The sequence below is a fragment of the Amborella trichopoda genome, chromosome 5, assembly GCF_054954075.1.
Source record: "Amborella trichopoda isolate Santa Cruz 75 chromosome 5, AtrichopodaSantaCruz75HAP2 v2.0, whole genome shotgun sequence".
NCBI classification, from domain to species: domain Eukaryota; kingdom Viridiplantae; phylum Streptophyta; class Magnoliopsida; order Amborellales; family Amborellaceae; genus Amborella; species Amborella trichopoda.
This window is the reverse complement of record NC_142340.1, coordinates 20,415,711-20,487,799: the sequence shown is the minus strand read 5'-3', so window position 1 is coordinate 20,487,799 and position 72,089 is coordinate 20,415,711. Positions and strand designations below refer to the sequence as shown.

At 37.9% G+C, this 72,089-nt stretch overlaps 2 protein-coding genes across 2 annotated transcripts; one reads left to right on the top strand and one right to left on the bottom strand.

Moving 5' to 3' along the window:
• The first annotated feature begins 125 nt into the window (after positions 1 to 125).
• Positions 126 to 461, top strand: LOC148782010 (uncharacterized). Its single transcript, XM_088866260.1, has one exon. The coding sequence runs from the start codon at positions 126 to 128 to the stop codon at positions 459 to 461; it is 336 nt and encodes a 111-aa protein (XP_088722386.1).
• Positions 462 to 26,554: 26,093 nt separating this feature from the next.
• LOC18444672 (uncharacterized) lies at positions 26,555 to 47,255 on the bottom strand. The gene is made up of 7 exons (XM_006854832.4): positions 46,788 to 47,255; positions 45,396 to 45,703; positions 43,615 to 44,343; positions 42,844 to 42,972; positions 28,410 to 28,613; positions 27,329 to 27,529; positions 26,555 to 27,174 (listed from the first exon to the last, which is right to left on the bottom strand). The coding sequence occupies exons 1-7, from the start codon at positions 47,062 to 47,064 to the stop codon at positions 27,037 to 27,039; spliced, it is 1,986 nt and encodes a 661-aa protein (XP_006854894.2). The 5' UTR covers positions 47,065 to 47,255; the 3' UTR covers positions 26,555 to 27,036.
• Between the last annotated feature and the right edge of the window lie 24,834 nt (positions 47,256 to 72,089).

Genomic DNA, 72,089 nt, shown 5'->3' with positions numbered 1-72,089 from the left:
CACAGATTCGTTGACCTATGCAAAGAGGCGTCAATTGTGTTAAATACATTCAAATCTTATTCACCAGCCACCAAAGCCTCTACATCCTACAGTGATGCCATGTCCCCTCTCACAATGGGGTGTGGATGTTGTCGACCCCAACTCCCTCAGCATTCGGCCATACCTTCATCTTAGCTGCTACGGATTACTTCTCCAAATGGGCTGAAGGGATCCCTCTCAAATATGTCCTCGAGGAATCAATGGCCAACTTCAATAAGACCCTTTGCAGTGTTCTAAGGAAATTAGTGTCAAAGGCGAGGAAAAATTGCCATGAGAAGCTTCCCGAGGCCTTGTGGGCTTATCGCACCACCACCCGAAGTGCTATCGACTCTACTCCTTATTTGTTAGTTTATGAGAGTGAAGTGGTACTGCCCCTTGAGATCCAACTTCCTTCGCTTCTCTCGCCATACATCAGGATATGACTGAAGATGAACAGTTTAAGCTTCGCTACCAAGAATTAGATGCACTTGACAAGAAGAGATTTGAAGCCCAACAGAACCTTGAACTCCATCAGTGGAGGATGAAAAGGGCTTTCAACAAGTCAATCAAACTCCACTCATTCACTAGTGGTGACTTGGTCTTAGCGGTAAAACAGCCAACTGTTATTTATGTGCAATTTAAGAGGAAGTTTGAACCAAAGTGGGAAGGCCCTTTCGTAATCAAGAAGGTTTCTCCAAATGGAGGATACATATTAGCCCATCCTAATGGAAAAGAGGCAATGCGTCCTATCAACGGATGTTACTTGAAAAGGTACTACCCATGACTTAAGGTCTCAGAGACACGACCTTAAACGTCGTTAAAAATGCATGACATACTGTCTATTTGCATGAGTATAAAATGCTTCCCATGCTGCCGCGAACGTACCGATGAGCACGAAGACTGTCGTGCGCAAGCTGCCGTCCGCATACTGCAGAGCGCATGTCACCAAGCGCTACCTCACTACAAGCTGCCGAGCATGTCTCACCGCCGAGCGCGTTCACAGACATGTGTCTGGCACTGTGTGTGTTCACCGCCGTGCGCATTCACTATTGTGAGTGTTCATCGCTGTGCGCGTTCACCGCCGTAAGCGTTCACCGCCGAATGTGTTCACCATTGTGTGTGTTCATCGTCGTGCGTGTTCACCACCATGCACGTTCACCACCATGCGCGTTCACCGCCGTGCGTGTTCACCGCCATGAGTGTTCACCGTCGTGCGCATTCACCGTTGTACACGCTCAAGCATGCTCACTCAAGTCGCCGTGTGCGTTCTACATGTCATCCAGCCGTCGAGCGTGTGAGAATGCCTCCTTGACAAGAAGTCCCGCTGCTGATCTCCTGGCTTCCACAGACTGCCACCGAGTGTAAACCTTCTTCCTCTACGAAAACCTTCTTCCTCTACGAACATGCCTTTTGCATGCACCTCCACACATGCCTTCCCTAAAAGGCCCGTCCGTGTGCACATCGGCAAGGCTCGACCCTCATCACAATTCCATACCCAATGGAGTCATACTCATTCCCCAATCACATAATTTGGCCCATTTTATTCACTAGGGAGTCACATTCATTCCCTAATCCCCAGTGGGATTTCGCTTATCATCCTTCACTAGGTCATCCTTATCATCTGAACCCACTGCCCATAAATGGTCTCGGCCATTTTTATCCCCAGTGACTCTGACCATCATCCCAGACTCATTCCCCACGGAATCTCATCCACTTCACATCCCTTAATGAGTCCACCCCTCACTGAACTACCCACATATATCGCGACTCCCACCACGGTCCAGTTGCATGACCTTAAACTGAAGCACATGTCCTGGCCGCATGACCTTAAACTGCTTCGTACCACGGTCTAGTTGCATGACCTTAAACTGTAGCACCCGTCCTGGCCGCATGACGTTAAACTGCTTTGCACAACAGTCCAGTTACATGACCCTAAACTGTAGCGCACGTCCTGGCTGCATGACGCTAGACTGCTTTTCGCAATGATCCGAGCTAAACAACCTTAAACCGTAGCCCAGGTCCCAATGGCATGACCTTAAACACGCCTTCATACGTGCCCCCTCTACTGCGTACACACTTTTTACGTAGCCTTCCACGCATGCCTCCCCTAGCCGGCCCGTCCACACGTGCATACCCCCTTCACTTCTTCCCCAGTGAGTTCATCTCTATTGCCCTTCATAAACTCGCAACATTCCATAATGAGTCGGGCCCATGCTCACGAAACCCCGGTGATCCATTCCACCATCCATACTCACTGTCAGCTAATGGACCACCCATTATCCATCTTCCATACAGCACCCATCATCCATTGCCATCACGGTCCAATTGTGTGATCTTAAAATTGTAGCATACGTCCTGACTGCATGACGTTAAACTGCTTCGCACAATGGTCAAGGCTATACAACCTTAATCCATAGCTCAGGTCCCGGAGGCATGACTTTAAACTCGCCCCCTACAAAAACAATGGGCATGGTGTAAACCTGAAAGGGAAATGCCACGAGTAAAATGACGGACGGGCATGGTCAAGAAACCATGAGTAAGAGTGTTCCATAAAATAAAAACCAGGCACGGTGAAAACCCAAAAAGTCATTGTGAGCAAGAATGGAAAAAGGGCAGACATGGTCGTCAAGTCATGGGCAAAAGAACCTATTAAAAAGGAAGTTGGTGAAAACCATCTTTACGGCACCACTTCCCTCAGTCCAAGTGAAAACCCAAAAGGGCACTCGGACCAATAAGAACATTGATGCAGCATTCGCCTCTACAGGCAGCTTCAACCGGTATTTCAAGAAATATCCTCGGTAGTAGAATACCTTGTTATCGAGACCCAAAAATAAGAAGTTCACTGGAAAGAAACTGTCGAATCAGGTCAAGCAAACCTGGTGTAATAGTAAACAATGCTGCCAATACGTCCAACGGGGTGAGGACTTTAAAAGCATCCCTCAGTAATTCTCCTTCTTCCTCTCTGAAGAGCTAGGTGAAAGCCAAACTAACCTTCGTCCATCTTTTCTTTCTCTACCTTCTTCTCTTCCTCTCTAAATAACTTGGTGAAAGCCAAACTAGCCTTCATCCCTCTTTTCTTTACTTTTTCCCCTTTCTCTGAAGAGCTAAGGGAAAATCAAACTAGCCTTCATCTCTTTTCTCTCTCTCTCTCTCTCTCTACTTTTTGAAGAGCTAGGTGAAAGTCAAACTAGTCTTCGTCCCTCTTTTTCTCTTTCTATCAAGCGTCCCTCAAATATGTCCAATAGGGTGTAGACTTTAAAATCATCCCGTTATACGTCCAATAGGGTGTAGACTTTAAAATCATCTCGACATACGTTCAATGGGGTATAGACGTTAAAATCATCCCTCAAGATTCCTCACAAGAAAGAAAATGTCAAATCCGGTCAATACCTGCCCACAGCAACCAGAGTAGAGCCTGTTCAAGGCCGCCTCACCAAAACCCCTCCCTGACTGGACCAGACATTCGGGACAGGCCATCAAAAAGCCCTCAACAGAACTCGGTAATATGGGACCACAGAGGTACCTTACTTGTCAAAGTTACCCTGGTGTAGCAGCAAACAACGTCACAAATATGTCTAATAAGGTGTAGAATTTAAAATCATCCCTCAAATAGTTCCTCACGTGGACCATGGGCATTTCATGAGATGTCCCCCACCAGTAGCTCAAGTCTCTTCTCCCCACTAAAGTCTTGATGTCTAGGTCTACAAGCCCTTAAGCAAGGCCCCCAAATGTCTGAGCACCTAAGTCACTCCACTGGGAAGGAGCTTCGCACAAGTATCCCTTCGATGTTCGTGTGATCTGGTGGCCAAGAAGAAAACTAAAGTCAAAGGACAATTTTGACTCTGAATGTTGTCATTTTCACTTCTCTTGAAGCAAACATTCGGCGGGGTAAGCTCTTTGAAGGTATTTTTCAACACTGGTATCCCTGATGCGAATAAGGAGAAAGCAGTTCGCGACCTAGGTCTGTAGGTACCAAAATGCATGTGGACTAAGGAAGCCATATGACAATAAGCTCAGATCTAGAAGTGAAATTTTCAAAAGTCTCAAAATGGACTAAGAAGGTTCAAGAATGTCTCTCTCTTAATAACACCTTTCTAGTTTCATCGTGATCCGACAAGTTTAAGGCAGTTCAGATGCATAAATAGTTATGGAAAAATCGGCCTCTAGCACCTTGGAAATGAATCTTATAAATACAACCCTATCATCAGAGCGTCAAATGGTCGTGGGACAACGACCATTGGATCTGAAACGTCTTAAAACCCCTAGGGAGTAATTTTCGGCTTGATCGGATATCTCTAGACCAAGTTATGACAAATTACCCAAAATGGGCAGGCCTCACACTATAACCGTATGCACTCAGTGAACCAGTTTCCATTAATGGAAATTGTGTCTTTGAGTTCAAGGTGAACTTTAGAATGCCATATCTCTCTCGTCCTAGGTCAGATCAAGCTCAAATTTTGGGAGCATGTTTGTCTCGTCAACCCGAGCATTTCGATATGTGGTACGACCCATGTCGTAGCCCGAGCGGAGAGAAAAACTATAGAGAAGATTGCGATTCAAGGCAAGGTTGTAGATTTTCGAACAGGAGCGCGCCTCTATCAAACGGCCACATCACGATGCCCACGAGACAGATCGACCTCAGAGCCATTACGAGCACTAGGTCAAAGGCTTCGTTTGAGCCAAACCTCGTATGTGATGGACGGTTAGATTCGCTGCATGATGGAGTCGAAGTTGCTTCAATTTTTTGCCACCGAAAACAAAACTCTAGCCAAAATACAAAACTTGGAAAATGGTCCTTCGAACACTAAATCAAGCCACATTTATCGCCAAACACTCCTGACGGCATGCTTGTCAAAAAACAGTGAAGAAATCATGGAAAAACACTGAGAAACGGGTGTGATTTTGAATCAATGATCGCACATTTCACATGATTTTCACGTCTCGTGATCGTAGACCAAAAGTCTGATCCATGGCTCGAAATGGGTATCAAAACGACCCATCTTGCCGAGCCGATCAAGAAATTAATAATCTTTTGGTCGGATGATGACCAAAAAGACCCCGAATGGACCCCGGAAGATCACAAAGGTTGCATGGCCATGAAAGGAACTTAATTGTAATTTCAAGATTAGTGAGTAAGGGGCAAAATCATCATTTTGCCCCTAATTTCTTAATTTTATTTCAATAATTTAATTTATATTTTTCCATAATTAGGTTAGAAATTGGGCATCCACCCATGTTTGAACTTAAACTCTATATAAGCACGTGATGCTATTGTACATGGACCTCGGCTTGATCAATAAAAAAATTGGCTTTTGCTTGATTTTTTGAGTTACAATTCAGAGAGAGAGGGGAGAGAGAATATTTTAATGGGTACCCCTCAACCATCCAGGTAACTCTCTCTTCTTTCTCTCTCCTCTTTTTCTCTCTCTTTCCCTCTCTTCTTTCTCTCTCTTCTTCCTCTCCCTTCTTCTTTCCTTTCCCTTTCTTATTCTTTCCTTTCTCCCTCTGCTCCTTTCCTCTCTCTCCTCTTCTTTCCTTTCTCTATCTGCCTCTTTCCTTTCTCTCTCTGCTTCTTTCCTTTCTCTCTCTGCTTCTTTCTCTTTCTTCTTCTTTCTTCTTTCTCACTCTGCTCTCTCTGTCTGGCACAGAGGGGTACACCACCGTGTGCCTCTTTCTTTCTCTTCTCTCTCTATCTGGCACGGTGGAGCATACCACCATGTACAACCTTTCTCTCTTCTCTCTCTCGATCTAGCACGTCAGGATATACCATCATGCATAATTTTTCTCTCTCTTCTCTTTTTGTCTGGCATGACAGGGTACACCATCGTGCGTAATCTTTTTCTCCCCTCTCTCTCTTTTGCTTGCATGATTGAATGGCAGGCTAAGTCTTTTGACGTCGTGTCAGTCTTGTCGCTGAGCAGTTTAGCTACCGTGCCGGTCTAACTGCCATGCCCATCTAGCTGCCGCGTCAGACTAGTCTTCATGCCAGCCTTTTCGCTGAGAAGTTTAGCCATCATGCTAGTCTTGTCGTTGAGTAGGTTAGCTGCCATGCCGGTCTTACCACCGTGCTCGTCTAGCTGTCGCGCCAGACTAGCCGTCGTGCCAGTCTTGCCGCCATGACAATCTAGCCATTGTGTCAAACGTTTTCCTCTCTCTTTCTTTTGTCACTTCTCTTCTTTTCTTCTCTCTTTCTTCTCGTCTCTTTTCCCCATTTGGAAAGTTTAGCGAGAGCCAAGCTAGCCTTCACCCCTTTCTCTTTCTTCTCTCAGTTCTCTTCTCTTCTTCTCTCCTTCTTCTCATCTCTTCTCCCGCTTTGGAAGGTTTAGCAAGAGCCAAGCTAACCTTCACTCTTTCTTATCCATGTTCTTCTTCCTCTCTCTTAAGCAATTTTTTTTTTTTCTTTACCTCTGAAGAGATAGGTTAAATCCAAACTAGCCTTCGTCCCTCATTTCTCTCTTTTTCCAAAAATACATTTTATCTCTGAAGAACTAGGTGAAATCCAAACCAGCCTTCGTTTTCCTATCTCACCCCTTTTCCTTCATTCTCTATAAAAAGAATAATGTGTCGTGAGTTCTCTGTTAAAGAAGATGCTTGAAGGCTGTCCAATTGACATGGATTCTACGACATGTTCTCCCCATTCTCTTTGCTGTAAAATATGTACTGAGGGTCCTTCGTCAAGGAGACGCCATGAGGCTTTCGAATTGACGCAGATTCCACCATGTTACTTTCCCATTTTATCTTCAAGTATACACTGTGTGTGCGTGCACCCTAAGACATGGTGAGGTCTTCTAAGCCACTTGTTTGTATTCTAATGTGTGTGTATGGTCGCAAGAAAGAAGAAACAGGTCAAGAGAGGCGATTCCGAACTGATCACAGGCCAAAAGGCATTCCATGTGATCTAAGAGGGCGCTCACGCGAGCAGCCTGAGTGTGTCACGGACCCCGTGAGGTGAGTTTTGCCTCACGACCAAAATTCCTCTCTCACAAGTTGGTATTCCTGCCCTCGTCTCTTTTACGCAGTGCCCGAGAGAGCGATCTCAAGTTCTGGGTCCATCTTGACCCTGAAACCACGCCACCAAGTCATCCCGACCTGGATGGTGAGAACGAGGCATCTAACCAAGTATCCTTGGAGCAAATTGTACATTAGAGTCACTAAAGATTCAAAAAGAATTTGACAATAAAATCCCCCATGTTAGGATCGATTTCGCGACGAATTGCTTTTGAAAAGATGGCTCTCCAGTAACTTGTCTTTGCAATTTGGTTGGGCTTTAATGTCAAATTTTAAAACGTCCATCCAATCAAGTCCATATAAACTCTACACTCTAGGATTTTGATGATACCTCTACAAATTGAGAGGCTTAAACCTACACCCTTAACTCATTTTAGACAATAAAAGTGAACTGCGTCTCAAAACGTTACTTGCAAAGGTTGTTCAGATGCTGGAAAACCATCCAATTGATTATCTTGACTTTGAGGATTAAAAAATCAAAGAACAAAAATCTCAAATCTAAAAATAATGCTTTTTGTAATAAATTATCTGGACCATCCATTTTCAAAATTTTAAAGGTGTATAGATTTTCGATCTGCAATGTTTAGAGCTTCAAATTTCATAATTGGTATTGGAAATAGCTTTTCAGGCCATCTTAGACAAATGTATCTTCTAGCAAAGTATAGAGATGTGCCTTACTTTAATTATTTACGGTTCATGTCTCATATAAACCACGGCCTTCCTGAAATACTTTCCCGAAAACACAAGTTATTAGCTTATTAAAAAAAGAAACTCTAGCGTAGAATGGACTGGTTTTATCCATTCATTAAGAATGTAATTTACATTCTTTTTGAATTTTGGGTAGTTCAGTGGCCAAATTCAAACCTGGAACATAGTCCTTGACTAACTAGATGTAATTGGGTCAAGTCGACCTACTGATACAATAGATCGAACCAAATCAGGTACTGGTATAAGTCAAAATGACTTTGACCCAATCCAGGTCGGGTCCCACTCAGGCTTGGACCCTATTGGTTTGTATCGGCTTTGAGTCGGGATTAATCGAGCCCTACCTGACCCAATATAAAATATAGAATTATAGAAAAGTGTAGCATTCATCAAGGAATGCACATCTACATGTGTCCCCTGACGCAATTAACATTCATCTCAAAGATGCATCTTAAAGAGTGGTGATCCCACCACCAACTACAAATTAAAAGTCTTTAAATGAATAAATTACAAAATATTAATTTTTTTTTAAAATCGTTTTATTTTCTTAACATGCATATTCATCACGGTAAGATTCTTAAATCTTAAGAGTTTTGCATTCAAAATGCATCACTAAGATGGAGAGAGGATTCATGTAAATAGATGTGTCGGCCAACTCGTGGAAACCTTGTCCTAGAACCATATAAGTTCAATAATAAGCTAGGGATTTTCTATGGTTAACACCCTGAAAATGCATTGCATTTAGCTAGGTGTGAACCGCTAATTTACTTCAAATACCCTTCCTCGGTTTCATCTCTAGAAATTGGGATTGGAACCAAAAAAAAAATTTGTACTCTTGGTGTGATGGGAGGTGTTCTATCACCCAAGCCATATGTTCCAAACCCCTTTCTCCCCCCTCTTTCTCATCAATTCCATCCTCCTCTCTACTCGATCTCTCGCTTTGCTTCACCTCCAAAGCATTTTATGTCAACCCGTTCCTTGGGTTTTTATCTCCCTCTATCTTTCTCTGCAATGGATACATGTATGCTTATTCTTTCTAGGTTCGCATGGCAAGTGGTAAACAATGGAAGTTACGTTACTGGTGCAATATTTAATAATAACCGAACTTATTTTGAAATGAGGTATTCAACATTTTAATTTTCAGTTATTGAAAAATCGGCCAAGTACTTTCCACTTTGCTGAGTTATTCGGGCTTTGGCCATTGTTGAGCCCAAGTTGTCTCGTGTTAGAAAGTTTGGAATTTATTTTGGGATTTACTTTTTATATTTTTTATCATTTTGACAAAGACTGAAAAGTGTTTTTGCCTTGAATACTTATTTTTACATTTTACCCATCTGTTTTAGATTATTTCAAAAACACCCCCGATCACAAGTTGATTTTTTAAAATCTATTATTTTACTGTGTTTTTAACATCATTTGAAGTATTTTTCTTAATTTTAGTTTAAACATACATTTCCTACGTTTTTAGATTTTTATAATTTTTACCCTTTTTTTTTGTTGCTACATGACTTGGCACTAATCGGCTGAGTTACTCGGATTCAATCCGAGTAATGGCACTTTCTGACACTAGTAATTTCATACTTATTTTGTTTTGGGGTTTGAACGATGTGTAAGCAAGAAGCTGATAGAATCTCAAAATAATGCAGAAAACACTTTGTATATTGATTGTTATTAAAAAATAAACAAGGCTCCTATAAATATAAGGCCAGTAAAAATTATGGATATATACCACATAATTTAATCATAATCAAGAGATACCCAGATACTTATCTATACAATGATACCTAATCTTATCAAAATATATATATCCATACAGATACGTACTGATATGTATCCATACTTATACCTATCTATATTAACCCCCCCCCCCTCAAACTCAAGATGCTTTGAGAGAGCTGCTGGAGTTTGGATCTTCAGGTGCATCGCTTGAACAATAAAAGCAGTGGTTGCCATGCTCATATTGCTTGATTAACAAACACAGAAAGCAGCAGTAAAGCAGTGGTTGATCAATAGGCTCGAGCAATGATAAATCGGTAGGCCGTAGGAATAGACGGCCACATCAGAGCAGACTCGAGCAAGCAGAGAAAAATTCCAGGTCTTCACCAAAGACAGAAAAATAGTTGAGACAACTGAGAAAACATAATGGCGCTTGGTAGAGCCAAAAAACTTGGTGTGGATCGGAGACAAATTCAACAACTCGCAAGACAGAACAGAGACAACGGTTGTTTTGCAGAGAGTCGAAATACGACTCAACAGATAGACGAAAGTCGAAACACAACCTGGTGGTTGTTTTGTAGTAGAAAGTGGAAACACAACCCGGCGCTTTTTTTACGGCAGAGACTCGAAATATGAATATTTAGAGGCACGTTTCAAATCCGGCTCAACAAGAGTCCGGCATCAAAAGGGAGCCCAGCAGCAAAGGGTTACCCAAAACAATGGGCAATGGAAAATGGCTTATAGATCACCGAGATGTCTCTGTCTCTAAAGTAATATCGGCAGGGTAGCAACCAAATTTCTTTCTCTAAACTAAGATCTTGACATGGCACTCTAAACTAAGATCTTAACAGGGCAGCAATCAGACGATACAAGCTCAAATCAGATCTGAGGTGCCAACTTAGATCTGAAGTTGCGAGTTCATATGTGAAGGTGAGGAGTCTATGGTTGTGGTACCAATATAGAATCTCATAATACTATCATGACCTTGCCCCCAGACCCCTATCGTCCCATACCAGAGGGCGACAGGGTTGTGACAAATAATGTAGAGAACACTAAGTATTTTGATTTTCATTAAAGAATAAACAAGACTCCTATAAATATAGGGCCAGTAACATTTTTTTTTTTTAAGAAAATTTATCTAATTTTATTCACGTACTAATCAAAATAGATTACATCATTATCAACAACAAAAGAGGATAAAGGTGTTCCACCCTTGGCAAGTGTATCAGCCAATTCATTCCCTTCCCTAAAGATGTGCACGAAGGATGTGTTAACCAATTGAACCAAGTCAACGACCTGCAAAAGCATCTGTCTCAATTCCTAGGAGATCTTCTGCTCTCTATTGCACCATTTTATGACTTCATAGAGCCTCCTTCAATCACAACACAGTTACCCAAATTCCAAGAAAGGTAGATTTTTTAGCCAGCTAGAGGGGTATAGGATTCTGCATAATTTCTTGTCGCTACACCCAGAGGACCAGCATATGACACCATAACATTTCTAGCGCAGTTCCTCACAACTCCTCCATAGCCTCCCTAGCCTGGGTTTCCTTGGAAGCTTCCGTCAAAATTTATTTTGAACATCCCCTCCATAGGTGGACTCCAACAGCATCTTGGACGATACATCCCCTCCATAGGTGGACTCCAATAGCATCTTGGACGATTTTTTGGAGTGGCCAACTTAAGCCAGGTAGAGAGATTGAGTTACACATCCATGTCTGAGATACCCCAACCCTCTTTCATTCCAGATACCCAAAACCAAAGAGTGTGGAGGATCTTATTTAAAATCATCTCAAATGGAAGGCTAACTCCATCAAAGGCTCTCATGTTTCTCTCTTTCCATACTTCCCACATTATAACCCCTCTAGAAATTTCCCAAATAACCTTCCCAGTCTGCGATAAAAAAGGAAGAGGCAAATTTGTAATGATTCCTAAGATAGATTCCAGTAAAGCCAGACTTAACCCCCCCTCCCCCCCTGAAAGAGGAACCACGACCAAAATCTCGAGATAAAGGAACAATGAATAAACAGATGTGCCCTTGATTCACCATCATTATTACACATGGGACAAATGTTAGGCAGTATCTTACCCCTTTTCATAAAATTATCTACCGTTAGGATCTTATCTTGAGCAGCCAACCACACAAATGCTTGAACCTTATGTGGAAGATGCCATATCCAAACTTAAGCAATTAGGGGTAGTGACCATCGCCATATGTCATGAAATAGCAGCTTATAAATGGATTTCACCGAGAAGGATCCATCTCTCTCCAGATCGCAAACTATCTCATCTTCTGCATCTTGGGGGATATATACCCTATTGAGAACCTCATAAGTGAATTGAGTAGAATAGAGCATCCGAGATTCGATTGTATGGTAAAGTATCATTCCACCCAATGTCATGCCCTCTACCTTCAAACATATATGAAACCAACGAGTGAGGGTTCTCCACCTTTGCATAGATATAAGGATATGTTATTTTTAAGGCACAATTTCCTACCCAAATATTACTCCAAAATGAAGTTAGTGGACCGCTTCCAATATTCCAATGAATGTTACAATTAACCAATGTCTTACAAAAGTTTATCGCTTTTCAATACGATGATAAGTTTCCATTACCACATCGTGAGCCAAGTCACAAGCCATATACATCAATACTATATTTACCTACGAGTACTTGATACCACAGCTGGTCTTTGAATTGCAGACTATAACACCACCACTTACAAAGTATAGCCTGATTTATAAGTTTGATTTTCCTTATGCCAAGGCCCCTTTCACTCTTTAGTGTACAAATAGCATCCCATCTAAGAAGATGAAATTTTCTAGATTCATCCGAGGATCCCCACAAGAAGTTTCTCATCGTAGTCTCTAATTTCTTTGCCACTAAGGAGGAGATTTGCATAATAGACATCTGGTATATAAGAAGATTTGCTAAACAGACTCTTAATAAAGTTATCCTACCACCCAGGGATAAATATTTATGCTTCCAAAGGTCCAACTTGAATTGCACTCTCTGTAGAACCTTATCCCAAACTGATAATGGCAGTCTTCCATCAGAAAGCGGCATACCTAGATAAGTGAAAGGAAACTTATCTATCTTACACCCCAAAGACTCTGCAATTTCCTTCATCAGGGATTCATTACAATGAATTCCTATCACTGAGGTGTTCTCAAAATTAACTTTGAGACCTATAGATACTTCACAACATTGCAAAAATCTAGCAATGTTATTAATTTGTGACCTCAGCACCATAGAATATCATAGTATCATCTATATATTGAAGGTGAGATACACCCGGACCCCAAATTGAGTTTTGAAACCTTGCAAAGTTACCCCTCCTTTCCACATTCCGAACAAGGAGACTAAAGCATGTAGCATAGATTGTGAAGAGGAAGGGTGACAAAGGATCTCCTTGGCGAAGTCCTCTAGAGGCACTAAATAAGCCAGCAGGACTACCCTTATATAGAACTATAAAATGAGCTAAGGATAGGCAGCCATAAATCCACATACTCCAATTTCTTCTGAATCCCATATTTTTCATCATTTCTAAAAGAATTCCCTGTTCTACTTTGTCGTATGTGTTTTCCATATAAATCTTGATGACAACACCAGGTTCCCCACTTATTACTCTAGAATGGATGCATTCTTGAGCTATCAATACACTATCAGTGATAAGCCGATATTTAATGAATGCAGATTGGGGTCTAGAGCTCCGACAATACCATTTTCAATCTTTCTACTAAGACCTTATCCACAATCTTATAGAGACTAGAGAGCAAGCTAATCGATCTACTATCACCCAAACCAGCCACAAATGCTTTTTTGGGTTTCAAGGAAATAAAAATGGAATTTACTCTTCTAAAAATTTTCCCTCTAGTCATAAAACTTTTAGCAATCAACAACAACTCACCATGGATTAGATTCCAAAATCTTTGAAAGAATATTAATGGAAAACCATTCGGGCCAGCCTGGTGCGTTGTCACCAAGCAGAGAAAAGACAGCCTGCTTTAGTACATCAAGAGTTACATCCATCTCAAGCTGATTACTAAGGCCAACTGGAAGCACTTTGAAACCCACCCTACTCATTCTTGAAGTAAAACTCACCTCAGAAGTAAAGGCTTTTTTGAAGTTCCCAATGATAGCACTTTCCATCCTCATACTATCCTCAGGATACACTCCTTGAATCTCCGTACCCGACAAGTAATTATGGCTTCTTCAGGCATTTGCAATAGAGTGGAAAATTTTAGTATTAAGGTCACCATTTTTTAACCATTTGTTTCTTGACCCTTGTTTCCTGTAGATTTCTTCCACTCTAAGGCAGTCCTGAAGAGTTTTCAACTTCATGTTTCTCTCTGCCAGTTGATCCTCCGATAACACACCTGATGTATGGACATCATTATCTAATATTTTGATATCCAATATCATCTCACCAATCTTACCCTTAACATTATATTGATTATCTCTTTTCCATGAAATCAATTTATGTTTGATATTCAATAATTTCTTATGTAATTGAAAGTCAAGAAAGCCATACGAAATTGTATTCTCCCAAGTTCCCTTAATGATCTCCACAACTTCACTTTCTTGTAACCACCCAATCTCAAACCTAAACAGCTTTGGCCCCCCCAAATTATTGCACGTGCTCAGCATTATAGGAGTGTGGTCAAAGGTTAACCAAGGTAATGCTCGAACCGAAGCTAGAGGGAAAGCTTTTAACCAATCCCCCAAAATAAGAAATCTATCAAGTTTCAACATTGATAGGTACCTAGTGCCCCATTAGACCAAGTGAAGACTGTACCCACATTGGGCATATCTAACAAAGAGTGTGCTTCAACAAAGGTATTGAACATTCTCGTCGACGCATTAATAGAGCCTCCAGACAGAGCCTCATCAGGCCATCTAATGAAATTGAAATCCCCCTTAGAAAGATAGGAAAATTAAAAGAACGCAGAATCTCTATCATATCATTAATAAAAACCTCTTAGAGAAAAGGAGAAATTGTTCGTAGATATTCATGATACCCCAAGAGAGGCCCAGTGAAGGGCCCTCAAAACCAACAACCAAGAACTTATCCTTGATAATATTCACAAAGGAAACCAAAATAGTTGGGTCCCACAAAACCCATAGGCCTCCCGAGGTAACAATTATGGATGTATACCACCTAATCTTATCACAATCAAGAGATACCTAGAGATCTATCTATACAACGATACTTAATCTTATCAAAATATATATCCATACAGATACATATTGATATGTATCCATACTTACACCTATCTATACTAACAGAAGCTACGACTCGTTTTGTTTTAAAACAATGCAGCTATGACTTTTTATTTTAATTTTATTTTTTGAAACAATGAAGCTATGAGTCTTTTGTAGTATTACATATTGTAGCTGTCATCTTTTGAGTTTTGTGTAGTTTTCTAACGTTAGGGTTATCAGTTTTAACATTTTTTCAAACTGCGTTATGTTTTGTGTTTACCGCTAAGAAGACGGAGTACTGATGAAGAAGAAGCGTTCGCATATCTTTCAACAATGTGAACACAAAACATAAGACTTTGGCTGAAAGTTGAGGAAACATTTTTCCTGTAGAAGCATCCGCTTATTTTTGGTAATTGTTTGATGTTGTATCATATGAGACTGATTAAGAGTATTATGGTGCATTTTGATTTGATGTTGTATCATATGAGATTGATTAAGAGTATTATGGTGCATTTTGATGCAAATCAGTGTATGAAAGCATAACTCGGGGACGAGACTCAGCCATGCCCGAGCCGAGTAACATGGCGGGATCCTAGCAAGCTAAGAAGCGATAAAAACAATACAAAAAAAAATCCTAAAAACAGCAAAATATATTTAAAGTAAAATTAAGGGAAAATTGCAACAAAAAAAAACCCCAAAAATAGATTTTCTGAGCAATTTACCTCCAACCTAACTTTTCCTAGCAACTTCCCCCGCCCAAAAGAAACTATGTTTCCTAGTCAATACCCCCAATACAACAAGTTCATTTATTTTTACAAAAATACCCTTCCCGTACATAACAAATTATTTTCGGAACCCAATAAAAAGAAATATCGGACCACACTTGTACAATGCCGGACTGCTCCCTTCAAAACGCCGGACTGCCACTTTAAAATGCCGGACTGCCCCTTCAAAATGTCGTACCACTACTTCAAAATGTCGAACTGCCCCTTCAAAATGTCGGACCGCTATTTCAAATCGCCGGACTACCCATTTCTCCAATAGCATAATGCTCGGACCGCCACAATGAGCTGTCGAACTGCCCATTCCAGCAAAATAATTGTCGGACAACCCTCTCTAGCGAAAATGATTGGTTATGTAAGGGAAGGGTATTTTTGTCCAAAAAAATAAACTTTTTATATTGGGGGTATTTGCTAGGAAACATGGTTTCTTGAGGGAAAGTTGCTGAAAGAAAGACTAATGTGATCTAATCGGAGAATAAATATTTTTATTTTTCTTCTTTTCACCTATTTTATTTTATTTTCTTTTTCTTTTGGCAAAGATCACTTACAAGTAGTCTTATTCCAATAACATTTGCTTCAAATAAAATAAAACTAACAAATCCAAGATCTTAAAAACCTTGGTGTCACTAAATCAATTTTCTTTTAATCAAAAAAATTATCCACAATTCTTATTCTTGAGAATTTAAAGACAATATAATTAAATATGACAGTTAACAAAAGGAGAGTTTACCTCAAACGGGCTTATTATACCCCCACACCGAGTCACCACCATCCGATGGCATGGGATCAATGATCAACTTTCAATCTTAACTGGAAAAGCAAATTTAGGTCAAGCCCACCAATAAAATATGGACCCCTTTGATCACAAATTAACCCCTAGGTGAATTCCCCAGCAACCTAGTTTGAGAGAGATGGATTCTCATTTTGCTATACCCTAAAACCCTTAACCATAAACTCATAATTGAGATATTGAAGAGAGAAAGATCTCAAAAATGGGAGAGTGGGATGTGCCCCCTTTTGAGTTTTTATGAGAGAGAAACTTTTTTAGGAGAGAGATAAAAAGATAAAGTGTAGAGATTTTGGATAGAGACAATCTCTTTTTATTGACATTAAAAAAAATTAGGGTTTCTTAGGGTTTTTTTTGGCATGCTGCTTTTTGTGAGATTGAATATGAACCATTGATCTTGGGTGACTTATGGGGTGAGATATTTGAGTCATCCATCCCGTAGATGGGCCATCAACATTGTGTAAGGTACTAGAACATTTAACCCCCTCTTTCCTTTGATCATTATCCTATCAATATAAATCAAATAAAATAATACTAATTGTGTTTCATCCAAAAATATGCACAAGCCTTATCAAGCCTTTTTTTAAAAGATTTACTCAAATCTTCTTTAACCACTTATCCCATAAAAGATAGGAAACCCCTGAATCTTCTTTAACCACTTATCCCATCAAAGATAGAAAACCCCTAAAAGTGGGGGGTGGGAATAGAAAACCCCAAAAATTGGGGCGAGCCACCCCCACCAATTTAGGGCATGGTGGGCCATGTGCACAATGGACCCCCAATGTTAATTTTAAATATTTAAATATCAATAAATAATTTTAGAATTAATTTGAATGGTTAAAACATTAAATATCAATATCTCTGTTTTTATAAATCCAAATTTTATAAATAAAATATCCAGAGATCTAGAAAAATTCAAATAATAATTTTAAAATCATATCATCATAAAATAAACACAACTAAATTCATTAGATGGGATAAGGATCCATATGGTCTAGGAATAAATAATCTAGGGCACGTCACCTTCAACTGTAGACTACGGTCCACACTTGCTTTATCAACCTACCCAATGTTTCTCATGACCGAGAGTCCATGCAGGGGCTCATTAGTAGGTCACCAAAATTTGGCCGATGAGTCAAGGGGTTGCATTCCTAATCTATGGATTTTAGGTTTTCCCTTAGAGACGGGCCAATGTCACCTAGACTTAATGCGACTACAGCTCCTATGATGCATAGGGGTATCTTTCGCACAAATATACGCTTCACCCTAAAAGGTGGCTTACTTTCCCGAAACAATCTATCAATATGCATGTTGTGTGATGGTACATGGATGAGGCTTTGGTCCCCGTCTCTGAAGGCCACCATCACATACAAGGGTCACATAGTCCCTCGGCTCACTCATCTAGGCATACTCCGACCTCATCAAGGGATGACCCATTAGAATCCTTATCGATTTATACTCTATGCCCAAGTAACATGAGTTTTTTCAACCGATTGGCCTAGACCATCAAGCACAGTTCGGTATCAGCAAACGTCGTTTGCTTAGTATGGTTCATGAGGGACCACACTCCCACTAAGTTCATATTCCACTATATCATTTCATCTTACAAGCACTCATAAGGCCTTTAATTGCCACACTCACCCAACATCTCCCACTTAGCCTTTGAAGGCCTTACAATCTCTCTTTCTCACTTTCTCTCATCTCCATCTCCTTCTCCTAATTACAATCTCTCTCAAGCATTTTTCACTTATTCTCTCTCAATACATTAATCATAGCTTTCGTCATCAATCCTTTAACAAAAGGATTTATAGAGGCAATGAATTTTTCTCTTTGCTGCTCGAATCTCATCCCAAAAGTGGTCGCAGCCCATCTTTCATATCTCATCACAAATCATAGACCTGTTGTTATAGAAAACCTTCACGTACCCTCATTGCATGGGGTCGTATGTTTATGGGCTCAAAAGAGTTCTTCAAATAAGTTGTCCCTTCTGTAACCATACAACCCGTGCCACACATCCGAGTTCCATGGGTGAACAATATTATAATATGGTGTTCCATTTGGTATGTCAAATACTACTAGGTGCTCCCACTGGAATATTTAGTTTATCTGGATCTTGATCTTTCTCATTTTCACTTCATCCTTCAAGTGCTAGAAACATGCTTTTATATGTTTGGAGTTCTTATGGAATCGTGGTTCTTTTGACACGTATATCGCCGCCGTATTGTCATCGAAAATCCTTACTCCCTCACAATGTATGGGATGAAAGTCAAGGTGATAAAGAAATTTATTAATTCATACGGCATCCTTGGCAACCAATCAGTACGTCAAATACTCTGCCTCTATGGTGGACAATTTCGCCACATCCTGTTTCTTTCATTATCAATAAATTGTATCCCCTCCAAGCATTAACACATATCCAGATGTAGATTTCGCATCATCTGGATCCGTGAGATTGTTTGCACCTGTATATCTGAATATCCAAGTAACTAAAAAACGTAGGACTGTAACAGCTCCCACTCAATTATTGCACACACAACATATACATTCCGTAGCATTTTTATGCAACATGTAATACAATGCCTGTTAGTTTGATAATATGCAAAACCTTCATGAACCACAAAAGTCAACCACACTAGTCATCTTGGTATTAAATCCATACAAACCAAGTTATCTAATCAACACAACATGTGTCTGGGAAGCTTAGCATGACGGCCTTCCTTCAACATTCCTTACTGTTCAAGGTCTTAGGTAATCGAGGATTTTAAAAAGCTAGAAACATGGGTCAAGGTATATCAGTATTTAAAAAACAATGCATGATAGTTTTTCTCCCACTTTTATAAGTACCTTCAATACACAATGTTTTTCTATCTAATAAAAATAAAATAAAAATTGACTTGGTGTATATATATATATATATATATATATATAGTTATATATATAGTTATATAATAGTATATTAGTTTTAAATGATTTTCATAAAGACTTAGTGGACCTTGCAAGATAATGTGGTTTTCTCAAAACCATATTCATAGACTTAGGTTTTTCTCAAAGCATCCAATTTTAATTTTAAAATACATGTTTAGCCTTTATAAATCATTTTACCGCATTCACTTTTAATTTCCTACCAAGTCAAGTTCATGGCCACGAAAACAAATCATAAATATCATCTTATAATTTTATCCAAAATAAAGCATGTCATAAGATTGTCTATTAACGTTTTAACAAAATATTTTCTTTTTAGCAAATATGAAGACTTTATCAAGTGATCATCATCACATCATATTGTGGACATTATTGGGAGGATGGTCACTCAGACCGAGTTCCATCAGAGCACTCCCTTCGTGCTTACATTTTTGAATGAGTCACGCTCATCTCTCATGTTTCATCCATAGGGCTCAAAACCCCTGATCAAATCACATCTTCATGTGTATTACTACCTTAAGTAGTTCATACTTTAGCATAAGGAGGCACTAATACACATGGTATTCATAAATCAGCTCTTTCAAATTTGTTATCACCCATTACTTAATGTCCATACATTCTACACATATTCATAAAACAATTAGCCAAAATATAACCAAAGCATATTAAACATAAAATAAAAAGTTGTTGAATCATCTTTCCCTATATGACCTTACCATATAATGTGGGATAGATTTTATAACTTAAAACCATGTAGTGTGGTACCTGGACTTTCTTGATTCATTACTTTTACTTTGTTTCATTACTTTTACTTGTTTCGACACTTGGATTCTCTTTATCTCACACCATAAAAAAATTCTCTTCTTCATCCCATCATTTCAAAAATCATAAATTTGATTCTCCCACTGATCTTTAGCGTTTCTTTGTTACCACCAAGTCTATGTATTCCTTCATCTTCAAGAAATCAAGATGTTTTTATACGTATTGTGTTTCTTCTTTTTTCTGCTATTCTCAGATCAAAAACTCTCCATATAGAGTGTCATATCTCACCAACTCTGTATTATATCTCTCTAAAGTTTTACTATAATAAACCATACTCATGGCACACTATAAGACCTTTTTAAATGGGCCCTAAAAAGATATCCATAATTAGGAATCCAAATATGTGTCTTACATGCCACATCTTTTAATTTTCCGCAAAAGAGAACTTGACATCCCATGATAAAAATACGATATCTCTCAACTCATAAAGAGTTTATCTCCGATTCCTTTTGAGTATTGAAATAGACTCAAAAATATAAAATATTGCATAGTTCCATCCCTTAATCAAACCATTTAATGAGTCTTCATTTTAGTGACATTTACATCACAAGGCAATTTTCTCAGCAGAAAATCAGGTTGAGCACCTCTCAATAAAAATTTGTTTCTCTCAATCCTCAAAAAATTTCTTCTTGAAATATTTTGTGTTGAAAACTAGACTCAAAACAAATCATAACAATATAGTGTGAATCCCAACTAATACTTTTATTCAGAGAATTAAATAAGTGAAATTCATGTCACAAAATAAATCATATTGCAGAATTCCATGATAAACACTAGCTAGTAAAATTGTTTTTTCTCTCTACCCTCATGGAGTTTCCCTTTCAAACTATTTTTGTTTGAAAGTAGACACATAATAGTAACAAATGGGTTTCTACAAGTCCCATATCACTTTGTTAAATAGGTTTGATAATATAGTTGTTCTTGTCTCAATGAAAAACATATCAAATTGCAGAAAATTTAGGATGAACTCTCTTCAATCCAAAATTTTTATTCCTCTCTTCCCATTGATATTTCTCTCTCAAATAAATTTTTAATAAAACTAAACTCAGAATGAAAGTTTAAAAAACTTAGTGTGAGCCATGAAGCAGTTTATGAAGAATAAAAATAAAATCATGACTTCCAAATCATTAAAATAGTTTTCGTTGCATAAAACAACACTTGTGCAGCCTTCAATAAATAAACCATATCTTTCAAACTACATGGAACTTCTTGATGAAGCTGTTTTTTTTTTAAAGTATACCAAATTTGATGAGTCACATTTCAAATTCAGCTAGAAATAAATCATATGGTTAGTGGGAAAAATCACGAAACTCAATGGACAGTTCTTGGATTTTGCAGGGTTAGAACTGATACCCTTAATTGATGAGTTCATAACTTTCGATTCCTTTAGGTTCTCCCACTGAAATTTTGCAAGTAGATCCTACTCTCAAACACACACAATATCACTGAGGCATGCAATATAAAAATACTTATTATCTTCTTTATATCATAGCTCCAAAATAGCTCAGAATGTTCAATTTGTAGAGGGTCTTTTTCGATGTTTGAATATTCCAATAATTCTTAATCATGGGCATATTACTTGACCACAAAGGTCATTAGCTTTCTTATATCTTATTCCCAAGCTTGATCTAGACTCAATAAAGAAAAAAGATAACTAATAGTATTAAGTATCAATAGCTATGATACCAATGAAAGAAAGACTAATGTGATCTTAACGGGGAATATGTTTTTTTATTTTTCTTCTTTTCACCCCTTTTCTTTTTTTTTCTTTTCTTTTTCTTTTGGAAAAAATCACTTCCAAGTAGTCTTATTACAATAACTTTTGCTCAAAATAAAATAAAACTAACAAATCCCAGATCTTAAAAACCTTGATGCCATTAAACCAATTTTCTTTTAATCAAAAAAAATATCCACAATTCTTATGCTTGAGAATATAAAGATAATATAATTAAATATAATAAGAAACAAATAGAGAGTGTCGGAGATTACCTTAATCGTGCTTATTACACCCCACACTGAGTCACCACTATCTGAGAGTGTGGGATCAATGATCAACCTTCAATCTCAACCGGGAAAGCAAGTTTAAGTTAAGTCGTACTAATAAAAAATGAACCCCTTTGATCACAAACTAAACTCTGGATAAATTTCCCTAGCAACCTAGTTTGAGAGAGATGGATTCTTATTTTGCTATACCCTAAAACCCTTAGCCATAAATTCATAATTGAGAGATGGGAGAAAGAAATATATCAAAAATGGGAGAGTGGAACATGCCCCCATTTGGGCTTTCATGAGAGAGAGAGAGAAACTTTCTTAGGAGAAATAGAAAGATAAGATATAGAGATTTTGGGTAGAGACAATCTATTTTTATAAACTTTAAACAATATTAGGGTCTATTAGGGTTTTTCTTGGTTTGCCTCTTTTGAGAGATTGATTATGAACCATTGATCTTGGGTGACTTTTAGGGTGAGAGATTTGAGTCATCGATTCAATAGATAGGCTATTAACATTATGGAAGGTGCTAGAAACTTTATCCCCTATGTCCCTTTGACTATTATCCCATCAATATAAGTCAAATAAATAATGCTAATCATAATGTTGTGTTTTATCTAAAAATATGCACAAGCCTTTTTTTAAAAGATTTATTCAAATCTTCTTTAACCACTGATCCCATAAAAGATAAAAACTCTTGAATCTTCTTTAACCACTTATCCCATAAAAGATAGGAAACCCCTAAAAGTGGGGCGTGCTACCTCATGGGAATAAGAAGCCCCAAAAAATTGGGCAAGCCACCCATGTGGTGGCTTTTGTTGCCCCCCACCAATTTAGGGCATGGTGAGCCCATGAACACAACGGGTCCCCAATGCTATTTTTAAATGCTTAAAAATCAATAAATGATTTTAGAAGTAATTTGAATAGTTAAAACATTAAAAATCAATATATCTGTTTTTATAAATCCAAATTTTATAAATAAAATATCCAGATATCTAAAGAAATTCAAATAATAATTTTAAAATCATATCATCATAAAATAAACATAATTAAATTCATTAGATAGGATATGGATCCATTTGGTCTAGGAATAAATAATCTAGGGCACTCCACCTTCAACTGTAGACTACAATCCACATTTGCTCTATAAACCGACCTAGTGTTTCTCATGTCCTACAGTCCATGTAGAGGCTCATTAGTGGGTCACCAAAGTCTGGCTGATGAGCTAAGGAGTCGCAATCCCAGTCTGTGAATTTTAGGTTCTCCCTTAAAGACGAGCCAATGTCACCTAGACATGATGCGACCATAACTCCAATGGCACATAGGGGTATCTCTCGCACATACTTATGCTTCACCTTGAAAATGTGGCTTGCTTTCTTGAAACAGTCTATCAATATGCATGTCGTGTAATGGTACATGGATGAGGCTTTAGCCCCCATCTCTGAAGGCCACCATCACATACAAGGGTCACACAGTCCCTCACCTCACTCATCCGGGCATACTCTGATCTCATCAAAAGATGACCCATTAGGACCTTTATTGGTTTGTATTCTGTGCCTAAGTAATATGGGTTTTTTCCAACCAATTGGCCGAGACCGTCGAGCACACTTCGGTATCAACAAACATCATTTGCTTAGTATAGTCCACGAGGGACCCCACTCCCACTGAGTTCACATTCCATTATATCATTTCATTTTACAAGCACTCATAAAGCCTTTAATGGCCACAATCACCCCACAGTTGTTAGGAAACGTTAGGTTGGAGGTAAATTTATTAGAAAGTTCATTTTTGGGAGTTTTATGCAATTTTTACTAAAATTAAACAAAACACATGTAAATGAGGTTAAAAAGTAGTGACAAATGGATTCTGAAAAAAACTATTTATGACACGGGTATTTTAGAAATAATCCAAAAATAAAGGAAATTATAAAAATAAGTATTCATCAAAGGAAATTATAAAAATAAGTATTCATCGCCAAAACATTTACTAATCTTTGTCAAAATGATAGAAAACATAAAAATTAAAAAAACTACATTATAAATAAATTTCTTATTTTTCATTTCTTACAATTTTTATAAAATTCTTTTAAGATCCCCGAGTCGGACCACCCAACTCAGGGATACTAGGACTTACCTGGGTGGGAGTCCGAGTTGGCTAGCCCGAATTTTGGCACATTGATGCAAATATTTAGAAAAATATTAGAGGACGCTTGGTGTCGGTGCTATGTGATTGATTGTGATTCTATCTGAAAACTTATTCTAACTGAAAACCGACTGGCTTTGGTCACTAAATCGTGAGTGGAATGCATTTTTTTACAGAAATTATGTAGGTGGATATGGTTTTGGAAGCGATCTCTTGTGCTCTTTAAGTCTTTAGCTGTCAAATAATGGCTGGTTAAGGATGGATTTTGATGACTTTTCCAACGATAATCAAAATCTTTGGACTTAGATTGCCTAAGAAAAATAGGTTTGAGTCCTTTATCATTGATGAAATTAGAAGCAAATGTTTTGTTCTTATCAATTTAGAAGCGAAGTACATTTAGGACGGTTGGCCATATGTAGCACAGACCCAGTACAGCACCTATTAGGAGGTGCGAGTTGGTTTAAGTGGAAGGATCGAAAAAGGTAAAGGGTAGGCCCAAATGGACATGGTTTGAAGTAGTGAAAAAAGATACTGAGATTTATGGTCTCACTGAAGATATGACCATTGATAAAATAGAATGACGAATCAAGATTTGTGTAGCCGACCTCAAATAGTTGAGAAAAGACTCTAATGATGATAATCAATCTTTATGCTCTCTAATAATGATGATCAATCTTTGTGCTCTCAAACCTACAAGAATTAAATTATCAACTAGATACCCACTTAATCTATATTAACTTGACTAATAGAGGCACCGTACAACCACCATCATATGGTGGAGAACCATATTGCCACCATTATCAATTACTTGATCAATTCTGTTCTAATCATTGAACGATGTCTTGCTCATGGTATTTTTCATGATATGTTAAAGGATCGAGTTGGATATTTTCTAATTTGGTATCTCCCCATTCTCATCATGATAGCCTTTTAAATATGGAAAAAGTGTATATAAGGTTGCAACGTTAAAAATGTAGAATTACATATGCATCTCAAAAATTTATCGAAAAGGTCGTTTTAATGTTGAAAAACCCTCTAATGGATAATCTCGACATCGAGATATATGAATATGAAAAAAAAAAAGTTTTTGAGTCGAGCATCTTGTAACACATTATTTAGACCGTCCATTTTCAAGATCTTCATATGTTTATCGATCTACTTGACTTTAACCATTTTTAGAGTTTAAAATTTTCTAATTAGATATAAAAATATATTTTAAGATAATCTTAAGAATTTTTTACAACAAAACTACATGTTATGATAAAATTTGAACGTGCGCCTTATTTAAAATTTGGATTGTTTAAGGTTGTAACCTTATAAAAACCACACCCTTTAAATATATGTCATAAATCCTACTTTTCATCTTCCTCTCCATGAGATCTCAAATTAATTGACTTTGGTTTTATTTTGATGAACACAGAATACAGAAGAATCTGAACAGGAGTTAAAAAATGAGAACAACCCACTAGTCTTGAACCAAAAAAATCCCATTTGTTGAAAACCACATCTACTTCTAAAACCATCCATAATTCATGCTCACATAGTAAAAACCATGAAGCAAAATAAGTTGAAACCACAATGTTCAATACCCCATTACAAAATAACTCTGGTTATGATCAAAATAATGCATCAGTATATTAAAAAATTTCGCTAGTTTGCATGCTAACCCAAAAAGAATTAAGCATACATGTCCATTGGAGAGAGACAGGTGGCAAAAGAAACAAGATGGAAGAGTTATGATGTACATTGGAAGAGGGAAGAGATTTATAGAAGGAACGAGACTGATCAACTCGAGCGTGAACCACTCATACAGCGGCTAAAAGTGATGAATCTTCAGTGGTTTCCACCATCAAATGGAGAAAAGCTCGAGTAAGATGTAAGTATCATTGTTCAAAAACTTTACATTGATCAAATATTTGGGGTGAATTAACAGTTTACACCTTTTACTTAATGTAACAAATAGTATTTTACGAGGCGTCAAGGGTAGAAAAATTTGTTAACTACATATATTTCAATTATATAGATGGACATTTTATTTTTTATTTGTAGACCCAGATACGACCCTATCCAATGGGTCGGGTTAGGTTCTAGTCAAAATGACTTGAACCCAAGCCGGGTCGGCCATCATCCAAGTTAAACCTAGACCAGCTGAATCCTTCTATGGTACTTTAAGAATAAAGTTCATCCACAAAGGCACCACTTATTGTATGCTTGAATGGTGGGCGTCCTAGGAATACGATGGAGCACAGTGCATGTATTCCTTAGGTTATACAATAACTAACGCAAAATCCGAAAACAAAAGGGAACAAGTCCCTTGTCCAAACTCAGTAGTTCATGCTTCATGCCCCAACAAATCATGCTAAAAAGGACTTCATTCCCCAAATCTCCAAAGCTAAACAATCTCTCTCTCTCTCTCTCATGATGCTAAGTAATCAAATTTGTATCTAGCCAGACAGTTTTCCAACAAGTATTATATCAGGCAAGAGAAATTTCCAATTCTTCAAGTTGTCATACACTCATGTAATGTCTTTTGTGAGGACATCACTGACAAAATGATGGTTCAAGCACCTGTTTGGTACTATGGAGTCCAGCTACTTTGGAATCCAACTTTTTCACAGAGAGAGAGAGAGAGAGAGAGAGAATGCTGTTAAGATGGACAAAACCTGACGCCGATGGGAACAAAAATATACAAATGGAATTATGCCTTCCATTTCCTTTAATCGAAAGCACAATGGGATCCTACCTAGGGAGAGGGGCAAAGGGATACCTGGGTAACCTCCAATTCCACACCAAAATACAAACCTAGGCCCCTCCCACTATTACGTGAATAAATTCCGGAGAAAAACAAAAAAAACAAAAACAGGAAGAACAAACCTTCAAAAAATTCCAATCAAAGGAAAAAAGATGTAAAACAAGAAAGAATAATAATACAAACAAATCATGTGAGATTGTGATTGTTGTGATGATGATGAGAAGAGAATAGAGTTGTTGATACGAAAGGGGTGAGGGCTCCCAATAATGCCTTTGGACACTCCTCGTGTGGAAGATGCCCACATCCAGATATTGCAACTAGTGTCTGTATCAAGCAAGGAGAAACACTCAACAAACGAAATAAAAAAAAGATATAATTAATTTTTAAAGACCGAGTTGATGGAGAGCAATAAAACAAAACAAATTTCATTGAAAAGAATGAAAACAATGGAAGTGTTTAAAAGGTAGAAGGGGCTTACAGAATTTGCAAGCTTTGATGCCAAAACTTGTGCTGATTTGAGAGGAACGTGAGCATCCTCGGCACCCATGACGACCAAAACGGGGATGTCGTCAACAGCCTTCAAGAGAAGGTCAGCCTGTGCTGGGGAGAGGGTGTTTGCAGAAGACAACCTCCCGATCTCACCCACAGCTTGGTCCCACCCCTCTATGCAAAGTGGTGCCTGTTGCATTCAACATTGATTACTATTATCAGTAATCAACAAAAACATTTTTAATCTCAACTCTCTTATTGAAACTAGAATAATTTTGAGAGAATATTTAACATTCAAAGCCTGTGAGAACATGAAAGTATACAGAGGTCCCCCCCGCCCTCCTCCCTCTCTCTCTCTCTCTCTCTCACACACACAAAAAAAAGAAGTGAGATTCACTATGATTGTTACACATTCATTACCATCAAAATTTTGAAAAAGCACTCTGTTCTAAATTATCTTAAATCTCTCATCGCAACACACAAAAAAGTACTATCTATACAAATTACACGTAAAAATTCAAAAGGTATCATTCCGAATCTATTGGACTTGTTGCAACAATTGACGTTTAAAATGCAAAGAATTGCATTCTAGTAAGGAAAAATCCAACAGTGCATCAGAAAATGCATGTGATATCTATCGTATTTCTATCCTCCTCCAGCCCCTCAAATAAGCTTGTGTGATGCATGTGATATCTATCACATTTCTTTCCTCCTCCAGCCCCCTAACTTATTTCCCCCCAATTATATTTCCGCATTATTTGTAATAAAAGGTGACCAAGAGACCAAATTTTGAAAAGATGACACAAGAAGAGTTGGTAAAAGGGGCCATGCAATAAAGAAACAAGAAAGTTCAACTTCCTCCAGCACCCTAATTCTTATTTCACCCCATTATATTTCCGCATTCCTTCTAATAAAAAAGTGACCAAGAGACCAAAATTTGAAAATATGACACAAGAAGAGTTAGTAAAGGGGGTCATTCAAGAAAGAAAAAAGAAAGCTCACAATGGAATGTGAATAAAAGTGTCTCGGAGAAAAAAGGAAATTTATTCACAAATAAAGAAAAACAGTACCTTGTAGAGATTAAGAACTTCTGCGGTCAACTTCGCAGCATTGTACCATGAACGACGATTAATGACTTGGGTTATCTCCATACGAAGTAGACGTCCAACAGCATGCTTCTTCCCCAAGGACGTATGGAGGAGTATCCGAGCAAAGGCAGAAACCACTTCTCTCGAAAGGCTCACACTTAGAAGAATCACTCCCCTGATCTCAACCTGAAAAGATAGCACCCAGCATGAGAAGAACAAATAAAATAGTAAAGGTTTTTATAGTACAAGGAAACAGGATAGCAAATACCACATGACCAAAACCAAAATCATCACCATAAGCAGATTTTATTAAAGGGTTATGTTAGGGTGCTCCCATTATAGAGTAATTTATCATTTATTCAACAAAATTTGAACACATATATGCCCTTGTTTTGTACATGGAGCTTTTTTGTAGTTCGGACATTTTTGGTCATTAGGAGAGGTGTAACGTCATTTATATGGGGTATGACATCACCAACATGGACATTAAATGCCACCAGTGTGCCCCATGTGGGTGATGTCACACCCCATGCAAATGACGTCACATCCTTCCTAATGATAAAAAATACCCTTATTAAAAAAATACCTTACGTACAAAATAAGGGTATAAAAGTGTTCAAATTTGTTGAGTACAATGATAAATTACTCCATAGTGTGAGAACCCCTAACATAACCTTTATCAAAAAGCTGAAATATATCAGCAGCCTCACCCATTCCTGAAAATGTTTCTATAAATACATTCAAATTTTATAAAAGTAATAGAAATTTGAGTTTCTGTCATGGGATATGTTTGGAACTCAATATATCCTGAATGACATCCAAAAATGCAAACCAAGAGCTCCTGAGGATTGGGCACCGTAAGAGGAATATCAAATAATAAGTAACTAAGGTGAGTTTCGACTTTGGATGTTATTTGTCAGCTTATGCTGCATTTATTAGAGCACAGTTGGTAAACACATTTGGGAAACAAGAAGAATGTTTTTGAGCCTTTGCCACCACGTGAATGCTCGGAGCTTTCCATAAACACACTCTTTGAGGAAAGAAATGAGGACAGAAACCCAGAATTCAGGCCCCAAAAAGGAGAAGCCATGGCACACAAAGAATACAAAGCCACCCTCTCCACTTGCTTCCCCCACCTCAAAGAAAAAAACACCAAAGAAAAAAAAAATTAAAAAATAAAAGAAGGAAAAGGCAAAGCTGAGCTTGCACAAAGCAGCAATGTTTCAAAAACAGGAATCAGATTCAGGCACTTACTGAATCCAAGTAAGTCAGCCCTAAAATGTAGAACATCATAACTCGCTGAAATTCCTAAAGCTAGTTTCAAATTCAGCTTTAGCCCTAAAAAGTATCAATAGAACTCCTAAATCCTAGATTGAAGGCAGAAAATGATTCAAAATGGTTTGACTCAACAAATGCTAGGAAAATTGAGTTTTTCCCTTATTCCTTTAAAAATCATTCGCTTGATATTTGTGCAGTTTAGAGAGAGAATGTCTTAAAGGGATCACATAAGTGAAAATTTCCGCAAAATTCATGCAAATTACATCCATTTTGTTGCGGAAATTCAAAATTTTCTGCAAAATAACATAGTTTAAAGGGAAAAATTTTTCCTAATTTTGTGCAAAAAATTTCACCCATTTCAGTGAAAAGTTTCAAGAATTTCTACAAAATAATATACCATAGTTTACAGAGAGAGATTCTCCGCCCATATTTATAGGGATAAATTTTAGGGAAATTTGAATATAAACATTGTAGTGCAAAACATTTTGCACAAATTTCATTGATCATGTGAAAGAAAATAGAGATTGAATCTTGTCCATCCATCTCAACCACCAAAAAGGGCACTCTCTATTGGACTTGAGTTATTCCTCAAGGATTGCTCACAATTAGGAATCGCCTAGTACGTAAACTGAACTGGGCTATTCTCATCAAACCGGGGCCAATATCCAATCCATGGCCATCCAGAACTGGAGAGATCCCAATTCCAAGCCGATCAGAGAATGAGTTGTCGTGGCAATTTTTGCAACACTGCAAAGCATTAGCTATGATTATAAAGGGCAATAAACTAACAACAGATGAGGTCAAGACGGTGTGTGTCAGACAGGTGAGGTTTACTAAGCAACCCAAGCAAGGTTTGGGTTCAGGTCTATAACCTGGAACCACCTGGTCAGGTTTGGGTCTAGGACATAGTTAAGGGAACCTTGTGGGTAGGGAGATGATCCCACTCCGGAACCTCGATCCAACGGTTCCTGCAAGGGATCTTGTAGGGACCCCCTTTTTTGATTTTATGATCTCGCTTCAAAAAAAGGGGACCACGTTCCATCCATTAGTGGAATCCAGTTCCATTTTGGAATAGATCCCCGTTCCCATCAATCATGGTCTAACGTTTTGGTACGTTAAAATCTCGGGTTCTATGTTTATGGGTTTTACTTTCAGAAACGGATGATACCAGGTTAAAAGTTGCCATTGTCCGAAGTTCCCATTAATTAGGAATCATAAGTTACATGATGTTAAAATCTAGTCCCTTTTTCGCATAGCATGAAGATCTATTAATTTAGATTCTTAATTTTAACTAGGCATAGTCTCGAGCAATGGTTTAAAAAACGGATCGGTGCCCCAGATTGGGCACCCCAAAAGCCCATTCAGATCAGTGAATCAGCGATTCGGATAGGAATCAGCCAATTCGGTTGGATTCAACCTTAAATAAATCAAAAAAAATTATTAAAATTCATTTTAAATTTAATGTTTTTTAGGGATCCAATAAGAAATGGGGGTGCTCTATTAAGAACTTTCATTTTTCTGCATCAATATGCGAATATTGATATGTTCTTTCCCTGTATGAACTATTGTTAACCATTAAATTTACATCACGCAAAAGGAGAAACATAGAATTATCATGGATGAAGTATATCATCATACATGAACTACAATAAAGCATACAATTAGTAAAATACAACCTAATACCAAAATGAAAGACGACGTCACTCGTCATCTCGGTCACACTAGTGCCATTGATTGAATTCAAGTGACAATTCATGGACTTGATAAAGGAACAAATCATCCAATTTACTGGGCACTTGACTACCCAAATCTCTGAGTGTTAGTGTTTTATTTCGCTCTTAATCCAAATCCCTGAAGTTTGATACTCACCTACATTATCGTGCTCGCCCCTAACCTCTTGCTGTTGGGACTCAATATGTGAATAATGTGGTTGGGATAGGGTGACCTTAGAATCATCATCTCTCTCATTTTCTCTCATACTCCCTTTCCACTCTCCCTCATTAGGTGCAACACTACCGACATCTACGACGAATTGTGGATATATGTTGACGGGCTGCTTCCTCTTTCATGCTGCTCATCACCTTCTTCATGATCTTCCTCACCGATAACGTCAAGAAAAGCTCTCTTGTGCAACACTGGCTCGTCTTTCTGTACGACCCATTGTTCTGCTGTATCTGTGACAAATTGTGTCCAAGTCTATCGTCCTGTAGTCTTCTTTCTTATTTGTCGCTCTCGAAGGTTTAAGTTGTAATAAACATAGACTAGCTTATGAAGCCTCTGAAGCGAGTCGATTCCACCTAGCAGTGTGCAACCATTGGAACATACTCCATTTTCGCTCACACCCAGTAGCAAAACATATTTAGTAGAGCACCTTGATTGCTATCCTCCTTAGGTGAGGTGCATCACTATCATATATCTCCCACCATTCAGCTGGATTAAAATGCAAAAAGCATTGTAAGGGCAAGAACAATTCATAAGATTAAAGAGCAAAATATTAGTTAGGGGTTAACCTGGATCCATCTTAGTTCGAGACTTCCTGGCAAGCCTAGTTCCGACCTTATACATAAAAAACTAAAAAAAAATATTTTGTTTTAGTACATTAGTTATTCCTCACAAATATAACAACTCAATAAAGTTCTTACCCAAATATTAACTCCTGTATTGCCGCTACCTGGTTCAATGGCTTCTCTCCAGCCTAGTAATAATATATCTGACCCCTTTCATAATCTTGTGGGGATGTTCAAGTGTCAAACAGAAAAATTTTGGGTTGAAGTAGTAACCTTGAAAATACATAGATACAGAAAGGTCATTGAAATGCACATTAAAAATATATTTTGGAATTAAACATTTTAAGGATATAAATATATATGTACCTGCATAATGAATTGGGCGGCCCAATTTGATGTCCTACCTTCTTTCTATAATCTCAATCACTTTACTAGCAAAACTACACTTCTCCCCAATAGATGATTTCACCCTCTCAATACCTTTGTAAAGGATGCCCATGGTAGCTTTCTTATCAGCATCCACCATTCTTAACACCATGACCAAAGGGGCAGTGACCTGAAACTAGAACACAGAGACCAGAACCTCCTATCTGTAACTATGCCCTTCACTTTTAGCCCATTTCTGGACTTCAAGAGGCGATCGTTTGACTACTCTTCGTTAGTAAACAAGCTCTTCAATGCAGCTTGGGATTCCCAAATGGAGTCCACAACCTAGTAATATATCGCAAAGCGGGTTATGACAGGCCTGATTATCTCTTTTTTCTCATATTATTCTCCGAACAAAAATATGATTTTAGAGTGGTTATATATAAATCTTGACACGACCCTCACTGCATCTAGAGTCTCCTTCATAATTTTGATCTCGTTGATCTCCTCTAACATAAGATTGATGTTGTGTGCAGCACACGGGGTCCATACTAGATGCCTCCTCTTATCCATCAACTTGTTGCATGAAAAACACAAGCACTCGTGTTGTCCGTAATAAACTGGACCACATGTTTATCTCCCACCTCCTCCACTAGTCTCCTTCATAATTTTGATCTCGTTGATCTCCTCTAACATAAGATCGATGTTGTGTGCAGCACACGGGGTCCATACTAGATGCCTCCTCTTATCCATCAACTTGTTGCCTAAAAAACACAAGCACTCGTGTTGTCCATAATAAACTGGACCACATGCTTATCTCCCACCTCCTCTACTATCTGGTCATATAGTCGAACCAAGAAGTTTGCATCCTTCTTTTTCCCTAAGACGTCTTTGCTAGACAAGAAGGTCAAGAAGTTAATATATTCCTTCTTAACTTTATTCAACCAACCATCACTCATGAGAGTAATGCATGTTCTTGACCAAACCTGTTTATATTTTGCAATCCACTTCCTAACTTCCTCCACCTCTTTATCCCAGATCAGCCCACTGAGCTCATATGCAGTCGTGGGCTTTACCCCGGGACCGACTCTCTGGATTACGTTAGTCATAGGCAAGAAATATGGGCTATTGGTTGCATTAAAGGGGAGCCATTTATCGTAGAATCATTTACTAATATATCTGCTCAACATGTTCCTTGTACATTTCATCAAGCTTTTGAGGGTCATCTGTTGTGACTTGGGCTTTGAAAGAAATAGGTCTATACGACCATGACCTGTAATACGATCTATCCGACTATGACCTGCAATATTGCAGGTCGCTGGATTGCATTGATTATCTATGTTGCAGGTCATAATCGCATAGACCCATTTCACTCAAAGCCCAAGTCACAACAGATGACCCTCAAAGGCATGGTGAAAGGTATAAGGAACATGTTGGACAGATATATTGGTAAATAGTTCTACGATAAAGGGTTTCCCTTTGATGCAACCAATTGCCCATATTTTCCACCTATAATCAACGCAATCCAAAGAGCTGAGCCCGAGGTACAGCCCCTGACTGCATATGAGCTTCGTGGGCCGATCTTGGATGAAGTGGTGGAGAAAGTTAAAAAGTGGATTGAAGAATATAAACAGGGTTGCCCAATAACAGACATTACTCTCATGAGTGATGGTTGGTTGAATAAAAGTTAGCAAGAAGGAATATCTTAACTTCTTGGCCTATTGCCCAAAAAGTACAGTTTTCTTGCCTAGCAAAGATATCTTAGAAAAAAAGAATGATGCAAACTTCTTGGTACGACTATATGACCAGATAAAGAAGGAAGTGAGAGATAAGCATGTGGTCCAATTTATTACGGACAATGCAAGTTCTTGTCTTTCTACAAGCAGCAAGATGATGGATAAGAGGAAGCATCTAGTATGGACCCCGTGTGTTGCACACAGCATCGATCTTATTGTTAGAAGAGATTTGTGAGATCAAAATTGTAAAGAAGACTCTAAAGGCAACGAGGTTCGTGTCAAGATTTATATATAACCACTCTAAAATCTTATTTTTGTACAGAAAACAATCTGAGAAAAAAGAGATAATTAAGCCTGCCATAACCTGTTTTACGATAGATTACTTGGCTGTGGACTCCATTCGAGAATCCCAAACTGCATTGAAGAGATTGTTTACTAGCAAAGAATGGTCAAACGACTGCCTCTCGAAGTCCAGAAATAGGCTAAAAAATGGAGGACATAGTCACAAATAGGAGGTTCTGGTCTCGATGTTCCAGTGTCGTAGAGGCCACTGCCCCTTTGGTCACGATGTTAAGAATGGATGCTGACAAGAATGCTACCATGGGCATCCTTTACGAAAGTATCGAGAGGGCCAAATCAGTTATTGGGTAGAAGTGTAGTTTTGCTTGTAAAGTGATCGAGACTATAGAAAGAAGGTGGGACACCAAATTGGGCCGCCCAATTCATTATGCAGGTACATATATATTTATATCTTTAGAATGTTTATTTCCAAAATATATTTTTAATGTGCATATAAATGACCTTTCTCTATCTATGTATTTTTTAGGTTATTACTTCAACCCAAAATTTTTCTATTTGACACTTAAACATCCCCACAAGATTATGGAAGTGATCAGATACATTATTGAAAGGTTGGAGAGAAGCCATCGAAACTAGGTGGCAGCAATACAGGAGGTGAGATTTAATATTTTGGTAAGAGCTTCATTGAGTTGTTATATTTTTGAGGAATAACTAATGCACTAAAATAAAATATTTTGTTTTAGCTTTCTATTTATAGGGATGCTACAGAATCTTTCGGAACTAGATTTGTCAGAAATTCTCGAACTAAGATGGATTCAAGTTAACCCCTAACTAACATTTTGTTCTTTCATATATTTAATCTTATGAATTGTTCTTGCCCTTACAATGCGTTTTGCTAGTGATGCACCTCACCTAAGGAGGATAGCAATCAAGGTGCTCTCCCAAACATATTCTGCTACTGGGTGTGAGTGAAACTGGACTATGTTCCAATGGTTACACACTGCTAAGAGGAATCGACTCGCTTCGGAGAGGCTTCATAAGCTAGTTTACGTTGACTACAATTTAAACCTCCGAGAGCAACAAATAAGAAGTAAGCTTGAAGACTACAGGCCGATAGACTTAGACACAATATTTGTCACGGACACAACAGAACAATGAATAGCAGAAGAAGACGAGTCAGTGTTGCACAAGAGAGCGTTCCTTGAGGCTAGAAGATCATGAAGAAGGTGATGAGCTGCATGAAAGAGGAAGCAACCCGGCAACAAATCCACACTTCATCGAAGATGTCAGTAGTGTTGCACCAAATGAGGGAGAGGGAGAAGGGCGTATAAGAGAAAATGAGAGAGATGATTCTGAGGCCACCTCATCCCAACCAAATTATTCACAAACCAAGTCCCAACAGCAAGAGGGTAGGGGCGAGCATGACAGTGTAGGAGAGCATGAAAGATAGCCAAGCTTCGGGGATTTTGGATTAGGAGCACAAAAAAACATTAACATTTGAGGATTTTAGTATAATTAGGCGCCCACTAATTTGGATGACTCATTCTTAGATCGAGTCAATGAATTTGTCACGTGAATTCAATCGATAACACCAGCATGACCAAAATGAACAACAACGTTGTCTTTCATTTTGGTATTAGGTCGTATTTTACGAATTGTATGCTTTATTGTAGTTCGTGTATGATGATATACTTCATCTATGATAATTCAATGCTTCTCCTTTTGTGTGATGTAAATTTAATGATTAACAGTAGTTGATACAGGGAAAAGAACATCTCAATATTCACATATTCATGCAAAAAAATGAAAGTTCTTAATGGAGTACCCCCATTTCTTATTGGATTCTTAAAAACCAACATTTATAATGAATTTTAATAATTTTTTTTTAATTTTTTTAAGGCTGAATCCGATCGATTCCCGATCCGAATCGCCGATTCACCAATCCGGATGGGTTTTTGGAGTGCCTGATCCGTGGCACCAATCCGTTTTTTAAACCACTGGTTTTATTAAGTCCTATTGTGTAAGCTCTTAATTGTGAGAATATATATTACATTTAAAATCTTATATTTATGATGTCCTATTGTTTTAGAGTCTTAAATCTAATTACAGTTGTGAGATGAGAATATATGTTTTCATTCCAAGCTTCAAAAAAAAGCTCTTTTACCTTAGTCAGAGAGAGAGAGTAGTTCATCTTATCCTCTTGGCCCTTCGGAGAGCCAACCTTTGAGAAACAATGGAAGCAAAGGATACTATTCAAGGAAGATGACTCTTGAGTGGTAGGATTCTGGTTGCCGAGGATTCAGAGAGAAGGGTGCATGCAAAACTTGTGTCATGGTCTAAAGATGTAGTGGTCATAAGAAAGACGGACTTATAGAGCTACAAAATTAATCTGTTGTTATTTACGTAAAAATAAATAAATCCATTGTTAAGGGGGGGGACACCGATAAGGGATCCCTGGTAAATGGTACTTGTGGACCTCATGGCCAATCAGTTGAGTACCTTCATTCCTATACTATAAGAATCTCGATATTAGAACAGGAGGAACCATGTTATGTGACATACTTAAAAGTAAATTTCTTAACCAAAGGAACTCGTACTAGCTCTACTTACAACCTTATTTTTTTGTGTAATGGAGCTTAGATCCCTGCTAGTCAAAACATCGAATCCATTGATGTCGGATCTCGCTCTCATAAACCTAAGGATCTCGCTCCTTGTGTTGTTCATTGTACGGGCGCCAATCCTAACACCAGGGAGCTTCCACTGTAGGGCGGTTCGACAAATCCCGAACCGATCCTACTCCCATCTCCAACAACTATGGTCTTAGACCCTTAAGCTGCTTTGTTACTAGGTTGGGTCCGAGGCCAAGGTGACCTGCCCCCCCATCATAGATATACAAAATCCCTCTCTGAGGAGTGAGCATAGAGATGCAATTATCGGAGAAAGAACCCTCGCCCCTTCCACCCCCCACCCCCCTCCTTTTTCCACCAAAGAAAAAGAAAAAAAAATAAGAGAAAAAGGAATGCAAAAGGCCACAGCCTTTACCCATCAGCCACTACGTCCTCTCCTGCAACCACCACTACCTCTTGCCACCTACTAGCCTCCAATATACCAGCTAAAAATCCATGCATAATGGCAAAAAGTTCTAAAATTGTGGTTGAAAACCAAAACTTTGAGATTTCCATCAACAACATATAGCCCTCCCAACAGCAATACCATCTAAAAATCCATGGCATAATTCCAAGTTCTCACAAATACTGGTTGAGATTTCCATCAACAAAACAACTCTACCATGGCCAGCCCCAAGCCTATCATGCCAGTCCCAAGCCTGGAGAAAGGACGAGGGTTGTGTTAGATTGCCAAATAGTGTAAAACTTTTGCCACATCTATTTCATGACTCCTAATCCAATTTACAAAACAAGATTCATGTATCAGACCCCAAATAGATTGGATAAGGCTCAGATAATAATCATGATGATGATTTCCATCAACAAAACATTACTCAAGCCAGCAACTATACTCTTCCGTGAAATAAGTTCAAACGGATTTCAACAATGGGACGCAACCCTAATCAACTCCTTTGAAGGAGGCTGAAATGGACCTTCTTATTGTTGAAACACGATCCATATGGAATGTTCAACGCGAGTTTGACATCAAACACAAAGCAGAGGGACATTTTCAGATAAAATTTCATTGCAATGAGGACATGAAGGAAGTCCTTAGTGTAGGACCATAGATGGTGTGGGAGTAATATATTGAGGCTTAATGTGTTTTCAAGCACATCAAACCACATCCATCCATAACAATTAGCTCCATCCCCATTGGGGCAAGACTGCCAGACCTCACAAACTATCTCTGGACCCCAGATCTTCAGGGGTACACTGCTGCCCCTTGGTACACCAGGTTCAATGGATAGCAACACCCGAGAGCTTAAGAGATTGAATTCCGCTCGTTATTGGTTGAAGCCGAATGAGGATCAAAGTTGCCATCAGAAGTTCGGATTAACACACTCAATGGTGCATTTTCTTGCAAAGGATAGAAAATGAGCTGAGAGAATCCCTCGGATGTGCACCCGTTGTATGCACAGCGGCAAGGATGCAAGTTAATAGAAAAGAATTGAGAGTGATGAAGCGAACCTTAAATACTCAACTGATATACCCAAAATATCCACCTCGCACTCTAGATCCAGATTCAGCAATGAAGAAATAGCTGAAGACCTAAAACTCAGAGAAGAAGAAATAGACAGAAAAGACGGTTCACCCGACCATTCAACAGAAATAGGAGCTGCTGATAGAAAATGAGATACGCCTGAAGAAGAAACTCGAAGAAGAAACCAGGTGGGAAACCGAAATTCTTAGAAAACATAGAATGTCAAATAACTGGCAATGTTTTCAGTGGGGGAAAGAAAAGGCTTGTGACGAGAGAGGGAAAGATAGGCTTGTGAAGAGAGAGATATAGTTCTCTTCTGGCAGAAACCATGAGCAAAAACTGGCGGATAACAAATCCAGAGCAAAGGAAAAGACAGTTGAAACCAAGCAAAAGCTCCAGAAAAATTGCTAGAATTTCACGAAAATGAATCGCCAGAAAAATACTCTGGCAGGTTGGAGAACAAATTCCGGCGAAGGAGGACCCAGGTCCCAAGGCCTCAAGCTTCTCCTTGGCAGCAGATCCAAGCCCCTCATTCGTCAATTCAGATGCATTGTCATGGTAGCAGGTTGTACAACATGAGGGCTCCAAAACTTAAATATTCCAAACCAACCCCGAACTCACCACCAAATTCCAAAAGCACACAAACAGTATACAACAGATACACAATGGTAAGGGTAGCAAAGATAAAAGCCTATGCAACTGGTACCAACAGCAAGACAGGAGAACTGCTGTGCAATACAAAGAATGTAGCACAATATCCAAATGAACCAAAAAATATACAAGGTGGAAGTGCAAAAGAGGATGCACAGTTCAAAGTGGAACAGGAAGCACAGTTCAACATAGTTGAGGAAGCGTAACCTGTCGCAAACATGATTCAGCAATATCACAGGAAAGTGAACATGCTTTAGATGTGTGCTACTAGAGGGATACAAGTAGCACTGAAACAACATAGCACAGTAAAACATGATACCAGAAACAATGAAAAAAAAGTCAAAGGAAAAGAAAAAGACGAGGGTATCTTTTGAAGAAATACTTTAAAAATAAAGGATGCAGAATTGGCAGCGAAGCGTGGAAATTGTTAAAGAAATGAAATGTAAAATTAGTGACAAATTATAAAATCACTTAAACTGGATTATAGAGTAAGGCATTATGACAGAGACTGTTCTACTCGTACTTATATCTGGAAAACAAACCATAGAGTTTATACTCAAGGCTTAATATACACAGTCTTTAAGATAATGAATGGTTGGGCTTCTAATACAAACACTTGCCAGTTAAGTTATTGTAACACACAGGGTGCCAGGACTCACCTCGGCCAGGGCACTCGACCCCTGGTGAAGGCGAGTTACTCAGCCAAGTCCTCAGGACTCGGTCAAGTCCAAGCCCCTAAAAAATTTTAAAAAAAATTTGAGAAAAATTTGAAAATGCATTAAAGGTAAATTCAAACCAAAAACACCTTTAAATAGTTAAAACGAAGTTTAAAAAGTAGAGAAAACATGAATTTAAAAACTCAATTTACAGTTTGGGATATTTTAAAAAAATACAAAAGAAATTTTAAAAAAGCAAGGATTAAAAAAAAAAAACAGTACAGAAAACATGGATTTAGAACCCAATTTACAATTTGAGATATTAAAAAAAAAAAAACCATCCTTGGGCCTTGAAGGAGAGCATTAGGTCCACGGTAATCTTCTGGGCCACTAACCACAGCCACTTCAAGCATCTTTGTGGGTCCGACTTCCACCTAAGCGCGTAAGAAATCCTCCACTATAGGCCCAATCGAATTCTCTGTGCCTCTCTTTGGACAACATTGGACCCCGGGCAAACCAAATTCAAATTTGACGGGTTCTCCCTCGACCTCCCCCTCCTCTCATTTACACTCCCCATAGGCCAAGCGGATTCCACTACGAAGGAAGCCCTCGCACTTTGGGAAGGCCCAAAGAACTTCAATCCTTTGGAGCACAGTTTTGATGGTGGAAGGTGACTCCAAAATTGTCATATCTTGGGCCTCAGGGGCCCCCTTGTAGACACACATCCTTTTTATATGAGATTTTTTATGTTTGCAGGCATATTCAGGTCTCATGGATGCATACTTGGAATGAGAATGATCACTTAGCCGATGCTTGGGCTCAGGAAGGTGCTTCTAAGGCAACTCACTAGAGCACCTGTTTTTCGTGGTTTCTATGGACCCCCAGTTTTGGTATACACATGCTTGTATAGCAATTTTTTACACTGCCAATGTCTAGGTGGTTTTCTTACTGAGCTCCCAATTTGTGGGTAGTCATTTTTTGTAACTTGTATAAATCTCTATACTAAATACAAGGTCAACAGTTTCCAAAAAAAGAACGAAAAATATGAAAATGTGATTATGGCTTTGCTAAATACATTTAAATCATGTAAGAAAAATTTGCATAACATATTTCTTAGTTAAAAAATTTTTCATTTTTTTTTTTTTAAATGCCCTAAGTTGTACAAACTACTTGGGGGTGCGCGGCCCTGCCCACAGGGCAAGGCCGAGTAAATCAATGAAGTCCTAATACACTGGTAATAAATATCATTAGATATTATAGAATATTAGTCGGGTTAGGTGGCGACTGAACCCATATTGGATCTGAGTCGGGCCTGAGTATGATCCAAGCCAAGTTTGGGTCCAACTTAGACCATGGGTCAAGCAGTTCGGTTCTAGGTTAGAGCCTATCCAACCCCGACTCGACCTACTTACAACCTTAACCATAGTTGTTGTGACTGGGAGCATGACTGAAAGCTAGTTTGGAAATGGGAATAGGGGATCGTTAAATGCTAGAAGATTCCTGTGATTAGGAGAAACGTCCGTACAATACATATGTAAAGGACAAAGATCCCCAAATGTTACGGATCGAGATCCCAACCTCATGGGGATCTGGATCCTGACTTTTTGTGATCTTGATCCAAATCTTTCGGGGATCTTACTACCAAGTCCCAACCTTAAAGAGTATGTATAGTCTAAGACTACATACTCTTTAAACCAGTGATCTATTTATTTATAACCAGCAAGCAATGCAACGATATTAAAATATAGTTGTGTTTTTAGCTCGCTATAAATTGAGAAAATCATTAGTTTGGTTGTTATCTTGGTTTTTAAGTTGGGAACAAGATCCCTAACAATGAGAATCAAGATATCTAGCAGTGGAGATTGAGATCCCAAAGTTTAAAAATTGAGATCTCTTTCCCGGACTGCCAAAGTGAGATCCCATAACGGAATTGCCACTATGTTGAAAGATCCCGGAAACTATTGCCTTAATATTAGTCATATAGCCATATACCCAATCCAAAACCAATAAGTCATCCCCAAAAAGAATTAATTGAGCACTGGAAAATACCCAAGATGAGAAAAGCATAACCCTAGGGAAGGAAAACCACTCTCCTATAACATAACAGATAATTTGTTAGAAAAAAAAAACAATGTTGCTATGACCTAAGGCTCCATTTGTGCATAAGGAAAAATACCATGTCAAAAAGAAAAACATGAAAAATGAAGGCCAAAAGTACCATGGCATTATTGTGTCCATCCAATCAAACAAAGGGGGCCCAGAACTCTTTTCAAGAATAATGTAACCAGCCACTTTTCAGCGGCTATTTACGTGATATTGTGATTTGGTGAATTGGTTTAGGGGATCCCAAATCCCAAGCCTTGATAATCTTAAAAGGTTGTTACACCCATAATACTGTTTTGAAATGTTTCCAAATGCACTAATATCTCTATTACTCTGAGATTATGACAAGTAATATAATCAATCCAGGAAACCGGAGAGGGAAAACCGTAAAGTCAAATCCAATTTCAAATCCTGCAAAATCAACATGAATTTATTTGCAGCAACGACATTTAGGTGGTGTATCTCTTCAATAATGATATATGATCAGAAACTAAATATTCAATGCTAGACTAATTTTTCTAATTAAGCTACTCAACAATTACAACGTACATGATCACAAACAATGGGATCTGGTGATTTAACTAACAATAAAAAAAAGACAATTATCTCATTTTATAAAAATCTGTTCGATCGAAAAGGGAGTACTAGATGGAGTTTCTTCCTTAACTATTACCTGCACTGAATCGGGAAATGAACGGGCTCTCTCAGCAGCCTTTAGGGCAAGCAGCCCACCATCATCATGACCAACAATAACCACCGAAGAGAAGCCCATCTCCAAGCAGAAGGAGAGAAGCAAATCAACCTAGGTATAATAAAGTAAAGAACCATGATTCTCCATGATAACACCCACATAAATCAAAGCTCACTTGAATAAATAAACAGAAACATAAAGTAACAAACTTGGAAAGCCAATATTTTTGCAGCCATTCAATAAGCTGGTAATCTAGAAAGCAAGTGGGAACACTATGCAACCTCAAGCTCATTTCATAATAGTCCAATTTGAGCAGTAAAAAGCAAGGTTTACAATGAAGGTTTTGGTAATAAGATAAAAACCGGTGAATTTTATAGAAAACAACAACCTTATAGAAATCTCAGGAGACTCACTACAAAGACATTTTAAAGAAGATAAGTAAAATATAGAAAGGGGCATCAAAAGCTTGGGAAACAAGTTAGGCAGTTAATGAACAGAGCAAACCAACCCACTCCATGACCAAATTATGCATGATAGATAAAGAAAACAGTAACTTTGCAAAATACTTGTCCCTTAGCCTCCAATATGAAACAATCACCAGTTCAAACATAAGTTCAACATGTCTGAATATATTGGAAATATTGTTTGGATAAGTTGGTTAGTTGAACTCAAATCAAAAGGATTAGAGAGAGAGAGAAAAAGAGAGACATAGAGAGAGAGAGAGATTGCATGAGCAACACACTGACTATGCACCTGAGAGTCAAGCTTGTAAGGATTAGGCTGCTGTTTCACCTCCCACTCAGCCTTATGTGGACGAGAAGTCAAACCCCATCCTGGCCTATCAAATGCAGCCACAGAACACCCCACCTGCTTAGCTAAGGGATCCATCACATGCCGCCATGAAAACACCCCTCCTCCAAATCCATGCACCAACACTACACCATAAGAGCCATTCGCTCCAAGCCCATCGCAATAGCTTTTCATAAATGCACCATGATCACTACCATCACCATCCAATTTTAGAGCCGGAATATGGTCAGCACAAGCATCAGAATCAGACAACAATGGTGCATAAAGGGAGGAACTGTTAAAATAATTACTTAAGCTCCTTTTAAGATGGTGGGAATTGGGAGTTACAAAAACTGGTCTCTCTGTTTTAAGCCTTCCAGGTGTGGTACAAAAGAAGCGACCATTCTCAGAGGAGGACAAGGATCGAGTAACGAAAGGTGATGCTGATTTAGCAGCTGCAGCTGAAGGATGGGAGAATTTGTAATGAAGGATGAGGCCTCGGCATGGCATGAAAAAGCTATCTACATCGGCAAGCAACCTGATGGGGAGCATTCCTTCATTGGCAGTTGCTACTCCCATTCTTGATGCTCCACTCTTTGTCACATTGTCACTCCTTGAGCCCTTCCCAGTTCCAGGAGTCGGTGAACGGGGCACCTTCTGGTACCCAGAGAATACATGCTTGCAGGTCAAAACCTGCAGCATGCAACCAATATAAAAACAAACACAACCACATAATTACTTTAAATATGAAATCAAAGCTTGTAAAATATTCAATTATATTATGTTGTCTTCATTTTAGTCTTGAGAATCCACGGAACAATTTTTAGACACAGTTCATGACATAAACCTTCAAGGGTGACTTTGGAAAAGGTCCTAGTCTCTGATGAAATGAGTGGGAACGGTGCTTCACTGGAAAAACTCAATGTGTATGTGTGTGTGTCTGTGTGTGAATATGCATGCACGCAGGAACCCATAAGTATGGGAAAAAATGGCGAGGGCCAACTTCAATTTTCTGTCTCCCTTTCCATCTCTAAGACAAGGAAGAGAAATAACGATCCCACTTACCAAATTCCTCTCCGAAACCCTCTAAATAATATTACACAGACGACCTAAAATTTTTAAAAAGCACTCATTCCAATTCCTTCAAAACAAATGTTTGCAGGCCAGAAACTATAGCTGAATGCCTGAATCACAATCGATCACAAAACGAATGTTTAAAACTCAATCCATAGATCTTTGTCATTTTAGTCAGAATTGTGGCCAGAATAGCAGCCTCGGTTCTACCATAGTTGATTGCTTTACCTGTGAAATGCAAGTTCGTAAACAAATGTGAACCCAAAACTCATTCACAATAAATAAACTTCATCAAAAAAAATTAGTGCTAGTTTAAGGAATTGTTGAATGACGGAAGTAGAAAAAGAAACTGTCCTACTCTTGAATGACTGATTAGCAGAAAGAAAAAGACCAACATAATTTTTGAAATGCTCTGAGGAACACGACTCAATGAGTCTCAACAAGTTCATCAGCCAGGACACATGCCAAAGAATAACCCAGATAAAAATCCTCATGCCCATCTTGAGCCCCTCAAGAAAAATCACCCCAAATTTATCAGCACCACAAAAACAACATAAAAACAGAAAGAAATTAAAAATGCAGACACCACAATTATTACCATCATCTCAACATCATGACCATGAATATGATCACTATTAAGATATAGCAACTACGGAGGGAGGGGGGCTTACAGCCTCTGGATCAACATGATGAAAGAGAAGCATCCGTCGAGCTTTGCGACTGATTCTATAGGCAACAACCACGTGGCCAAGAGCCAAAACAAGGGAAGAGAGGAACAGAACAGGCATCCCCCATGACTGCTTCAAGTGAAGCTTTTGTGCCGCCAATGTGGCCATAGCTCCAAGCTCAGTTTCAGCACTTCCAATAAAGAGACAGGCCTTCACTGACAGAAGGGCAACAGAGAACAAGGAGCATATTGTTGCAGTTCCAAGATAAGGGCCCTGAGAGAGTCCACGCACATCACATAAGGAGTAAACACCTGCAAGTAAGAAAGAAGTGATCAAGGAATAAAGTTAACAAAACCACTACTGCTAAAGATTGTAACTTTCTAGCATAATAAAAAGTGAATTCCTAAAACAACACACTTTTGCTAGAGTGTGAAAAAAAGAAAAAAAACATTAATAATGAAGCCTATGCTCAATTTTCCTTTCCAGCTGGTAGATTAAACATTATAAATGAAGCAACATAATGTTTTTGTAGAACAATTGGAAACTACCACAAAAAATTTTTAAACTAGTGTTTCAAGAGAATGCTGAGAAAAGAAGAGAAGCCCTTCAGTAAAATGTACCTTACAGGACAAAATTTACTATATTTCTTAGAGTGCACAAATGCAACACAGCACAGAATGATTCTGCAAATTGGCATACGAGAGGGAACAGAATAAACCAAAGTACGAAATGCTCATTTATGAGCAAGAGGAAAATGTAGAAAAATATGCTACCATGTCAGACAAGACATAAGTACCATTAGAATACCGAAGAAGAGAAAAATCGAATTGCTTGAGCTTTTGAGCAAAATATTATACATTTTAACAGAGAATTCCAAATGATAGCATTTCCCCACAAGTTATGCAGAATTTGAGATGAAAACAAAGAACGTGAAATCTGGAATTTCTTCCAAAAAACAAAAAAAAAAGAGCGCACCAACATTACAATAAAAAGAGAAAAAAAAGGCCACCAACACAGTCTGTTGGAGAAACGAGAGAAACCAGACTCTGCAAAGAAAACAAATTGCCCATGAAAACCCAAAAAAAGAAAATGAACCATGAAAGATAATTTCTTATTTTTTTAAAAAATAATCAGAAATAGTGCAAGAAACAAGATTAAGTAAAACCAAAATGGATATTCTCTAGTTTTTATCCTCTTTCTAAAAAGGCATGAGTTAATATGATCAAATTATCGATTCATTCACCTTTGTTTCTGACACAAACCATTTCCAAAAATAATGAGAAAAAACACCCATATAAGAACAAAACAAATGAAAAAATAAAGAAATAACAGAGAGAGAGGAAAAAAGGAAAGGACATAGGAAATAGGAAAGAGAAGAGAGAGGAGGCGGCATACATATGATTGGGAAGGATCGAGCTAGAGAGAGAATGGGCACATCAAGGAGAGAAGTTCTGAAGCCATATCCCTGCCATTGATCCTTAACAGAATGCCATGACCCGGCGCGAGTAAATGCGGAGAGAAGAGCACACGGCACCAAAGCATCGGCAATGGCGACGACGGTGGGCGCTGAGAAAACGAGCAAAGAGGCGAACAAACTCACCAAAAACACAACCGTTTTGAAAACTCTCTTCAACCTCTCTCCAATCTTCCCTTTTGTTTTTAACAGAGCCATGTTCCCTTTTCTTTCTCTCTCTCTATCTCTAAAAGAATCGATTTTTCCGGCGGTTGTCAACCCATTTTCCAGCGCAGAGAAGGTGGGCGGTTCAGGGAGTGCCCCGAGATGCCTGCGTGTTGTTCCGCGATTCACGCAGAGCCGTTGTAGACGACGCCATGGCCGAATAATCTTCAAAAAAAAGTACGGTCATCATTTCCTTTGTTTTTTGATTTTTATACTTTTTTTAAAAAAACGGGCAGGATGGACATCGTCCCATCCGTCTCTCCATTGACCCACCCTTCAAAGCTAGCTTCGGCTTTTTCTCTCTCTAAACATCATTCTTTAGAATTTGCAACAACTGTTTGCATTCTCTCTCTAAACCCTGGTTTGTCCTTCCTCTCCCTTTTTTTTTTACTAAGTTTGTGACTCATGATTTCTGTTTAGCAAGAAGATTTCGTGCTCCTGGAGGAGCATACCGTCCATTTATTCCCTAGGTAGAACTTAATTTGAAAGAAATTGGATTGAAACAGTATTAAAGAGATCGTTCACTCTTAAGGGATTGTACGAGATTATTTACCTTTGAAATAAGATGGTCACAATTACTTACAACCATCCGATGTGAAGTTTAATAGCTTGGATGTGTTAAAGAGTTCAAAAAAATTTCTTTTTAAGTTTAATCTTGGTCAATATTATAATTGTGGTCATCCAATTTCACATCCAATAATCAATATTAATGTCTCACTTTGTATCAAAAGTAAATGGTCTCATTCTATTCTTTCCCCACTTTTAATACAAAGAGGACACAGTCATTCTTGTCCATCAGATTTTAAATCGGTTAATTGTGTGTCATTGACTAGACTCAAAGTTCAAAAATATATTTATCAACTTTATGACTGCCCTAAGCCATGTAATTTGTGATCTAATAGTAATAGTTGTGACTTCTTTGTAACAAAGATAAATGGTCTCATAGTATACAATCCTAAAGATAATTAAGATCCCAAATTTCGGTCATATAACAGCATCAACCTATAAGCTAACCTCAATTTAGAAAAATTTCAAATCACACTCTATGCACTGAAGAAAATAGTATCGAGATTCAACTGAAACCACCCATATATTTTTTAGGGTAAAATCTAAGATTTGGAAAACTTAAAATTCACATTTTATCTCTTTAAAATAATCATCTACTAATTCTTAGTGAATTTCTAAAATTTTAGATAAAAAAAATCTCTCAAGTAGCTTTTTTACCTGAGGGAATAGAGGGACAGTTTGGAACACCGTATACACACTCGATTAATACTTCAATAGTCTAATACTAAAATAGCTTAATAGAAATAATCTAATACTAAAATAGTTTAATAGGTAGAGCTTTTGCTTTATCTCTCTTATCATTTATTGTTTCTCTAATCAGCTTTGCGATGTTCCCTCTTGCTTTTTTTTCTATCGAACGGCTTTTCGCCATCAAATGATTGCTTTAGAGAAAGAACTTTTTTCAACAGATTACGTGCTCCCGTAGGAGCATATTCTCTTTCAATCTCCCTCTTGGACAACCCTTTAAGGCCCTAAATTTTGGAAGGCAATTTTTCACTCCAAGCAAAGGTGTTTGTCTGAGTAAGCAGACTAACATGTAGATGTGGACCCCTTTATAGGTGGATTTTAGATCCAAAATTTTGGGATTTAAATCTCTATTGTGGTGATTGTGGATATCGAATATTTTTTTTCTTGGAAAATAACCATTTTTTTATGTGCATCTCTAAAATGGTCGGTGTGCAGCAGGAGACGCAAATGTTTTCGTGAGTCAACTGACACACCAAAACCGTGTTATTTTCTAAAACTTTGGGAGGTAAAGTCTCCACACTAACCAATGATTTTCAGAATAATTCCAAAATAGGATATGGAAAATAATTATAATAATAATGTCATGAGCATCTACTTTTTAAGAGGGTGAGAGCTGTGGGCCATAAAACTTCAAATTTGAACTTTCTTGTTTGAAAAAATATGATTCATACATGCGAATCAAATTTCCACATAGAAACATATCCAAATTAGCTCTTTTATTTGAAGGAGTAACAGTACAATATAGTCCGGCTGAAAATGTTGTACAGAAATTAAATAGAATGCCAATTTTTTTTTGGAGGTGGGGACGACCGTGGATACACCACCACGTAGGGCTGACAAAAATGCGCAGGCCTAGCCAGTCCAGCCCTAAAAAAGGGCCACAAATTGCAGCCCGGAGACATGGTAGGGCTGGCACCTGCCTGGCCCCATTCTTCTTTTTTTTAAAAAAAAAAAAATTATGTAAATTTTTGTTTTATTTTTTGTTATTACAAAAATGCTTAAAACTTTTCATTATTACACATATATCTTTTTTTTTAACTTCCTAACAATTTATGAAAAAAAACCAATTTAGGTGTTTTTAAAGACCCAAATGAGCCTGTACAAAAGGGCGTTTTCCAATCCCTGCCAATTTTTCAAGTTTCTATCCCCTCCCCACGTGGAAGAAATCGTGCAAGACATGAGTGACAAATAGCAAGTAAATCAACAGAAGATAAAGAGAATGCCCCCAATTCCCTTCAAAGCAACCAAATGCTTAATCTAAATTTCCGGCACTTGAACCCCAGGGAAGATGTCACATGATTTTTTAAGAGTCCATCTTTGGGCTCCAACAACTTTGCAGAAGCTCCACCATCATCAACGAATTCATTTAATCTTTGTCAAGCAGCAAATATAAAAATAGAAGAGAACAAAATTCTCCCTGCAACGAAAATGAATCCCATTTCCGCCTCAAATCCAACAGAAAACCCACCCCTTTTCCAGCGAAAACCGGGTCAAATTCCAACCAAATGTCTCCAAATTCCGATAAAAATGAACCAGCCCTCAAATAAATCCGGTCAAGGTCCCTTCAAAATCCGGCCATAGATGATATAACCCGCAAAAATAATTTAAAAAAAAAATAATAAAAAAAAGAAAAATCCGGCCAAATTTCTGTCAAATCGGCCAGAAACCTCCTTTCCAAGGAAAACACGCTAAATCTTAGGCTTTAACAAACCCTACATTTGTGATTTGAAAGGCGCAATCCAAACTCTAGATTTCCATTAAAGAGAGGGAGAGAGAAAGTCTTTGTCGAAAACAAATTATGCCAAGTGCACTTCTTAGCGAACTCCATTCCTCAATGTTCTTGGGTTAGGTTTTTTGTGAGAGTGGTTTTTTTGAGATGTGGAGAGTAGTTTTGAGACTCATATACACAAAGCAGAGCATGATATACAGAGGAGAACAAAAGCGTTTAAATTACCGGGTCATTTTCGGTTTTTCAAAAATTATTTGGGTATTTGAAAAATCGAAAAAAGATAATTTCATCTTTTTAAAAAATATTTGTTATTGAGTGAAAAAAAGGGAACATATGAGTAATAACATCAAGTATTTTGATAATAACGGAAAGTAAAGCAGATATTTATGTCATTTTTTTTATTTTATTTTCTTTATTTATTTATTTTTCACCCAACCCGATGTGGCGCAACTAGGACAGCCCTATGAGATAAGGCCTAATCCAGGTCGAAAGCTGGCCCGACCCAAGCGCGGTTCGTGTTGCCACCCTTACCATCACACTACTTGTAACTCAGCAATGGCTTCCATTTCTTTTGGCAAAAACATCTTTTGGTTGTCATTTGTTTCGTAGTTTGCCTTAAAGAAAATAATCTTGACTCTGCATGAACATACGTTTCATCACTTGTCATAGTTTATTACTAATTTCCACTTGTGTTGGATCAAAACCGGTTCTTTAATCAAAGAATCGAGAAAGGTTATACACTTTTGCATAGTTGGGAGGGGAAGGTTGATATTTTCAAAGATAAAACTTCGGGAAATCCCTTGCCTTGGCATTACAAAGCTGCAACTCGAATCATCTCACAGTCCAAATTGAGCATTGCCCCTCGATGATTATGGATTCGAAAAAAAAGAAGAAAATAAAATGATTTTAAGCATTAAAAATAGTTTATTTTATAATACCTTTTTTAGTCATATATTTCAAGTCTTTACATATTTGTCAGATTTATACTATTTTTAGAACTTTAAATTCCACTATTAGGTGTGAAAGTAGGTTTGCAAGCTAACAAAACAAAGGTTTTTGCACAGAATTGTGTTTTCCTGTCGGGTTTTGAGGTGCAGATTTACCAAATTTTGTAAAAATGTGGCCTTATCCCTCAACTTAAGAGAATGTGTAAGAGCGATATTTAAAAGGGAAAAGTTTATATAAGGTTGAAACCTTAAAATGTAAAACTATGGTGCAACTCTAAATCCTTTGAAATAAGTTGTTTGATGTTCGAAAACAATCGAATTGATGGTCTCCATGTCGAGTATAGTATGGATATAAAAGGATATTTCAAGTCCTAAAAATAATATATCGTGTAACACATTATGTGGACCATCTATTTTCATGATTTTCGCGGGCTTATAGATCTGCTTGATTTTAGAGTTTCAAATATCATAATTAGAGATAAAAATAAATTCTCACATCACCCAAAAAAATTTCAATACCAAAATCGTATCTCGTGAGAAATTAAGTACTCTTTGTCAAAAAAAAAAAAATATCGTATCTCATGAGAAAGTTTGGAGGTATAACCTACTTTGATTGTTTAAGGTCGCAAACTCATGCAAACCACACATCTATATGGGTTCTATCTTTTATTTGTGTTGATAATTATAGCAACAAGATATTTAGTGTCCTATAATTTGGGATTACACTGGTAATGAGATATATTTATAAAAACAAAAATTGTGTCTCTATAAATCTCTAGTAAAAGAGCAATCCCTATAAATGAGAGACTGGTTTACCATTGCCAAACCATGTATATGCCTTGTCGATCCATTTCTCTCTCTCTGACTCTCTTCTCTTCTATATATCTGTTATTGGAATCTTACATGGTATCAAAGCAGACTAATCCATCACTAATAATCTATTGTTGGCTGGTGATTGTGGGATCTATTTTTCTTTTTCGTTTTGGGCATCCTTTTGCGTGATGAGCGTGGCTCTTTCTCCATACCATTATCGCTCTGGGACTGTTGCTCTTAGAGAAGAGCATGATCTTTGTATCCGCAAGCACCCTTTTCAGAGTTCAATCAAAAAGGTTCTTGAAGGTGACGTCCTTGGTTATGAGTCTTTATCCCTCTCTCTAGGTACCTTCTCTTATTGATGTTTTTCTCTTTGCAAAGGTTTTGGTTTGCAAGTGTTAGTGCAAACTGTTTTTGTATGCAAATTGTTTTATTGGTTCTTGGTTTGCAAATTCTTTAGAGCGCACTTTTTCCTCTAGGAATTCTTACTAGTCTTTATCATTTTTAAGATTTGGTTTGAAGGAAGCAACATGTTACTATGATTGTGAGGATTTAATTCACATGTTGTTGGATTCATATTGGCGCTTTTTAGAGAGATAAACAATAGTACTCATTGGGGTCTTTGGTGTTTCAAATTGAGGCGTCTTCTACTCTTGGATGTTATTTATTGATTAGGTCAGTATTTTGGTTTTTATCTCTTCATAATGATCGATTTAGGACATAACTCTAGAATGAAACTTACTACTGTTCTTTTGAATGGACTTAATTATCTTACTTGGTCGAGAGTTGTTTCTTGTTCTTTCTCTGAGAAATCTAAACTTGGACACATCAATGGGAAGAAAAAAGTTCCCAACAAGGATGATCCATCATTTGAAGAATGGTAATCCAATGATAATATATGATGTCATAGATCTTGAATTCCATGGAAACAAGGCTTTCAAAAAATTTTACTTTTGCTGGAAATGCCCAAGGTTTATAAAACTCCATTGAGGACCTGTATGGCCAACAAAACAATATCACTCGAATTTTGTAATTAAAACAAGAAATTTCTCAAACAAACCAAGGGGATAAAACAATTACTGAATGTCTTGGCATTCTCAAGAGTATGTGGGATGAGTTGGCAATATACTCACCTACAACTATTGACTTGGCAATCTTGCAAAAATGTGCTGAGCAGGACAAAATATTTCAATTTTTCGTTGGGGTAAATAATAAACATTAATCCATCAGGAGTCAAATCTTCATGACCACATAATTGCCCTCCTTTAGCAATGCATGTGCTACTATTCATTGAGAGAAAAGTAGGAAGAAAATCAGGGTATTGATTTCAAAACTCCTGAAGAAAGTATTGAGAAAACTACCTTGGTTGCTACTAGTAAAAGTATAAAACTAAAAAATATCAAAATAATGGTGGAGGTAGAGGCTCTAACAATTATTGCTATGGTGGAAATCGTCGCGGTAATAGAGGGTGTCCAATATATGACCATTGCAACAACATAAGACATGTGAATGATAGGTGTTGGGTGTTGTACCCACACTTAAGGCCCATTGATAATAAGACAGCCACTAGGTCTATTGCTCAAGCCACAACAACTCAAAACTCTTGCTGCAACTATGATCTTTCTCAGCAACTAAGTGACAAAAGCGGTTCTTGTTCTACACAATATTCTCTTTCCTTCTCTCAAGACACAAGTAATCCTTGTGCTTTCATGTCTTCTTATGACACGTTTCTTGGAATAATACATACAGAGCCCATAGGTCATATGACTGGTAATCTGAACTGAATATCCAACTTTAAATAAATAGGCAGTATGACCCCTGTGTCTATTGTTAATAGATATTTGATTCTTCTGTATGATATCGATAAGATCAAGTAATTCTCTAAGTCTCATAACTTTGATGTTCTTTTTATGCCATCTGCTCCCTCTAACTTGATGTTTATTAGTAGAATTACTCATAGCATGAATTACAATGTTATTTTTTCTCCCAACTCTATGATTTTTTAAGACCGGGCCACATGGAGGAAGATTGGTGAAGGAATAGTATCTCATGGGCTATATCTATTTAATCAGAAGAATAAGACATTAGTTGTCAGTCAAAATAATTTTAATATGGATAAATTGTGGCATTGGAGATTGGGATACCCTTCAAATAAAGTTTTGAAAATTTTAATGCCTTCTTTATCTTTAAAATCTCATTCTTGTAAAGTCAGTAAATTTTCAAAATATACAAGACTTCCTTTTTAGTCTTTTGTGAATGTTTTAGAGGACCCATTTTATTTGATACATAATGGTATGTGGGGACTGGTCCTATTTGATTCTTATGTTGGCTTTAAATAATTTGTTACTTTTATTAATAATTGATCTCGTGCTACTTGGGTAGATTTATTGAAATAAAAACCATAAGTTTTTCCGCTGTTTAAAAATTTTTCCAGTCTGATTTCCAATCAATACAATGCCACTATTAAATTCTACAAGATGATAATTACACATAGTATGTGCAAAAATATTTTTATGAGCATCTATATAATCTTGGCATACACGAAACATTGTGTGCTGGGACACCACAATGTAATGGAGTTACTGAAAGAAAAAATAGAGACATTTTGGAAGCTACAAGATCTTTGATGATTCAGATACACGTTCCAAAAATTTATTGGAATGAAGCTATTTTAACTACATGCTATCTGATTAATAGGCTTTCAATTAAAATTCTTAAGGATAAATCTCCCCTTGAAATTTAAAAAAAACAAAAAAATTGATTTGTTTTATTTGCATGTATTTGGATATGTGTCTTATGTTCATATGGCTGAGCACAACAAGAATAAACTTGATAAACAAAGATAATCTCTCCTTGAAGTTTTGAAAAATAGAAAATTGATTTGTTTCATTTGCATGTATTTGGATATGTGTCTTATGTTCATATAATTGAGTACAACAAGAATAAACTTGATAAATATGTCAATAAGTATATCTTTCTTGGTTACTCTACTAAAAAAAGTTACAAATGTTATGATCCCAAAATGAAAAAAATGTATGTTTCAGAGATATTCAATATGTTGAAACTGCGCTATATTTTCATCACATATTGGTGAGTGGTTTGAAAAATAGGACTCAAGGGAGTATTCCAGATATTGTTTACCATTGCCCAATGTTAGTACTAGTGGTGTGATTAGTACACTCAGAACACATCATACTGAAGAATATAGTCATGATGATCAAGCTGAAGCGAAAGCTACCTCTAAAACCCACCAAAACGGTTTTGAAGAAGAAAACTCTGTCATGGTCCCACCTGATCCTCCTCTTCGCAAGATTTCTCATGTCTTTCAACCTTCATGTAGGCTACAAGATTTTTATACTTACCATGTTGTTTTCTTCATAGTTCAAAATCATATTTCCTATAATAATATATCTCCTGGCTAGTTTGCTTTTCTGAGTTCTATATCTAATAATTCTTAGCCAACCACTTTTCAAAATATTATTTCTCAACCTGTATGGAGGAAGGTCATGAAAAAAGAACTTCAGGCACTTGACCAAAACCATACTAGGGACATTGTTAAGTTACCTAAAGGGAAGAAAACAGTTGGGCGTAGATGAATTTTTAAAGTCAATTACAATAGTGATTGGTCAGTTGAAAGACATAAGGTGCCAAAGGATTTACCTAAACTTATGGAGTTGATTAGATGAATATTGCTCGGGTTCTTATGTTTATTGTAATGAATTGTGGATGGTCTTTGCATCAGATGGATGCTTAAAATACCTTCTTACATGATGACCTTGAAGAAGAAGTTTATATGAGCCTTCCTCCAGGCTGCCGCAAAAAAAGAGAGGAAGGTCATGTATGCAAATTAAAAAGGGCCTTGTATGGACTTAAGCGATTACTTTGCGCTTGGTATGCCAAGCTCAACTCTGCATTAATGAATCTCGGGTTTCCTAGGAGTTAAATTGATTCTTCAATGTTCGTAAGAAAGAAAACTTCAGGTACAACCGTTGTACTTATATATGTTGATGATACTATTATCAGAGGTGGTGATAAATAAAGAATCACGAAGCTTAAAATTTATCTTCATAAAATATTTGACATCAAGGACATAGGTCAACTAAAGTATGTTCTCGGCATTGAAGTATCATGTTAAAAAAGGAGACTCTTCATATCTCAAAAGAAATATGTTTAAAGATTTGTTCAAAGAAACTTAAAAAATGGGCGTCCATTGACACCCCTTTTGATCTAAGTTTAATTCCACTGATGATAAACCTATTAAAGGTGTGGGTCGCTTTCAGAGACTTGTGGACAAATTGATTTACCTAATTGTAATATTATCTGGCATAATGTTGAAGGAAACAGAGTGATCCTTTGAAGGAAGTAAGAAACATATTTTTGCAAAAAAACAAAAAACAAAATTCCCGAACTTAGGGCATTTATAAGTAATATAAGCTACATTGACCCCATTTTCCCTTTACACACACAAAAAAAATTGGTGGGCGGAAAGCAAATTTTTATTTCAATAATTCTTTGGCCTCGATGGTTTGTTACATGCTCTTTCTCTCTCTCTCTCTCTATAATTTTATCTCTTTAGGCTCAATGGCCTCTCTTTTATTTTCTCCCTTCTAGGCTCAATGGCCTCTCTTCTAATTTCTCTCTTTCTCTACGCACCCCTTTCTCCCTCTTCATCTCTAACTCTTTCTCTACCTTAAACTTTCTCCCTCTTTTCATGCCAAGGGCCCATGTCTTATCAGATATGTCTCAGGCCAATTTTTTCTCCTTACATGTGTTGGAATTTTGATGGGAAGTGATAAAACACCAAAGCTCCCATGATTACTGACAGTGTCGCGAGACTATGAATCGCAGAGAGCAGACTCTTTCCCAGAGCAATGAGAACTCAAAATTAATTCTCTAGTCTACCTCTCTATGGCCATGAAACCCTTCTTAAAGAGGGATGAGAGGAGGCCATTCTCCAATGTTAGGCTTTTCTCCTGAAATCTTTGAGAAACGTGGCCCTGAAATCCTAGGAGGTGGGTGGTTATTTAGATAATGACACTTTCTCTCCCTAAGAAGCCTCCCTATTTTAATGATAAGCATAGACCTTTCGATAAGATAAGGAGAGAAATATTTGAGGGCCTCATGACCACCTATACCCACTTGGCCATGAGGACCAAGTATATTGAAATAATGTCACTTCGTGATTTAACATTTAGGGGCATATCCTTGTCATGAGGTTTTTCATGCTAGTGCGGTTATACATTTCATAACAAAAAATATCCAAAGTCATGTCATGGGTTTTTAATGCTAATACTAAATTTTCTCTCATGACCAAGACATCAAAAGTATCCCATTTGGGAGTTCCTAACTTAAATATTTTTAAGTCCCATCAAAGCTACATGCTTTGATAATATTTCTGCACTCAATCCCTTTGTTAAAGAATCTGCAATTATATCTGAAGATAGCAAATGAATTACAATTATTTTATTCTTTCCAATAATATCATAAATGTAATGATAATCAATTTCAATATGCTTAGCCTTGGAACTATAAGCTCTATTTCTAATTGGTGAGATAGCAACCTGATTATCATAAAATATTTTAACAAGTTCGTCGGATATATCCAGCTTCAAATCATTTATGAAGCATTTAATCTAGACGACATAAGTTGTAGCAATGCTACAAGCAATATACTCGGCTTTCATAGTATACCGAGCTATATAACCTTGTTTCTTGCTAGACCAAGAAACACATCCACCTCCAAAGAGGAATACAAATCCTGAGGTTGATTTTCTATCGTCTAGGTCTCTTGCAAAATCTGCATCAAACTACCCAGTAACCTCTAAGTTGTCAGCTTGGAAGCACAACTTATAATTTTTAGTTTTCTGAATATATCTCAGTATATTTTTTACTACTTGCTAATGAGCCATCTCAAGACTACTATGAAATCTACTTACAAGACCTTATGCATGACTCAAATCAGGTCTTGTACACAACATGCCATAATTTATGCATCCTATAGCTTGAGCATATGGAATTCTTTCCATTTCAGCTTTGTCACTATATTTAATGGACTCATTTTATTTGATAATTTCAAGCTTTTATAAATAGGTGTATCTATGAGCTTACAATTTTCATTATTAAATCTTTTTAATACACTTTCTAAATAATTTTCTTGAGATAAACATAGAAGTCTTGACTTTTATCTCTTGTTAATTTAATGCCCAATACATATGAGGCTTCTCTCATATCTTTCATCTCAAAATAGGAACTTAGCCATGATTCAGTATGGTTAATCATCCCAATGTCATTACCAGCTATCAAAATATCTTCTACGTATAATGACAATATAACAAAAGTGGTCCCACTATTCTAGACATATACACAATGGTCTAACCTATTAGCTATATAACCAATCTCAGTAATTGCATTATGAAAAGTAAAGTACCATTGCATAGAAGACTATTTTAGACCATATAAAGATTTCTTAAGTTTCTATACTTTGTATTCTTGCCCTTTAATTACGTATCATTCTGATTGTTCTATATATATATATATATATATATATATATATTCCTTTAATTCTCTATTTAAGAAAGCTGTTTTCACATCCATCTGAAATAATTCTAGATCATAATATGCAACTAATGCTAGGATGATCCTAATAGACGAAAATTTTGCTACAGGAGAATAATTCTCTACATAATCTATGCCCTTCCTTTGGGTAAATCCTTTAGCTATCAACCTAACTTTTATAGTTATTAATGAATCGATTTGTATTAAGCTTTGTCTTTATGACCCATTTGCAACCGATGGCTTTTCTATCTTTAAGGAGGTCAACCAACTCCCAAACTTGATTTCTTTTAATAGAATCAAGTTCATCATCCATGACTTGAGTCTACTCAGCTGAGTCATGTGAGCGAATAACTTCACTGTATCTTCGAGGTTCATCTATTGTATCCTCACTCACTGAAGAATAATTATCTTCATTCTTAAACACATAAAATTCTTCTAAAGTCGTAGGTGAGGCTCTAGTTCTTTTAGATCTGTCTGGTATTCTTGATTCAATTGAATCATTTTCATCAAATGTAGAGGGAGTCTGAGAAACAGAGTCTTCCAGACCCTTATCTTTATCAATTTTATATAAGTCAATAGGCTTATTTAAAATATTTTCATCATTTATATTTTATAAGAAATGAACATCACCACTCTCTACTAATGATTTAGTACCATGGTTATAGAATCTATACCGTTTAAAATTTTCTGAATAACCTATAACAGAGCATTTTTTATTTATACTTTGTAATTTATCTCTATTTTGTGGTGGTATAAGTACATGTGCCAAAAAACCCAAAACTTTCAAGATAGTAAGGTTAGGTTTCTTACCTATCCATAATTCATATGGAGTCAAATCTATAGATTTAATTGGAACATGATTAATAATATATATTGCAGTGTTGAAAGCCTCACCCAAAAAATGAGGTGATAAATTTGAATGGCTCATCATAGACCTAACCATGTTCATTAGAGTTCTAATTCTTCTTTCAGCTACACCATTTTGTTGTGGCGTATATGGCATGGTTGTTTGGTGAATTATACCATGCTCTTTACAACCTTATTTTTATATTCTTTAAAAGTTTCTAATGCATCTTATTTCTTACTAATTAGATATACATATTCATAACATGAATAATTATCTATAAATGTTATAAAATATTTCATACCTCTATGTGTTTTTACATTTAATGGGCCACATATATAAGAGTGAACAATATTAAGTAGTTCACTGGACATTTTCCTTTAGGGAAATGCTTCGTAGTAAATTTACCAAAAATATATGGCTCGCATGTTTTGAACATAATTTCTCCTAAATTGGGGAGTAAGTCTCTTTAAACCATTTGATTCATTTTGTCTTTATTTATATGTCATAATCTTAGGTGCCATAAATATGGATCATCCATACACATAAAAGCATCAAAAGAGGCATCAAAATAACTAGAAAATAATGAACTTTCATTAATATTCAGTTGGTACAAATTGTCAACTTTAATATCATACTGTTGGAAGATATTTTTCATTATCAATGAGGCCCTCGCTCAATAAAAGCCTCGCAAATAGTGGAAATTTTGATAGTCTCAGAATAGCCCCAAAACTGACCAAGATCTTCATGAGGTCTCTCAAAAGTCTCTTGCCAAGTTTCGTCGCATTCCAACATGTCTAAGGCAGTGCAGATTAAGAAATAGTTCGAACAGAATCGACCACTAGTACCTTGAAATGGATCCTATAACTAGAGCAACACTCTTGGTGTCTCAATTTGCTATGGGACTACCATCATTGCATCCGACACGACTGACCCTTAGGGGTCAAATTTCAGCTTGAACGGACATTCCAGGAAGAAGTTATAGGCAAAAGTAGGAAACAAGAGGAGCCGCACGCTATTCCCGTGCGGCCACCCTACAACTCTACACCATTGAAAGGACAGTCATCAGCAGTGAATTTTGACGCTCATATCTCACCCATCTCAAGTCAGATTGCGCTCAAATTTGGTGAGTATGTTCGTTGCATCAAGATGACCAATTTGATATGTGACACGCCCCGTGATGATACCCCGAGCGTGACAAAAAGCTAGAGAGAGTTGCTGATCCGTGAAGAAAGTGCAGGAAATTCAACAGCATCATGCCTCGCTCGAGTAGTTGAATCACACCGCTCATGAGTTCGATCGACATGAGACCAATTCTATCGCGTGTGTAAGGTCTCGGGCCATCTCTGACCTGAACCACGTACATGATGAATGGTCGGATTCTGCACATGAAGCAGATGAAGCCATTGCAAATTTCATCGTCAGAATTCCAGATTTCGGCCAAAATTCCAAGGTTGCAAAATCTTCGTTCGGGCACGAAATCAAGCTGCGTTTGTTGCCTCACGATCGTAACGGCATGCTCAGTATGACCTAGCGAAGAAATCATTGAAAAACATTGAGGAACGAGCACACTATCGATCCAAAGTTTCAAGATCCATTCAAATTTCAAGTCACATGATCGTGCACTAAAAACACGATCCATGGCTTGAAGTTGGTATCAAATCGATCGTCATGCCGAGTCCTATAAGAAAATAATCACCTTTCGATCAACCAGGCATCGAAAAGACCCCAGATCATCCATGAAAAGTCATGCATGTTCTAAGAAAACACAAGGACTGTTCTAGAGTTCCACGAAATGTTAGGAAGGGGCAAATCTATCATTTTGTACCCTATTTTTTAATTTCTGTTAATTCATTTTAATCTTAATTTTCAGAAATTAAGGTTACTTTTGATCATCCACCCATGTTTGGGGCAAATTCTATATATATGTACCATCATTGTACGCACCAAAGGACTCAATCCCTCACGAAAGAGAGTTTTTACTTAATACAGTTTCTCTTTCTTACCATTGTTGGGACACGTTTGGAGAGAGAGAGCAAGGTGAGAGAAACTTTTGATCGGTATCCCTAGGCTTGAGGTAGATCTTCTCTCTCTTCTTCTTCTTCTTTCTCTTTCTCTCTTTCTTCTTTCTCTTCTCCGTTTGAGTTTCTCGTAGTGGCCATGTGCAGTAGTGGCAGTGCCGTGCATGCCTCTCCCATGGTCTCACAGGTCGCACATGGTGTTGGCAGTGCCATACGCGAGTCTTCTTCCCCTTCGATTCGTCTATCTCTCTCTCCTAGTGAGGCCTGCAGACGGTGCTGCTCATCGCCATTCGCAGATGTAGCTTTGACGTCCCAGTTAAGAGCCCAGATGGTGAAACTCATTGCCACCCGCAGGGGTCTTCCCCTATTGCGTGCCTATTGCATACGGCGATACCTATCACCGCCAGCTAGAGGCCTCGGCAACACCTATCGCCGTCCGTGAGCTTCCTTCGTGGACTCGGTGCCCATCGCCACTCGTGAGATTTCTCCCTGTGTTTGATGCTCATCGTCGTCCCTATTGCATCCCACGCCTGTCATTGTGCGCCTCATGAGAACTATCGCCATGCACTTCGTAAATGGCTATCGCCGCGCTCTCCATGAGAGCCTATCGCCGCCCGTGCAGTGGCTCATTACCTACTTATGTTGCCAACCACGATGTCTAGCATCGTCCGTAGTCCTCTACTCACCCTCTAACCATGAGCAATAGTGTCGAGCACCTTTCCAGGACCGTGACACTGCTACTCCATGGTCATGGGTGGTAACGCCTAGCATCGTAGGGACCCTATCCCGCCGCCGTTTTGCTCTCTTCCCTTCTCTTCACTCTTTTCTCCCCTTACTTGATTGAGGGTAGACTTAGCCTAGTGCTGCCATATCGGTCTCAGTTTAGAGTAGTATTGACACCGTGATGGTCTTGAGAACCATCTCCATCTTGCTACCACTTCGAGTCGATAGTTTTCCGGTCATCATGCTAGTCTCGCCCCTTTGTCAACTTTTCTTATCCTTTCCCTCTTTATTGGAACCCTTCCGTTTCATCACTCCCTCATATGAACATGCGATGCCCTAAGACAAGGGTGGGTCCCTTCAACCCACTTGTTTCACCAATTAACCATGGAAGTGTTGTGCATAAAACAAGAGGATTGCAGATCAAGGGAGGCGATTTCGAACCAGCTAAAGCAGTTGGGGGGCTTTCTTCGTGATCTAAGAGGGTGCCCACCCGAGCTAGCCAGAGTAAGTCTCGAACCCACCTTAAATTCCTCTCTCATCGGTTGGTATACCTGCCCTTGTTTTTTAGCAAAGTTTTGAGAGAGCGATCTCAAATCCTGGATTCGCTAAAAACCTGAGATACGTGCCGCCAGATCATCTAGATTTGAAAGGCGAGATCGAGGCACCTAACCATATACACCAATGCTCTAGAATGCTTCCCAATGGTGACCCGACTAGACCTGAATCTTATTTCATAACCCTTGTTGCCTAGCTTAAGAACAAAAATCAAATTGTGCCTCATATTGGGTGTATACAAAGTGTTAGTCAATAAGAGATTTTCTCTTCCTGGTATACACAGCTTGAAAGTATCGACACCAAGTATAGCACAATAGGTGTCATTTTCCATATAAATCCGTTGGTTACTGACTGCAATCTACTTCAACTATGTGAATCTGTCCTTAGTTCTTGAGGCATGTCGAGTGGAGGCCGAGTCGACCCACTAATTTCTCTGGTCATGGTCGATAATTATTGATTCTAGGACTACACAGATGAAGTCATTTCTTTTATTTTGATTATTTTGAATAAGGTTGTTTTTCTGGTTCCTATTTTTATTTTTCAGCTTAAGACAATTAACTTGATATGTCCAATTTCCTTACAAGAAAAATAGGTATTCTTAACCTTATTCTTTTGATTTTTTAAATTTCTACCCTTTCCCATATACCTATTATTTTTTTGATGATTGTAAGGTTTCTTGGGAATCTGAAAAGATGAACTTTGGGCAAAATGGAGCTCATTAGACTTCTTCCTCATTCTTCTCTCAGCTTCAATACTGAGGTGCATGGGAAGATTCAACATAGTTATCCCTTGTACAGAGTCGTTCAAAGCAATTATAACGGACTCCCAAGATGGAGGGAGACTGTTTAGGACAATAGACACTTGCATGCGATCAGGTACTGGATTCCCGACCACAACAAGGTCCTGTGCGAGTACTGTCATTTTATTAACATGCTCGGTCACTGAGTTTGAATCTTTCATTCTGCAAGAATTGTATTTTTCTAACACCAATTGCATATGGGTCTCAGAAGTGGTCCCATACTTTTCAGATAGGGCACCAATCATACTTTGAGCTGTGGTGCGATCCTCAAAGACTCTAATTAAATCATCTTCAATAAAGTTTAACATAGTAGTCCTAACTACTTTATCATCTTCTAACCATTTGTCAAGTCACCTTCTAGCTTGATCATTGGCGTTAGGCTCTAAAACTAGTGGTACTGTATCTAGGACATACCTATCTTGGAAAAGAGTATAGCCAATTTTTCTTTTCCACATAGAAAAATTGGTCCCATTGAGTTTTTCAAGTTTGGATAGTTCTGACAAGACTAGCATAGATGCCATTTAAAATATTTTTTTTTAGATAATACCTAAAAGTTCAAAAAATTTAATTGTGTTTAAGAAAGGGTTGTCTGTTAGCTAAATCAATAGGTTTGCCGACTCTAAGTGAGATGCAACCTCAAAAAACAATTTTTCGAACAGTTTATGTTCGCACTGCTATGATGCAACAAAAGATTAATAAAGTAAGCCAACATACTACTTTATGTCAAATCTTGCATAAGAATAATTTTCATAAATATATGAATATGTTTTAGCACAAGAGAGAGAGTCTATAATGATATTTGATATTTTCAACAAAATTATGGCATCACAAAAATGAATTCACAATATCAAGATCATGAAATTTTCTTACTTAAAGAGACTAAAACATAGAATAATTATGCAATGCAATAACAATTATTATTCAAATAGAAAATGTATAAATATCCCTAAATTACAGTCCAAGCATAAAAAACATATAACAGTAGGAAATTAAATTATTGACAACAGTTATATGTCTCTGTCTCTCTCTCTAAAATTTCAGCAATAATACTGTGTATCTTTCTAAAATATGAGGAGTTTTGACTCTCCCTCTCTAAAAATTCAACAGCACAAACAATTTAGGGAGTCATTAATTTCTGTTGCAAAGCACAAATCTACTTTCTAGCTAAGAAATTTTCTATTAAAGGTGAGTGAGGCCCACAACAGGATACAAGAGAAAAAAATAAAAATAAAAATAAAAATAAATAAATAAATAAATAAATAAATAAATAAATAAATGACGTAGGATCTCTTATTAAGAAGAGTAGTATTCTAAGTGCAAGATGGCAAATAAAGAATATTTTAGAGAGAGAAAAAATATTGCAATTAGGGTAGAGAATTTTTTTTTTTTAATAAACCGTTTCTTCTATAAAAAGGTCTTTTATTTGCTAAGAGGGAGGGAGAGAGCAACTGTTTTGGAGTTTACGTATTAGGGTTAACTTTATTGTGTTTCCTAAGAAGTAGATAACAGTTGCCAAGATAAATATACTAACAATATGCATATGTAGAAGATATGCTTCGCACAAAGTTTTACAAGAGATAAATGTATGTGAGAGATAGACGCTCTACAGCCGATGATGGTTTAACAAAGAGAAAACACTAAAACCATATTTTAGTGAATTTCAGTGAAATTCACAAGATTTCTATGAAATTCTCAATGAATAAAGTTGCACTGCGAACAAATAGTCTCACTGAGCCAACAGCTGTGACTTCTATTAAAAGAGTTTGCCTCAAAAAAATATATTGGTTACATAGTAGCACGCTGAAAAAAAAGTATAGCATTAAAAAAAATATGTTACCTTGATGATGAGCGAGAAATAAAAACAGAGAGAGAAAAAAAAATGTGATTTTATTCTCTCTGTCTTTTTGTAATTAGGTTGCAAAGTTATATAAAAAAAGGATAATTGATGAGCATGAATTAAACATGAAAATAATATAAAGAAAGCAAGGATCAGATAACAATAAATAAATAATGGAACCTGAGAGCAAGAATAAAAACTAATAATTAAACAAATATAAATAATGGAACCTGCTCTGATGGGCTTTTGATGGGAAGTGATAAAACACCAAAGCTCCCAAGATTACTGGCAGTGTCGTGAGACTAGGGATCACAGAGATCAGGCCCTTTCCCAGAACAATGAGAACTCAAAATTAATTCTCTGGTCTACCTCTCCATGGCCATGAAACCCTTTTTAAAGAGGGATGGAAGAGGCCGTACTCAAACGTTCGGTTTTCCTCTTGAAATCTCTAAGAAACGTGGCCCTATAATCTTGGGAGCTGGGTGGTTATTTTCAACCTGTTAGATAATGATACTTTCTCCCTCTAAGAAACCTCCCTACTTTAGAGATAAGCATACACTTTTTGATAAGATAAGGAGAGAAATATTTGAGGGCCCCATGGCCACCCATACTTGCCAACAAAATGTCTACATCCTGTCGCGTGCATATATATATAACTATAACTTCTCCTCCATCGGACAGGACTTAGTACACCTTACACCCTTGTCGATAATAGGACTCCAACTAGATAACTCCCCTTAATACAAATACTGGCACATACAAATTACAATTTGTAACGAACTTAGCAATGCTGTCTTCTGATACCCCCTTCATTGCTAAGTCGAACATCTTTAGTGCTATCTTAAAAATCTCAAACTCTTCTTGCTTTAATGCTTTGATGATGACATCATGTACTTATTCTATCCTTGGGGTGTACAGTGGATTGACACACAAGATCAACTCTTTCTTGAGTACTTGAGATCTTTGTAACTCAGCTAAATGTCTCTTCATAATCTTCACTATAAGTTAAATAAAAACTTCTAACCATAAACCACACTTCACATTACTCAATTTCACCATTGGATTTATGCTTTATTCTATAAATCCACTTGCAGTTGATTACGATCTTACAATTTGGAAGCGGGACCAAATCCTATGTTTGATTCTTATAAATTGCATCCATTTCTTCTTTCATAGCCTGTTGCCATTTTGTATTGCCTGATGCTTCTTAAAAGCTCCATTCATGTTCATCTATGACTTGCATCATATATGCATAATGACGTAATAGTTATTGATCCTTTTAACTTGATAATTGGACAATACACATAAGAATGAAAAATCAGAAAAGAAGTTAAGAGAGCAAGAGAATTTTGTAGACGCTCCTTAATCTCAAGAGCTCTGCTACACCATTCAGTCATTGCAGTCCCCTTGTTTTACTACTTATCTGTTGCATTTGATGATTATTAATATAAAGGAGTTTTTAGTTTATCTTGAGGAGTATTTGAGTATCTTAGATAAATTTTAGTTCGACCATATCCAATTTCTAAATGATATCCAAAATAAATTATTCTGCAATTGGTAGTAGGGCATATTGTATCAAACCTTGAGAATTTAACAAAATTTCCCAATTAACAAAGTCATTCCTGAACTGATACAAATGCACTACGCAAAAGAATGAATCGAATGGCGGTACTTGTTGTGACTTTGAAGTTTGAATCTTCATTCATATGATTTTACAGTGTATAATTTGACTTATACAATTATAATTTGGGAATTTGGATGCTCATGTGAAACTCAGTATTATTATTTATCATTATCATTGTTTGAGGTCATTTTCCATCACTTGTATCCCCAGTGCAAATAAAGAGAGAGCAGTTCACGACCTAGTTCTGCAGGTACCAACATGCTTGTGGACTACGGAAGCTGTAGGTCAATAAGCCCTGATCCAGAAGAAAAGTTTCCGACAGTCTCAGAAGGACTCAAGAAGGTTCAAGATCTTGCCTAAAGGTCTTTTAAAAACACCTGCCAAGTTTCGTCGCAAACCGACGATTTTTAGGTAGTGCAGACGACATAACAGTTTCGTGAAATTTTGCCTCTATCGTGCTGAAAATGGACTTTGAACTATAGCACCATTATCAAAGCATCAAATGGTCTTCAGACCATTGCCATTGAATTTAAAACGTTCAAAAACCCTCGGGTAACAATTTTTGGCGCATTTGAAAGCTTCTGAAGCAAGTTATGACCAAATTACTTAAACTGGGTAGGTCGTACATTATTTCGGTGCACCCTCGGTGAACCAGTTTCCATTATTTCTCAATTTCGAAGGTAAACTTCACGTACCCATATCTTCTTCATCCCGGGTTGGATTGAGCCCAAATTTTTGGAGCATATTCATCTCATCGACCCGATTAACATGGCTCGGGCCGAGAGAAATCGAAGAGAAAAGTTTGCCAGAAAGTTCTAAAAGTAGCAAAACATTTCCAGCCATGTGTCTCCTCAATCAAACGCCCGAATCATGACACTTGCATAACGGATCGAAGTCAAGTCTGACTCGTTACGACAACAAGGTTGAGAGATCCCACTGAGTCGAACCTCGCAGGTGATCAGCACTCAGATTCGTCAGAAATTAGGGATGAACAATAGCAAATCTCGGCCACCAAGATCCAAATTCAGGCCAAAGTTTCCCAATGGTCAGCACCTTGGTCCCTAATGCAGAATAAAGAGGAAGCAAGTCAATAAAGCCTACAAAACAGTGGAAATTTTGACATTCTCAGAATGACCCCAGAATTGGTCAAGATCTTCATAAACACTCCAAAAGGACACTTGTCAAGTTTTATCATGATCAGATATGTTTAAGGCAATGAACACAAAAGAATAATTTTAGAAAAATTGGCCTTAAGCACCCTGAAATGGACCCTGTAAGTAGAACTACATTTTTGGTATGTCAAATGACTGTAGGACTACCGCCATTGGATTCAGCACTATCAGAAACCTTTACTGGTCAAGTTTCGGCTAAATTGGGCTCTTCAGGATAAAGTTATGGGTAAAATACTGAAAAGGGGTAGGCCGCCCTACACCAAAACACCATTAAAGGTGGTTGTTTTCAAATTCACAAGCAGTGATTTTTAGGGCCCATATCTCACTTGATTCGAGTCAGATCGTGCTAAAATTTGGTGAGCGTGTTTGTCTCATAGAGATGAGCGTTTTGATATGTGGTACGTCCCGTGATGATGCCTGAGCAGGGAGAAAATCTAGAAAGAAGTTGCTGATCCGTGAAGAAAATTGCAGAAAATTTAGCAGCAGCACGCCTCACTCGAGTAACCAAATCATGACGCTTGTGTACTTGATTGACACGAAACTAATTGCATTATGTGCGTAAGGTCTGTGGCTATCTTTGGTCCAAACCTTACATATGATGAATGGTTGGATTTAACACACAAAGGTGTCGAAGCTACTATACATTTTGGCCATCGGATTTCAAGATTTCGGCAAAAAACTCAAGACGACTAAATCTTCATCCGGACACGAAATCAAGTTACGTTTGCTGCCATGTGATCGTGATATCACACTCAATGTGATTTAGCGAAGAAATAAAAGAAAAACATCAAGGAACGAGCGCACTATCAATCCGAAGTTTTCAAAATTCATCCAAAATTCAAGTCTCATGATCATGGCTAGAAATTGGTATCAAATCGATCGCCATGCCAAGTCCTATAAGAAAAAAACAGTCTTTCACTCAAATGGATATCAGAACAACTGGATCAATCATGGAAGATTACATGAGTTCTTGGGCAGCAACAGGGACTGTTCTGGACTTCCACACATTGCTAGGCAGGGGCAAAATAGTCTTTTTCATCCATTTTTAGAATTTCTTTTAATTCAATTAAATTTTAATTATCTTCAATTTTAGGTAGTTTTTGGACGTCCACCCATGTTTGGGCCCAATTCTATATAAACATGCAAAGCCAAATTGTAAAGGACCTTCGGTTCATTTCTTGCATTAATCAATAAAGTTTTGATTTTTTCTTGAGTTTGTAGGTGCGTCTTGGAGAGAGAGAGAGGAGAGAGAAGAAAATGGTTGATACCCCTTGATAAGGTAATTTTCTCTCTCCTCCTCTTTTCTCTCTCATCTCTTTCTCTCTCCTCTTTCTCTTTCTCTCTTCCTCTCTCCTCCCCTCTTTCTCTCTCGTCCCCTCTTTCTCTCCTCCCCTCTTTCTCTTTCTCTCTTTCTCTATCTCTCTTTCTCTATCTCTCTTTCTCTCTCTTATTCTCATATTTATCGCTCTTTCTCTCTCTTATTCTCATATTTATCTCTCTTTCTCTCTCTTCTTCTCATCTTTATCTCTCTTTCTCTCTTCTTCTCTTCTTTATCTATCTTTATCTCTCTTCTTCGTATCTCTATCTCTCATTCTCTCTCCTCTCTTCTCAACACAGTCGACGATGCTTAACACCACTTGTGTTTTCTCTCTCCTCTCTTCTTAATATAGCCGATGATGCTTAGCATGTGTCTTATCTCTCCTTTTCTTCGCCTGAACATCGCCTGTGTCTTATCTCTCCTTTTCTTCTAACACAGCCAGCGATGCTCAGCGTTGACTGTGTCTTATCTCTCCTCTTCTTCTAGTACAGCCAGTGAAGCTTAGCACCGCCTATGTCTTTCTCTCTCATATTCTTCTAACACAGCTGAAGAAGCTTAGCACCGCTTGTGTCCTTCTTTCTCTTCTTCTAACATAGCCGACGATGCTCAACGCCGTCTGTGTCTTATCTCTCCTCTTCTTCTAACACAGTCGGCAAAGGCTTAGCGCCGTCTGTGTCCTCTCTTTCTTCTTTGTTTAACATAGCCGGCAAAGCCTAGTGTTGCCTGCGTCCTATCATGCCTCTTCCCCCGTCACAGGCAGTGAAGGTCAAGCGCCGTCTGTGTTCACTTCTTTCTCTCTCTTCTGTCACATTGGTGGGAACACATTGCCACCTGTGCCTTCACCTTCTTCTCCTTACTCGTCATAACTGGCAAAGGCATATCGCCAACTAAGTTTCCTTCTTCCCCTATCATTGTCGTTTGTGTCTTTGCACCTTCCTTGTATCTTTTCTCACACTCTTCCCCTCCTTTCTTTCTTTTCCTCTCCTCCTTTCTATTTTCTCTTTCTTCTCTCATCTTACTTCTTATTCTTTCTCTATGATCTCCATTCTTTCTATTATTCTTTCGTTTGATTAAGAGGGGTCGAGATTAGCCTTTCATGGTAGTCTTGTCGTCTAGCCATAATGTTGTTGTGCCAAAATTACTATTCCCACTTTAATACCATGATAGACTAACCATCATTTATAGCTAGTAAGTATCGATATTGATGTCTACTAGTAATTCTTTTAAGTCGGTCTGAGTTACAGAGCCTAGTTTACTGCCCCGTCAGGCCAATTACCTACCATCTTAGTCATTATGTTGATCTCCCCGCCTGATCAAATTCTTCTCTTTCCCATCTTTCTTATCTCATTATTCCCTTCTTCTTTTTGAATATGCACGCTTGTGTATGTTCATTCGAATGCCAGGTGAGGTCTATTGACTCACTTGTCTTATAATATTTGCCATAAATGTGTGATTGCATAAAACAAGAGAATACAAGCCCGGGAAGGCGATTCTGAACTAGTTTTACAACTGGGGGGCTTTCTTCGTGATCTAAGAGGGCACCCACACGAGCCAGCCCGAGTAAGTCCCGAACCAACCTAAAATTCCTCTGTCACTTGTTCGTAATACCTGCCCTTGTTCTCAAACAAGGTTCTCGAGAGAGCGATCTCAAAAGTTCCGGGTTTCCCTAAAACCCGAGACGCGAGCCGCCCGATCATCTTGATCCGGAGGGCGAGATCAAGGCACTTGACCAGCTTGGCGACTCCACTGGGGACTTACTACCCCTTAGTCGGATCGTACTTGTTTGGCTAGTTTCTCCTTTTTGTTTTTTTGTTTTCACTCAACATTTATGGCTTGCGGGTTTTCAAACCCATTCATCCGGATCATGGATTTTCTCATCCCTGAGTTCATGAGAGTCCATAGGGAACAAGTTCCTCTAACTTCGTTTCCAACCCTTCTTTTGAGCAAAAACCCCAGATCTTAACCTAGATTGACGTGAAGAGGGACGTAAAAGTCCCTAAGTCCCCATCTCCTCACTCTGGTGGAACTTCACCAAGGCGCCTTGCATTGACAGCACATCTGTTGCCACACGCAGCATCCACCCTGCCACCGACATGTCACTTGTCGGTCATATTACTGAGGTACGCCAGAAGGCTGCTCAATCCCTCTCTACAAAAGACAAACAAGTTGTCATTGCTCCTGTGGATCGCCGCAAGACTACCCCCCACATTCCCGCACCACCACGAGTCTCTATCCTTAGAGACTCCAACACATCAAGGTGGAGACCCGGCAGCCTCCACCCCTCGCACACACCATAACCCTCGCAGGTCACTCACTCGAGTCACACCTTGAGGCCCTTATGTTTCCTTGAGTCAGCGGCTAGGATCAGACCTCCCAAGGTCAGGTCCTGCATACCCTGCTCATATGCATCCTATTGTTCGGGGCAGCGCCGTCAGTGTGCCAACTCGAGTACACAAGAGACGATCTTCTCATCCTCCTACTCAGCACACACAAGCACACCATGTAAGGGGCAGGCCTTCACCTGTTCTCTTACAGACACTTGCTCGTAGTTCTCGGCCTCCTAAGGCCAAACCACTTGTTCGAGCCCGGGTTGACCCCCAGGTCACACGTGATCCTTCTTCAAGGGGGGCACACACGTAGCCATTTCAGACAGCCCCTCACCCTCGACTTAGGTGTTCTCATGGGTCAACCTTGCTTTTGCCTTCTCCTCCTTCTTCGAGCAAGAACCTTCAGCCATGATAATCGAAGACTTTCCCTAAGAGCACCAT

Coding starts and splice junctions, on each gene's coding strand:
- LOC148782010 (XM_088866260.1), top strand. CDS start 126: ATGTTGTCGACCCCAACTCCCTCAGCATTCGGCCATACCTTCATCTTA.
- LOC18444672 (XM_006854832.4), bottom strand. CDS start 47,064: ATGGCTCTGTTAAAAACAAAAGGGAAGATTGGAGAGAGGTTGAAGAGA. Junction 45,704..46,787: donor TCGATCCTTCCCAATCATAT/GTATGCCGCCTC, acceptor TCTTACTTGCAG/GTGTTTACTCCTTATGTGAT. Junction 27,530..28,409: donor AAGTTCTTAATCTCTACAAG/GTACTGTTTTTC, acceptor TGAATGCAACAG/GCACCACTTTGCATAGAGGG.